Here is a 72,089-nt window from a genome sequence, read left to right on the forward strand (position 1 = left end):
AATAACTAAATAAAAGAAGAGAATTGGAGATGAAAAAAGAAAAATAAATGAAAAGAGAAAAAATTGCTCTGGTTCAAGATCTGATTTTTACAATGAGTCTTGAATCGGATATCTCTTATTCGGTATTTCTTAGGTCCCCCTAGATATAGGCAAGTTAGCCTTTAAAATTAGTCTTGAGCACAATGGTATGTATTTCATGCCCATATCTACCCTCGGTCTTTCAACTGCTCGCAGACCGGATGAGTCCAAACTATGGCATTGGCGCATGGGTCACCCCTTGTATAAGATTTTGGCTTATGTTAATTCAAAATTCGTTATTGATTATAGTACTTGTGACACTTGTCGTTTTTCCTAAACTCATAAGTTGCCTTTTCATATTAGTACTCATGTTTCTTCTATTGCTTTTGAACTCATTCACTCTAGTGTACGGGGCCCGGCCCCAATTGACTCTTGTGATGGTTTTCGTTGGTTTATTACATTTATTGATGATAAATCTCGTTGCATGTGGCTTTATCTATTGCGCTCAAAGTTTGAAGTATGCAATAATTTTCAGGAATTCTATCAAATGATTAAAATCCAGTATAGGGTTAGTATTGAAATTTTGCGTAGTGATAACGGTACGAAATATGTTAATAACCCTGTGCAAGTCTTTCTTAAATCTATGGAAATTATTCATCAATTATCATGTGTGGATACCCCTCAGCAGAATGGCATTACCAAGAGAAAGAATTAGCGTCTACTGGAGGTCAATCGTTCCTTACTCTTTAATGGTAACCTTCCCTATAATTTTTGGTCTTATGAAGTACTCACAAGTTGTTATCTTACAATGCACACCCAACAAACAGCTCCATTATAAATCGCCTTTAGCATTTCTTTATGGCTGTGATATCGATCTATCTAACTTACGAGAATTTAGATTTGTTTTCTTTGTTCATTTGCAGAATACCAACAAGTTAGAGCCCTATGGCACTAAGTGTATTTTTTTGGGATACTCAATCGTGAAAAAGGTTACAAGTGTTAGATGTTGGTACCCAAAAAATGTAAATCTCTCGATATGTTTACTTTGATGAGGCTTCTATGTACTTTTCCTCCAGGGATAAAAATATGGGGAAAATTTGAAGTAGCCTTTTGTAGGCCATTAATATAAAACAAGGAAAAATTAAAAAAATTGTGCGGAATAAGCAACCTTTGCCCACCCTCAATCATGTTCAACCCACGAATCATACATAGACATGTTAGGGGTTTAAAGTTGATATCTTTATTCGGATAACTATTCCTGATTAGATGCGTTCTTAATCAATTCTTCAGACTTGAAGAACTCAAGTCCTCTGAAGAAAATCCACACCACCTTGTTGTCTTGTAAAAAAAAAATGCTTCTTCGAATGCCTAATATCTTTCAATGGATGTTGCTAGACTCAAGAGAAGAATAGAGAGTGGGTGGTGCCTTTGGTTATTCCAAGAGAGGGAAAGATAGCTGTCACACTGATGTGTATGTTGGCTAGGGTTTCAATGGAGAAAATTAGAGAATAAGAGTTACAAAACTAAGGAAGAAAATAATATGTGGCGCCTCATTAACTTAAGACTAGGTCAAATCAGCCCCTTCATCAAATCCCAATCTTATTGGATAATTTCTTTAATTTTATCCAATCAATCCAATTATTTGGTTTCCCCAATTTCAGTCAATTAATTTAATTAATTGGTTTCCTTAATTTTATCCAATCAATCCAATTGATTGGTTTCCCCAATTTAAGTCAATTAATTTAATTAATTGATTTTCTTAATTTTGGCCAATCAATCTAATTGATTGATTTCTTTTATTTTCTCCATCTTCATTAAATCTAATTTTATGACTATACTTAAATTCAAATTTCAAATTCGAAATTCGAAATTCAAAATTAGAATTTAAATTAATTTTATTTAAATTCAAATTTCAAATTTCAAATTTCAAAATTATAATTCAAATTATTTTTATTTAAATTCAAATTTCAAATTCGTAATTCAAAATTAGAATTCAAATTAATTTAATATTTAAAATAATTAGGTTACATCATGGATCAAGTCCAACTTGGCCCATGATGCCACCTATCATCTCTTGGCCCAATATGTGGACTTTTTCAACTTAGGCCCATTATCCCTTATTGTGCCCAAACCACATGTTAGAATTCAAGACAACTTAAGGTGCTTGTGTGCAACCCATCAGGCCCAACATAGCTACTGAAATAAATGGGCTTGGGCCCATTAGGCCTAATCCATCTAATGACAACATATAGTACTAGCAATGCTTTGTTGTCCCATAGCTAGTTGAGTTCATCGAATGATCAACTTGTTATACCTATTTGGTTACCGAGTGAATTGTCCTTTCGTCTCGGTTATCCGTCCCAATGACCTAGGTCAAGGAAAACGTATCAACCCCTGTGGTCTAGGGTTAGCTTTTACCGAAATAGGAAATCTTCATTTACGGACTCTAAAGAGAGGGTCATCTCATGACTCCTTTACTTTGCATAGATTCCCGAGTCCCGTAAATGTCATCCCGATTTCACCTGTCTACGGATAACCTAATCTCTCACAGAGATTGACGAATTCCTTCAGCTTCTTACACTAGCCCCGAGTCCTTAGGACATGTCCAAGAGTATACCTACGAGTCTCCTTGTTTCAGTCAGAAAAGGTATACAATCAAAGCAAGCCTTCCAGAGCCCAGGTCTATACGATAACGACGTCAGGTCTAAGGAAAGACACACCCAAATAATAAGAGACATTACCTATTGATACTATCGGTGAGATTTTCTTGTAGTGTCTCTTTGTCGGCCAATTCGGTGCGAGCTATTCACCCACGAGTCAACTAAGACATCTTCGTGTCTGTAGCTTACAATGACTCTACCTTGCATCTCCATGCAAGTAGCTAAGTCGTGCTAGTCTTATCCGAGATCACCAATGCCCATTATCGGTATCTCTAGACTTGGAACATATTTCTGGCAATGGACGTGTGGAGTCATTGAGCCTTTATGATCGTGATCCATATCACAGATCCTCAATATGACACTCGTTTCATTCTATGGGCTTTATCTAGTTACTCATATTCAATATTTGAGACATGCAATATGAAACAAGATACATAATCCTTTTATTCATAAAATTTATTCATAAGAATAAAGATGTATATGAATAAATTGTGAATGTATCTCTAGACTAGGAACATATGCATGAGATCGACGAGCTTCAAGAGCCAACTGTTGTTCTTGTTAGGGTTCCTCAGCGTTGTCAATGGCAAATCGAGCAACGTCGCTTAGGTTCTTCGAAACAGTCATTTTTGAAACTTGTTGAACCCTCCTCCACCTTCGTGACGCTCTTCTACACTCACTGTCCATGAAAGAAAAAGGTAGAGAGAGAAAATTGTGAATTAATTTTAAACTCAAGAAAGTGTATAAAATTTTATTTTAATCGTAGAGAGAGAAAGATGAAAAAATAAAATATAATAAGCCTATGGGAAATGGAACGTATTTGGAGAAACTAAAATAAGAAAGAAAAATGTATAAAAAAAAGAAAAAAGTGTTTGTCATTTTAAATGACAGAAAATTGTGTCATTTTAAAATAGATACAGACACAGAAAATTTGAATTTTAAATTAAAAAAAACCACCCACTTTCTCTCTCCCATTATTTCCGTTTTTCTGTGTCTATCTCTCTCCTAAAATGACATAACTTATGTCATTTAAAATGACAAACACAAAAAAAAAAACAAAAAAACAATGAATGTATCCCAAAAAAGAAAATAAGAAAAAAAAATCAAGAGATTAGATAGAGAAAGACGCGTTATTTTACTACATTTATTTTATCGTGTAGCATATTTGGAATTCTCTTTAATATTGGCTCTTTAAATGTGGTTAACTCGATGTGGCTGAATGCGGTATTTTTTGTAGTGTTAAGCCAGAATAATAACTTAGGAATTAATAATAAGACCTCTGTATTAATTACTTAAGCATTAAATAATAGCTTGCCAAGCACGATCAATAATAAGACGACATGAAACCAACAATAAATTAAATTGCACACCTTCTTTTTGTGTGGGCACATTTTGTACGCTAAGATTAAATAATTCCAAACAGTTAAGAAAATATATTCTGGAATGTTAGTCTTAAATATTAGAATAAGAATTAAAAAAAATCACGTTAATAATACTAAATATGCTGTTAAAAAAATCTTTTATATTTGTAGAATTATTTGTATATTTAGGGGGGTGTAGGATTAGGATTTTGAAAGAACTTTTTTGAGATAAAAAATCTTATAGATTTTAAAAGACTATTTAGAATTTGACGGACTTTAAAGACATTTTTTTACATTCAAGATTTCATAAGATTGGATTTTAAATTTTTTTAATAGAATTTATAAGATTTGAAAAGACAATATGGATTTATAAGATTTTGAAAAACTATATGAATTTTTAACAAATATTCAAAATTACAAGAATCAATAAAAAAATAATAAAGAAATGCAATGATATTAATAAAAAAATAAATGAAATATAATTTTTAACAAACACTCAAAATTTCTTTGCAACAACTCCTTACATATCTAAAATTATATTAGTACTTCATGCATTAACATTTTCTCGTTCATGCTCTTGGATTTGACCAATGAGTTAAAAATTATCTTCTTCATTTAGTATCAAGTTATGCATATGATTGTAAGACCCAATTTTTATTTATTTATTATAATAATTCTAAATTTATATATAGAACCTAAGGTTCATGATAAAATTTTGTTTGAATTTTTTTGCAATTAATCTTGAAAAACTTGGGGTTTTTGTTTTATGTGATGAGAGTTTTCTAACCATATATCATAAACATGTTTTCATTGAGTATTTTAAGAAAATTTATAAGATTTTATAGAAAATTTCTCAAATTATTTTCAATCAATACATTAAAACCTTAAATTGTTTTAGGGCTTTTGAAAAACAAGTTTCTAGTTATCTATTAATACAAAAATTGTTTGAAATCGTTTCCTATAGCGAAAGAGTTTCGTTCATGAATATATTGTTACGAAATATAGGATTTATATTATGAAAGTCTTAATCTTTCTTTAAATTGATCTTGTTTTATTGATGTAAAACGAAAATTGATTTAAGGGTTTTATGTTATTTTTAATACAAAAATCATACTTTTTTGTGCCAAGAAAAATCGCGACCCATAGCTTGAAAAAACATTTTTTAAACTTCCAAAAGCTCATAAAAATCTGCTGCTTTTGAGATGGATTATATTAGAATCTTGTTGGTTTGTTTTTCGGTGTTGTTTTGAGATGAAAATCACTCAAAAATCTGTTGTTTTTGAGCTTTGACGAAGCTCCCATGGCAGAATCCGATTTTGAGCTGGTCAACCCACCAGAGGAAGAAGAAAGTACTGTAATAGAAAAATCTCAAGAAATCTTAGGGGTTAGGGTGAGATTGTGAGAGAGACATCATTTTTATATTTCTCACTAAAAAGTCTCACGAAATGCACACCAATAGAAAATCCATTAAAATCGTCAGATTTTTGAATACCACAACATTATTTTTCCTTTGTTTAAAATCCTGATTGAATACCAACGGATTTGGAGGGACTCTAAAATAATCTTTTAAAATACTAATCAAATACCACGTGATTTTTTTCAGTCCTTTAAAATCTTTATTGAATACCAATGGATTTTTTTGTCCAAAAATAATCCATTAAAATCCTTTGAAACCCCAATCCAATACACCCCCTTACTTCCAATAACGTTGCTAATTTTATATATAAGTTGATCATTTTATAAATTGAGTTTTTTTTTCTCTTTCTAAAATTTTAATTTTTTTATACATTATCTTTATATATATATATATATATATATATATATATATATATATATATAAAAGATTGAACATTTTTTTCTCTTTTTAAAAATTTAAATTTTTATATTGCATTATCAGTCTAAAATATCATATTTATTCAATGATAATAATTTAGTAGTCAGATTTTTAATGACAAATATAGTTTTTCTCCAGTAAAACAAAGATGTAAATACAAATGAATAGTAGAATATAATTCACCTAAAAATAGTAGAATATTACGATCGCCAAAAGAATATATTCATATGAAAACAAGATTTCTTTTTTTGGGTAGTAGGTTGTCCTAGTGACACTTCATATGTGGCTCACAACCTCGAATAAATCTTTGGTGCTACGATTGCACTAAGATTCAATGCATCCCACCAATGAAAGCATTACACATCATAAGAGAGAGAATATTTGGCAAAGAAAAGAAAACTTTAACTGACATGTAATATTTCTATTAATGGGATGTACTGAATCTTTGGTGCAACAGTAGCACCAAAGATTTATTCCACAACCTCATCCCCCCTCATTTTATAGTGAATCTTTACACTACTTTATTATTTTCATAAAATTTAGGGATGTCACTATTGTTATTTGAAATTTTATTTATATATAAATTTATGTCATCTTCACATTCACATATATCCAGTGGCGTAACCACGTTACAGCTAGGTGGGGCCTAGGCCATAGCTAATTTTGAATTTTTTTTATTTATTATATATAATTATATGATTAATTTTGATTTGGCCCAGATTAAAATTGAAATTAGGCCCTATCTAAGTGCTCTAAATGAAATCATTTTCTTATCTCAGACAAGATGAACTACATACATTCTCACGATACCCTTTGTGAACACCAATTTTATGCAACGAGTTTTGTTTGTATTCAATAAAAAAAAGAAAATATAATAAAAGGGAACATACATAGAGCATAAAGCAGTGCAGAGGGAAGATTAAAGTGAAACAAAGATAGGTCTTTTTACAGGGATCAAGTAATAACCAAAATGGATAATCAAAATGGTACAGGGAGAAAAGAGCTTCATAGGCATACACCAAAATGGATAATCAAAATAACATCTCTACACTCTGGGAGGCACCCTAAACTCTTCTATCATCAACATCCTTCTCTCAAATTTAGGGATGTCACTATTGTTATTTGAAATTTTATTTATATATAAATTTATGTCATCTTCACATTCATATATATGATATATCATAGAGGCATTAGTGATAAAAAAAGCTGGCGGATATTTTTGCTTCTAAAGAAAAATAAGTTTTTCCAATTTTTAATTCACAAACATCTCAGAGGATAATAAATGAGCAATAGAATTTTTTGTCATATTTTTCCTGTAACACATTCGATTATGTGAAGAATTTGTTAGTAAAAAATGGGAGTTTTTTGAAAATTAACTTGAAGAAATAAAATCAACCTATTTAATTTTATTTTTTTGCGATGTGTTTTGTTTTGGTTAAATTTAATTTAATATAAAACTCTTTAGATTTGATTAGTTTTATTAATGATTGAGAAATTGAATATAATGAATAAACAAAACTCAAAACTGTATCATAATTTGAGTATTAGATTAAACTGATTTATGAACAGCAAATGTGAAGAGTCGGTCTCCGTATCATGTTATTGTTTTTTTTTTTTATATTTTTTACTCTACGAGAATAATAAATTCTCTCATATACTTCATAAATCCTCTCGTGTTTATTTATTAATTATCATAAAATATTACATGAGGCAATTTACCATCACGATTATCTTTTTATTATTCTCTATTCTAATACTTTTTATTTTTTATTGTCGTTGATTTTTAATAAACAATTAAAATTACTTCAAATTACTAGATTATGTTAAATAACAGTTTTGTGGGTCAATCACGTTGTGAGTTAGTTGATTGGTCGGCAAATAACAGTGTGTTGAATTCTAAATTTTAGATTTTTAACTTTTTATTCAATAATTTTATTCTTTAACCAATATTTTACAAGCGTTCGTTAACAATTATTCGAGATTAAATTGTGTATAAAAGGCTACTTGTTATGAAAAGATAAACTCCATCATCATAATGATATATTTGAACCAATTCTTTCTTTTTTATATTTCTTAAATCATTTTAATTTTAAATAAAAAATAATTAAAACAAACCGGAAAATAATTTTTTTTATAAGGATCGGATTTAAACTTGCAAATAGTAAATAAGAAATTATGATCACAACTTTACCAATGGATCTAGTAGAAGCATGTTGTCATCATGTGACAGCAAAAATAGAAAGCGAAATGTGCTTATTACCAATTTAGAGGGGAGTAAAATTTAACCAAGAGAAAAATAATTATGATATATATATGGTTCATCAGACAGAAACACATGAAAAATAACCAAGAGAAGATTCTTAGGCGCATCCACTTCCATCAGATACATGGATAGTACCATTACACAGCAGAAGAAACACAAATGTGTTGTCTGTGGCATCACTTTAATTAAAAGTAATTCAGCTAGCTAGGGCATCGACCTTCCTATTGTCTGTGGCCATGCGACACTCAGTTCTGTTTGCTTCCAAAGCCTGTAAGAAAAATCACAACACGTACATATATAGCCATATATAAACCAAATCAAAATTTCGAATACATCAAGGAAAAAGGTGTACGGCGGTAGAGAACATACATCTGAGGCAAGGGTGAAGAGAGAAGACAAGAGTGTCTCAATACTGTTGGTGATATATTCTCCATTGCAGAGCGTGATGGATGGGTCTAGATCGAGAGATGGAATGATAAGTGTGAGTAGAGAGATAGATATGGAAGAAAATAAGAGAGGAAATGACTTTGATACTTACTTTGTAGAGCTATAAGGGGTATATTAATTTAAAGGGGGAGAGGGCGTATAAAAGGAAAGAGGGAGATTGAACATGGTAGTGTGTGTGTACAAAGACCGCCAATCGCGCCCAGCTTGAGTATAATAGGTAGCCCTCCATTGGATTTGGAGTACATCTTTGGTACAGCAAACCAAAAAAAGGTCAAATTTTGGATTTGTTGAAAAATAAGAGAAAATATTTGGATTTAAATGGGAGTAAAATTATCCAATTTAAGTAAGTGCTGTACCGATATGTCGCACACAATAAATTTTCCCTGCATTGTACTTCTCATTTTTCTTTTATCCAGTGGGCCAGAAATTTGCGGGGATTTAAATCTAACCGGATCAATAAATTTTCCCTCCATTGCACTTCTCATTCTGTTTCATTTATTTAGTGGACCAGAAATTTGGGGGATTAAATTCTAGATTTTTTTAGCTTTTTATTCCTCGTTAATTAATTAATAATCATTTTGTCTTAACTGCAATATTTAATCGGTTAAATGGTCAAAACATTTAAAAATGGTTAACCTGAAGTTTAATCGATTAAATCTCCCTCCTAATCGCTTAAATCATGCCAGAAACCTTATATTTACATTTCTCGGCCTCATTTCAACTATACTCGTTTTTTAAACCAAAATCTCTTTTACTTGTCATTTGTAATCCAAACTATCAAGAGTCTATTTTCATCCCACAATCTCTCAAGCCTTAATATTGTTAAACCATTGTCATTACACTTATAAAAAATGCTATTTTTTCAACGAAAAAATCCCGTTAAAAATGGTTAAAATTCCATCGAAAACTTCATTTTCGACGAAAATAAAGTTGTCAAGCATCTCTTCGTTGGTAATGAATTTTTCGACGGAATTAACAATTCCGTCGAAAATTTTCGACAGAAAATATTTCCATCGAAAGTTTCGACCGAAAAATAATTCCGTTGAAAATTTGTTTAAGAAATAACTAGTATGCTAGAGTAAAAATGCAAATCCAGAGTATATCAGTCACCCCACACCTTGTCATAATTAACCTAATTAGAAAAGCCTTTAGCAAGGATCTCTCCTGGGAATGAGCACAATCAGGAATGGATATTGGGGGCCAAAGAAATGACCTGAAAAATCATATATATTCAAAGCTATATGAGAATGTACCTGATCACCCCCTATAATTAGTTAATGTCAACGATAAGCATTTCCTCTTTGCTGCTAGACTGCAAGTGTCCTTTTAATGGTTTCCTTTCCTAGTGGCTACAGTCAATCTCACGGCGCAAGTCCACTTCGTTATGGCCATATGACAAGCACATCCCCTCTTTATTTTCAACATTACAGTCACTCTCCCTTACTATTTATTATTACATAACAATTACCTGAGATCTCCCTTTGCCAATTAACACTGTTAACATAGAGACAACTAAAAATCAAGTGCAGTCATTTCACTCATTTGTACTTAAAGGGGGTGTTTGGTTCAAGTTTTTGGAGAGAATTACCGGTAATCCTTCTTTGGTAAATGTAATTACCACGTTTGGTAGAAGGAATAAATTACGATTCCCGGATATCCAAGGATTACCGGTAATTTGATTTATAAAGAAAAGTCACTATTCAGATTACCAAAAATAATATGGTAATTCGGAATACCAATCAGAATACCAAGTAAAGGGAAAGCACAACAATAAATTTTGAGACAAAAATACCCCAATACACATAAAAATCTAGACCCAATCTATCAATTACAAAAGTAAAAATAGTTTGGGGTTATTTTTGTAAAATAACCTCATATTCCAAGTCATATTTCGTTCTAAACCAAATATGGAATCAGTAATTTTTACCCAATATTCCCGGTAATATTTTGGCGAACCAAACACATCTTTCGTAAGATTCCAAGTAAACTCAATTTCTACTGAATTCCCATTAATCATGATTCCCGGTCACCAAAAAATTTCTCTTGTACCAAACACACCCTAAAGGTAGTTAATTTTCTTTGTAAAATTTTCCATCTATGATAACATTGGTACCTTAGGATAAAAGGGTTGACAATTGACAGTTTAAGAGACTTGAATGTAAGTTCAACGGAAAACTTTTAAGTGAAACTAGTAGTATCAAGGTATTATTTACCAAGCTCCAATTCATAAATGTTTGGTAATCCCCTTAAGGTGTGAAAAGGCTCCTGTGACTTTTTTAAAAGCACAAGAAGTGACCTGGAACAAATTTTCCCAAACATATATATCTTTGGGCTTTTTCTATCGAAAGCCAGTGCATTCCTAGTTTATTAACTAGAATATAACTTGCATCCTAATATCTCGAATATGAATTTGAGCTATCAATAAAAAAAAGGAGAGAAAATAGAGTGTTAAATGTATTCTTTCAATAAATTTTAAATTAATAAAAGAAATCTACCTGAATAGGAGGGGAAACATCATTTATCTCAAACGTGAGACCATCGAGAGGATGATACGGAGCGTTTGGTAAACGACAAATAATTTTTTATCTGGAAAATAATTGTTACTGGAATGTAATCGGAAATATATTTTACCTGAAATATTATTAAAAAGCTGTTTGGTAGACCTATATTTTCCTGAAAAAATTAAGAATATTTTACTGAGTTTGTATTTGGTTGGTTATGAAATATTAGTGAGAATGTGAGGTTATTTTACCAGCTTTACCCTTTTGATTCAAAATTTCTAACGTTCCTTCTTAAAGACAAACTGAAAGATATCTGAGTTTGAAGTGAGTCAGATCTATTGACGCCAGGGGGAGCTATGCAAAATAACCCAGCTTTGCTTTGGTGGGAGCTCTGCAAAATAATATCCCACTTTTTGGCGAAAAGAAAAGAAAAAAACCCATACAGTTACATACGGGTTCCACCATGAGAGTAGCATGTTCAAAGCATGCATTCGAGATTTCAACAATCTACAAGTATACCTTCCGATGGAAGTAGCATGTGGTTTTATCCTCATATTGTACAAGCACAAGGTTAGTTTTGTCAATAACTTTGCGTCTCACTCTTTGGTTCCCCGGGAATCAAAAAAACTCCACAAATTTTTTTGGATTTCATATTTGTCAATCCTTACCAAAATTATCAAACACTCACATTTTCCCGTAAACAATTTTCGCCAGGAAAATTATAGATTTGGGGCTACCAAACGCAGGCAACAGTTTTCTCCTACCTGCCTTTCCCGGATATTCAGAAATAAGCCGGCTACCAAACGCGCCCACAATACCTGAGAAATATCCCCGTGAATATCTGCAATGAAGTTAACCAAAGGAAAATTCACGTAATAAGGAATCCCTGTTCTTCGTCAAGCACAATCTCCGCAACCAAACTCAATAGGTTTGCTTCTTTTTCTCGAGCTTCTCCCCAAATGATCATATGTGGATAGCCCACCCTAGCCTCCCCTGGCTCCGCCCCTGCTGGTTCAAGCACCGCGCCACCTGGCTCGAGCCAGATGCACCTCGCACCGAGCCCAACACGCCAGAAGCGCGCTAATCGAAACAGATCGAGCCCTCTCCATCTCGCCCAGGGACCCCTCCGCCCATATCCTCCGAGCACGAGCCCTCCACCTTAAGAGCCACCGTGTCGCCGCTTTAAGGTCACTTGAAACTGCCCTCTCCTCGCCAGCCGCGAAGTCCGTCTCCGTGGCGGAGCGCTCTGCTACGCTTGTCAACAGGGAAGAACTGAAGGGGGCCGTGAACATGCGCGGAGAGTCGACTCTGCGGTGGAAGACCTGGTGAAGGCGGTGGGACTGAGTGGAGGGAAGAATAGTAACTCGGAGGCGCTGTGTTTGTTGGGAAAGTGTTACGAATGGAAAGGGATGAAGACAAAGGCTAAGGATGCGTTCCGGAAAGTGTTACGAATGTAACGGGTTGAATCGATTAGGCCCATGAATCGATTAGGCCCATTTATTTACTATTCATAGTTAGTTATAAATAAAGAAAAAAAATCCTACATATAAAAGATAATTAAAGATAATAGATAGAAATTGAAACAAGAACTTATCATACAAAATAAGGAAATATATGTGATTATAAGAAAAAGAAAATATGTAAGTGACAAGCTGAATTTCTTGTACAACAATAATCATTGTTTCATTAAAAAAATAATTCTAGATATTTAAATAATTTTATTATTATTTTTCACAACAGAGGATAATTATATCATTTTTTTTATAACAAATTATATCATTTTTAAATGGCATGTCGACTGTCGTTATTGAAAACTTCATTATTAAAATAGATATATTTATACAGATAAAATCCTCGTTCAAACTTTACATACTTATTTTTTTATTTAGTATTTTTTATAAAAAAATAAAGAAACAAAGGAGGGATCACTCAAAAAAAAGTAAACAATTTAAGCCTTTTTTGTGTGTGGTGTGACTAGCATTACCCTTTGGTTATAAATGTCTTAAAATTATTCAAATCAGAATTATTAAAATTAATATTATATAAAAGAGTATAAAATTAAGAAACTACCAATTTATATGTATTTCTAAAAGTTTATTTTTTAAGAATATTATAATATGATCATTTTATCCCATCTCATGCTATAATTCTATTGCATATAATCTTTGTACCAGTGTTTTAAAAATCGGCTTAGACCGGACGGGTCGACCCGGGTCTCGGTGATCCGATGGGTTTTTCGGTCTGAGTGGTCATTTAGAGTAGTTATTTAATATTTAAATTAAAAAGGTTAGTATAATTACTATAAGGATTGATTTCGAAAGGATAGAGTTAATTTTGAAAAGTTCAAAATTTTAATTAATCAAACACCGAGTCAACGAATCATTCAACTAAATAATATTCAATCAAATGAAATTGGAGTTAGAAAATAGAGATAATTAATTGGGAACCATTAATTTTATGTGTTGTAATAGTTCCTTTTTGTCTCTCCTTTTAACGTAAATATATTATTTGATTGATCATATGATTTATTATGAGTTCTTATATGTATCAAATATAAATTATATTATACATATTGAAAATATTATTTAATATAAAATATGTCCTAACGTGTTGAAATTTAACATTTTTTTGAATTTACGTATCGGCGTGTCATGTTGTGTCATATCCCATGTCTGTGTCGGTGCAACGTAGGTGTTGACCAGGTGCTTATTGTATACCAAGAGACTCTACAAAAAATACGGCGTATAGTCACACATTTTAACAATGATCTTAGAAATCTGGGGAATATTAAAATAATAATAATAATAATAATCTAACTTTTTTATGCAAACTATTGAAGAATGATATCTACATGTGCTTGCCTCTGTCAAATTGTGATTTTGTGTTTCTAAGAGATGCATATTTATAGAGATAAAATCATATCTTTTAATTTTTCATAATATCTTCAATGGAATCTTCACTAGAATATCTAATCATATCTTTGATCCAATCCTTCAAATCTTCCCCTTTTTATTTAATGGAAAACTTTCCTTACAAATATTCAAACGTAGATTTGATAAGATCTTGAATGATTCCGAAATTCAAAGCAACTCTACTTGATCTCTCCAATTTATCTTTTTATTGAGCTGAAATTTACTGCAAAATATAAGAAACCTTATTAGAATATTATTGAAAATAAAATAATAATTTAATTATAATTATCATAAATTTTAATTACTTTTAATCAATTTCATGCTCATATTGACACTTAATACATAGTAATTTGGAGACTCATCAGCTTTATCCCGGGAACAAAAAAATAAACTGATTTGTTCAAACGATTTTCTATCCATTTTTGTTCTTGGGAAAAAAAAAAAACTCATTTCGAGAAGGTTGTCATGCACACCCTAAGCGCCTCCAAATAATGTGTAACTGTCTCTAACGGATAATTCCAGATTCAAAAGTTAATTGATAATTCATAATTTAAATAATAATTTAATAAACTTGCATGCCACAATTTTAAATTATTACATCTAACATATTCAAAAAAATATCTACCAAAATATAAAAAAACATATTCAAGAATTGACTTTGGAATTCGTAATTAAATAATAAAGATTCAAATTAAGATTCAAGTATAGGTTTATGTTACTGTGTGTTCTTATATAGAAGGAAATGGAGAAGGAGGAGCAAAGGTCATTCAATGTCGGACTTCAAAGTGAAGGTGATATAATTTTTTTAATGTGCAATAGCCGTCTTCCAAAAATTTTATATAACACTAGAGGATTTAACTTAAAAATCTGAACGGTCACATTGAAGTATTACAAGAGAAGAACATGCTGATCAAATTTGAGAACAATCCAATGGCTGAACAAAGAAATCATGTTCTTTGAATATCATTGCTCGAAAATGTGTGAGCAAGCCTCTGTCCGCTTCAAATATTAAATGGAGGCGGTTATTTTAATTGTCTCTAATATACATAGGGAGGTAGTTACATTATAACCGCCTCTAATTACTACATTTAGAGGCAGTTATACTGCAACCGTCTCTAAACATTCAACCAGGACGATTAATTTAACCGTTTCTAATATATATTTAGATGTGGTTATACTCATTACCACTTCGAATCAGTATAACCGCATGTAAAATAGTTTGTAACTATAAATTGAAGGCGGTTTAAGCGAAACTGGCTCAGATAAATTGTAGGCTAATATCAGCTTTTTTGTTGTGAATGTGGTAATTGAGCTAAAGACACTAGTGTGAGGACCAGAGCTCTATTAACGTCGATCTATGATGATATTATGATTTAGACGTGTAAACGATGAGTTTGAATGTGCAGGGAGAGGTAGAGAAGCGCAGTGCATGAATCATCTAAAAAGTCCAATGCAATGGTATTGATCGTGCACCATATCGGTGGTTTGACCGAGTAGCTGTGTAGGCGCATCTGTGTAAGAGGATCCAATTTTTCAATAGTGGAAGGTGATTATCTCTGTGAGAGTAGAGGGATGTTTTGTGATAGGATATTTTGTCTTACAATGAAAATAGATGCATAAAGATTTAATACTTCAATCTAGTATTGATATTTTATTTAAGGGTTCTATTAATCTCATATTGCAGGAGAAAAGTTATCTTCAGCTGAAACATATTTGTCAGGATACGATTCCACACCTGAAAAGCATGTGACTACAGCAAATAACTTTTCTTTCCTGTGATTGAAGAGGTTGAGGGATCTTCCCTGATCCTAGTGGGATATGAGAGAAAATAGCTATATATAAAGACAAGAATAATATAATTATATTAGTTTTTTCATATTTTAGAGGATAGGCTGCTGTTTTTTATTGTTGTTTTATTTCCTTGTTTTCTCCGCACACAAAAAAATAAAATAAAAAAATCCAGATTCAGTCCTTCTACTCTCATGGACTATGGTCCTCCTTTTTAGCTTTCAACTTTTTGAATTTTTTGTGAGTTTTCAGCTTTAGCTCTCTATAGTTTATGCTCCTAAAAATTGCTTTGTTCTATCATAATTGATCCGTGTTTTAGACTTTAGAGGATACATAACTATCAAACATGATCTCTCTGTTATGTTTCCACTTTCCATCTAGCTGGTAACTCGGTTAGTCAAATTGAATTTTCAATGAAAAGTAGTATAATGAGGTCCGTGGAGATCGAGAAGATGGGATGAAGTATGGGTTTGTTCTCTCAATCGAATAACTAACTGAAAACCTAAAGATTAGTCGAAAGTTGAGTTTGATGAAAAGTTGAATTTCTAAAATATATCTTCCACCAAATGCCTTTACGTAGATCTTTAAAGAACTCCAGAGGAGATTTACAAAGAGAAAAAAGTACTCAGAAAAAACAAATAAAAAGAAACTAAAGTTGTCAAAACCAGTGGCTGTTAAAGAAGAAACCACGATCGAGGTAAGCCTCCTAGATGGGGAAAAGTTTGTCACGTAAATGTTATATAAGTGATATATAGCCTACTGCTTGTGTTGGAGCTAATTATTTTGTCCACACAAGTTAAAAAACAAAGTTGGCTTTAAATTGTTTCTCCCCTTCCGTTGGTTGTTGATCGTCATATATTTATATTGAATTTATAAGATTTCTTTTTGTCGCATCGAGGACCACTTATCGTACGTTAAACCTTCAGGGGTCAGAGACCAATAATAAACCTAAAATATTGGGCAGCATAGATCTGTGGTCCATAAATAAATATTTAGTGCATCATATGCACTCAATTTAGTGATCATTTAAATTATTTTGTGATGGGAGTGGATTATTTCATGTTGAAAAAGATATCATATGATCAAGTGTATAATCATAATCATTAGTGGTGGAGCCGAGCTCTAATTTGAGTCCGGACCAAAAAATTATATATGTATTTATTTTTCTGAATTTTAGTTGGTTCATATCATCTATGTAGCACCGATATCGACACGAGACACGTGACACGATACGATACGACACGACACTTCGACACGTTAATTCTAAAAAATGTTAGATTTTGACACGTTAGGACATGTTTTGATATTAAATAATATTTGTAATTTATGGAGTGTATATTACATTTAATATTCAATAATTTAAAAAAAAAATGAAACTAAACTTATAATATTTATCAATTTTGCAAAGAAACATAAGATATCCCAAATATTTATATTAAACTCAATAAAATGCTAATCGTAATCCAACGAATATAATAGTTGAAACTAAAAACTTAACGCAATGCAACCTTTGAACTTTTTTTGAATTTCTATAACGAGTGTTGAAGTGTCGGTGAATGTCGGAGTATCGGAGAGTGTCGGGAAAGTGTCGGACACGACACATCAGGGTCTTTGAAGTGTCGGTGCTTCATAGCATATCATAATATATTTAAATTACATTAAATGCAGAACACCTGGGCAAGCAGCACTAAGAACAATTATAATTTTATTAAATATTTTTTAATTTTACTAAAAATAATTTTTTTTATACAAGTGAAAATTAGACACATAACCTAATACAATTTATCAAAATCTTTCACCAAAAATATTTTCAGTTTTACATAGGACCAAATTATAAATTGTAGCTCGGGCCAAATTACAATTTTAATGCGGACCAAATTATAATTAATTATATAATTATATAATTATATATAATAAGTACAATTTATTAAAATTTAGCCCGGGTCGAAGCCAAACCCACATTATACATGGCTCCGCCACTGATAATCATGAAAAAGTGAATCAATGATGATAAAAAAGGAAAGAAAAAAATATCAAAATAGATAGTTACTAAATAATAACTGTTGATTTACTTTTGTATGATTATAATTGTCTTACATAATCATAATATATATTTTTTAAACATGAAATCATCCATTTCCGTTTGTGACACATGAATAAAAAACAATAAATTATTTTAAAAAAGTAAATAATATGAAATTTTTTGTGCATGTAAATAATTGTATAGAAGTACTGAACCTTCTGTGCGTAAAATGCACTAAAAATTTATTCCTGATCCATAGTCGAAAGTTGCATAATTTAGAGGATATTTGTCAGAAAGAGTTGGGGAGGATTTTGGATGAAGAAGATAAGTTGTGGTTTCAAAAATCTAGATATCAATGGATTCGAAATGGGGATCGCAATACAAAATTCTACCACCTTGCTATTATTATCCGTAGGAATGGTAATCGGATTTCCAGGCTAAAAGATGACTCTAACAGGTGGATTTCTAATCCTTTGGAGCTTATGAAGTTGGCTAGTAGCTTTTACCAGAAGCTGTTTAAGGAGGATACTATTCATAGGCGTTGGCTTGACTCTGAGAATTTATGGCCCCAATTATCTGAGATGGATAGGCTTGATCTTGCTAGAAACCCTTCTAAGCAAGAAATCAGACATGCCATGTTTGACATGGGCCCTCTTAAAGCCCCTGGTATAGATGGGTTCCCTGCTCTCTTTTTTCAAAAAAATTGGAAGTTTGTCCAGGATCAAATTTTTAGTTTTATTGAGAATGTCTGGAGTTATCCTGAGCTGATTTTGACTGTTAATGCTACTTTGTTGGTGCTTATTCCAAAGCAGAATAGTCCTTCTCATATCTCTCAATTTCGGCTTATATCTTTATGTCCTATTATCTATAAATTGATTAGCAAGACAATTGTCATGAGAGTGAAGCCGATTATGATGAAAATGATTTCTCCGGTTCAAGCAAGTTTTGTTCCTCAGAGACACATTCAAGACAATATTATTGTGGTGCAGGAGCTCATTCATACAATGCATCGTATGAGGGGTAAGAAGTATTTTATGGCAATCAAAGTGGATTTAGAAAAAGCTTACGACAGAATTAATTGGAATTTTTTACAGCTAGTCATGCAAGAAATGAAGCTGCCTCCTATTCTGATTGATATCATAACAAAGTCAATATCTTCTTCTAAGATTAATATTTTGTGGAATTGCAATACCACTGAAGAGTTTCAACCTTCTAGAGGTATCCGGCAAGGGGACCCATTATCCCCATATCTGTTTGTTATGGCAATGGAGAAACTGTCTCATATAATAAACACAGCAATGAATGGTAATTTATAGAAACCTATTACGGTTGGTAAATAGGGGCCCAAGATTTCTCATCTTATGTTTGCAGATGATTTAATGCTTTTTGCATAAGCTAGCATGGAACAGTTACAAACTGTTTTAAAATGCCTCGAGCTATTTGGGGAGATTTCGGGTCAAAAAGTTAGTGAGACAAAGACAACAATTTTCTTCTCAAAAAATACTCCGGAGGAGATAGCGTTAAATATTTCTGAAGCTGCTGGTTTTAAGAGAGTGAGGAATGTAGGGCGTTATCTTGGAGCCTGGATGCAACATGGTAGAGTCACAAACGATTCTTATGCTGCTATTGTGGATAAAATGAAGGATAAGCTTACAGGTTGGCAATCTAAATGCTTATCTCAAGCTGGCAGGGTCACTTTATCTCAATCTGTGTTGGCTACCATCCCCTACTTCTAAATGCAATGTGGAAGGCTTCCTAAAAATGTTTGTATGGAGATTGAGAGGATTCAAAGAAGATTTATTTGGGGGGATACAGAAAGTCAAAGACATATGCATCTTATTAATTGGGAGACCATCACTAAGCCTAAGCTGAAGGGAGGTATGGGTTTAAAAAAAATGGAGTTCATGAATGATGCTTTTATGGAGAAGTTAGCCTGGGCTGTCTACTCTCAACCCCAAGCTTTATGGGTGCAAGTGTTAAGAGCTAAATATGCTCACAATAGAGAGGGAACTGATATCTTTGGTTACAATTCAGGTGATTCAAGATGCTGGATTTATATATGCTTAGCATGGAAAAAACTAGAAAAAAATTTAGTGAAGGAAATCAGAAATGGTAATACTGTTTCGTTTTGGAAGGATAATTGGATATACAACACAGGTAGGCTTTTGGATCAGTCTTCTAGTCCGATTCTTTGGGATGACGTGAACAAAAAAGTTTGTCAGTATGTGGATGATTCTGGTCACTGGAATTTAGAGAGGACTGCTAATTGGTTATCTAATGAAGTTCTCAATTGTATAAAGAGCTATCTGCCCCCTGCTCCTAGTGATGGAGTGGATCAGCTTGTTTGGCATTTTCCTGGCCATCCTCGTCTGTCTGTTAAAGGTATTTATGAAGCTTTCACTGATTCGGATAATAGACATAGTAGCCATTCAAAACTTTGGCAGTTGATTTGGATTTGGAAGGGTCCCCAAAGAATAAAAATTTTCTTATGGAAAGTTGGTCATGGGCGGTTGCCTACCAAAAAGTTAACCTCTAAGTTTCGATTGGGAGATGCTCTTTGTCCTGTTTGTGAAAATGAGGAGGAAGATTTGCTCCATGTTTTAAGAGATTGCAAATTCATCAAGGAGGTTTGGCTTAAACTTATTCCTTCTGTCATGTCTGAGTGGTTTTTTTCTATTAGCTTGCATGATTGGTTAGTGAATAATTTGAGTCAAAATTTGAAAGGCCCTTCTAGTATTCCTTGGTCAATTTGGTTTGCTGTAACAGTTTGGTTGTCTTGGTTTTGGAGGAATGGGAAAGTGCATGGTTCTAGCGGGGTTGGGAATAACTATAGGATTGAGGGGGTTAAAGACAAAGCTGTTGAAATTTTCAATGCTATATACATGTCAGATACCTCTGTTGTTACTAATATTTATTCGGAAGCTTTGATTTCTTGGACTCCTCCTGAGATTGGGTGGGTTAAGTTGAATACTGATGGTGCTTCGAAAGGGAACCCAGGTAGAGCAGCTTGTGGAGGAATTATTCGTGGGTCAGATGGCCAATGGATAGATGCTTTTTCTTACAGAGTGGGTTTCTGTAATGCGATAACAGCGGAGTTATGGAGAATTCTTAAAGGTTTGCAGTTGGCGTGGGATGGCGGTTGGAGAAAGGTAATTCTTGAAAGTGATTCGTTATCAGCTATCACTTTGCTCACCAAGGTTGGTGATGCATCCTGTGAGTCTCACCTTGTGGCTCGAATACGGGAGTGGATTGCTAGAAGATGGTCGGTTCAGCTTGTTCATACTTACCGGGAAGGAAACAGGTGTGCGGACTGGTTGGCAAAATTTCTGCTGGATCATACGGATCAAGAGCAGTTTATGAACTTCCATTCTCCCCCTCTAGGAATTAGATGGCTTTTGTTTGCTGATTTCAGTTCTGTTTGTAGATCTAGGAATATTCCTATTTCTGTTTTGAGTTAGTTTGCTTTTGTTTTGTGGGCTTTTTGCCCTCTTATTTATCAAAAAAAAAAAAGACCTAAATGTCGTTGCCGTTTATTTGTGCTTTTACTAAAAAAGGGTGTTTTTATAATGAAAGATATTTTGATAATAATAAAATATCAAGAAAAAATTAAAATTTAATAAAAAAAGTTTAATTGCTTTTGTCAAAAATTAAAAATTCTAAAAAAATATCTTATATGGGTTTTATTAAAAAATTATTCGAATATACCCAAATATTGTTATAATTAGGGGTGTAAATGGGCCAGGCTGGCCCAGCCCAGCTTACGGCCCGGCCTACATTGAGCCCAGCCCAGGCCCGGCCTTTCAGAAAAGTAGAGTAGGCTTAGGCTTTTAAAAAAGTTTTTTTAACAAATAGGCCATAGGACAATTTTGTCAAGCCCGGCCTACAGCCTTGTAGGCTGGCCTATTTAATTTATTAAAATAAAATAATATTTATTTTATGTGGCAAAGACGCAAAATACTAAATACCGATATCTTTTACTTTTTGTGCTATTTTATTTTATGAAAGGAAAACTTGTCTAATGTCTCCAAATTTTACATGCTGTTGTAGCTTAATACCATGGAGTAATGGGTACCTTGCTGGATTATGATGTTACTGATGAAGATCTTTCAATAATACTCTTATTTCCCTTGTCTTGATGGTGGTTTAAAGATTTTCAGATAAATGACATTCTCTTGTAGACTTTATTTCAGCATCCGGTAATTGTATTTTCCTTATTTTCTCCATTTCTTTGACTCTATTCCTCTATGATATACATTCTAGAGCTGGGGTATTATGTTGACTCTTTCTTGTTTGTCATTTTTTTCTTATGATAAATACTAGTGCATGCATGAATGGAACTTTCTTTGCTCTATACAATTATTTTTTTTGCTTAGTATCTTCAGTGGGAGGCCTACAAGGCCTGTAGGCCATGTCAGGCTTTCTTATTTTTAAAAATGGGCCGGGCTTGGCCTACAAATAAAGCCTTTAATAGGCCAGTAGGCCAGATATGTTGAATTTTTTTTTTGACGTAGGCTTGGGCCAAAAAGGCCAAAGTCCAGCCCAACCCAGCCCATTTACACCCCTAGTTATAATATAACCATCTCCGTCTTCTTCAATCTTGATACAGACTAACCCTAATAAAGTAATAATATTTTGAGTATTTTAATAAAATGTAATTTACTCGAACGAAGTTAAATTTTTCTATAATTGAGGTTATTTAATTTTCTTTCTTAATCTTTGGTTAATTACGTAAAAAATAGTATAATTTATTTAAAAATATATTTCGTTAAGAATAATAAACTTTTTTTTTTGATAAATTAACAAAGAATAATAATTTTATTCCATCTTATTTATTGTTTTATAAAATCATAAAGACATTAATTTGTTTTGTTTATTATTGTCTCTTGTTTTCTCCATTAAATAAAATTAATTTAAAACTCCTAAATTTAATTCTTTAAGATTTACAAATAATTTAACTTAACATATTGCTAATTAACAGTTATAACATAAATATTTAATCATTATGATCAATTTAAATTAATATAGATTAAATTAAACTATTTCAATTAACAAACATAAAATATATTACGTTAATTAACAACCCTTGATTAAATTATTAAATTAAGTAACGTAACAGTTCACAAATTTTTAACATAACACAAACTAAATTAAATTATTTTAGTTAATACCCCTAAAAATAACTAATTAATTATTCTAAAATAATTAAAATTAATATACACTGAATTAACATTAATTTAATTGAGTCTAATTCTTTACCTAAATTATTTGTAAATGTTAAAGAATTAAATTTAAGAGTGTTAAATTAATGTTGTTTAATTTCTTTTAAATGACACGTGTCACACATGCACGTAACCAGGCTCAGCGAGTTTACCTCATGTGTTGAGTGTTTAAACAGCCGCCACGTAAACAACCACGCAGTCCAGCGATTTTGGCAACGTATCCCAGCGCTTTAGGCAACGTGGCAGACGGTGGCAGGGTTGTCTGCCACGTAATCTAGCTGCACTGCGCAACTAGTTACGTAGCCAACCAGGTGCTCCCATGCGGCCAGTACTTACTCGCCACGTGGCGTGGAGAGATTGATGACATGGAATTTTGGTAAAAAATTTATGGGGCGTGATATTCTGATAATATTTTAGGTAAATAATGACAATTTAGTCGATTTCCCGTGTAGGCGCATGTGTACAGGAGGATCCAAATTTTTAATAGTGGAAGCTGGAAGGTGATTATCTATGTGAGAGTAGGGGAATGTTTTGTGATAGGACATTTTGTCTTACAATGAAAATAGATGCATAAATATTTAATACTTCAATCTAGAATTGATATTTTATTTAAATTTAGAAACTGTTATGGATATGAATATCATACCCCAACTACTCACCTAAGAATCTACTAAGAGATAGATTCTTGTGTATCTCAACAACTCTAAACAGTCAAAGTACACAAGATAAGAGTCACATCCCAACAACAAGGGAGCTGAACCCTAATGCAATCTGGGGAGCTCAAGAGGCCCAAGCCTAGGAAGGTAAACCTTATAAATAAGAGCCTAAGAATCCCAGGTACATACTTTCAACCTATTTACTATTACTGCCAATACTGTGCACACATTCACGTCTTGGCTATAAACATATTGCTTGTGCGCAGTGATTGGGATATCGGCTATAAGCCTAGTATACATCTGATTATACAGTATCTCTGAGCGCATACCATACGGTATAGCAATACGGTCTTTCCAGGACATAACAGAAACTTATGTGATATGGAATTATGGATGATATTTACTTAATTATTAGTAGGGAAAACTTCATTTTTGTAACATCCCTGTCTCGAGCCGGTTCAATTAACATACATATGATAAAACAGAAAACAGCGGAAGACTTAACTTCTGAAAATACGAGCTAACTTTTTCTTTTTCTTTTTAAATTCTCATTCGTCGTAAACGAAATTCGGGCAGAGTTTCCTCTATAAATCGGACAACTGGGGATTTTCCAATCCCACACAGAAGCATTTCCTGATAAACAGTTTATACAAATATAATCAAATGCCCATCCATTGGCGCATGCATAACTTGGCCCAGTGCCACTATATCTAACAGCATGCAATCCAACCCGTAAACATATCTGAATACTACCTCATCATATAACGTGCCTGAATACCCAAATGTACATGCATCAAAGCGACAGACATGTACAAAACATATACAAAATAAAGGATCAATATCATGATCCATCAAATGCGAAAATACTAAAAGACATCAAACACTCCAAAAAGGTAGTAGCCTACAGCCACTCAAAATCCGATCTGTCAACTGCCTCAGCCACATGTCGTGTCCCTGCCTAGTGAGGACTCAACGAGAATCTGGGCACCTAAAAATATGTCCCCAACGAGGGGTGAGATTACAAATCTCCATAAGCTCCAGGTTTATAGAGAATTCTCCATACCCCTGGCTCACTCCTGCACGAAAGTCAGATACAGAGTATACAAATACAACATATAGCAGATATCATAACAGAACAGAGCATATATCCATATCATATCAGAGGCGTGTGCCGTCATTCCCAAGGGAGGACCCCAAGCGGAAATCAACGCACGTGTTTCCGAGGGAGGACCCCAAAGCGGAACTAGACATAACAGAGGCGTACACCATCAGTCCCGAGGGAGGACCCCAAAGCGGACGTCCGGGTACTATACAATCAATGGCCAGAGATTGTTACAGAAATCATATTACAGAAGTCATATCAAAGCAAAACATATCATGTTATCAAATAACTCTATATGAATGCATCTATACAAAGCATCTAAATCACAGTCATACAATCCAACCATAGTTCACTAACCATGGTGGAGCACTCAAGCAGGAAAAGACTCCTTAAACATAGAGCTTACCTCTTGAAGCTTTACCAATGCTTACTTGTTGCACAAGTTACTTATATGTCTTCAAGAGATTCTGATCCTTTTTAGTCCCTAGGTACACCTAGATCAAGAATCCACAAATCCAAAATCAATAAAATGTCATCATGCCTAGCTTTCACAGAAGGCATACATTTTATCGCTTATATTCATTTCTTTATATTTTTGCCAATCCTATGCCAATACACAAGTCTAGACCACCTTATACTCGTTAGCATTCTTTAATTTAATCAAGTGTTCACTTGAGAATTCTCCAATATAATTCTTGCCACTTTCCTTAAAAGGCCATAGACCTACCTAGAGGAGAACAAAATATCTTTCCACGATTTTTAATTCATTTCACTTTCTTTAACTCATTCATTTTCTACATTGCATTACAACACATTTTATTAAAATAAGATGTGCCGAAATGTCCCCTATACTACCCTCTAGGTCGAACACTATAAGGAAAATGCAAGGGCTCTTTTCTTATTAATTACATGTAACTTACACATACAAATGTATGTTTCCATATTGTTCTAACTTAATGTTTGAACATCAAGTCCCTCACCACTCTCCATAGCCGAAACATAGGGAATCAAGACACAAAGGATTTTTCCCACTTTGACCTTTACACTAATTTACCAAATTCATACACACTCCAACACAGTAGACACTCTAAATATATCAAATAAAATTTTGCACAATGCACCCTATGTGACCCATCATGGCCGAAGCATGGAGGAGGGCATAGGAATTTTTTCTAATTTTTTTACATACATATTAACACTTATTTTCATTTCCTAAATCCAAAACATCAAGGATTCATCATCAATCAAAGTTTAACACACAATGCTTTACCACCAAAGCATATTCATAATTTTTTATAACTTAAATAATCAAGACACTACCATGAAAATAGAGGTTTGTTACCTCTAATCAACTACCAAAGCCTAGAAGACACATCTCTAAGCAAGGCTCCTTCAAAAATGCACCTTTTCTTCCTTGATGAATAGTGTCACGAAAATGAGATGACCAGTATCTCTCTCCACACACGAAATCAGCTCAAACGGAGGGGTGGAATAGCTTCCTTGGACGATTTCCTATGAGATTGGTATATTGGGTGGAAGATTTGGTGGCTTAACCATGGAGAAATCAAAGAAGGAAGAAGACAACCCCAAAACCTTCCCCCATGGCTGCAGCTCGGTTTTTAGAGTGAGGAGAGGAGAGAGAAACTGATTTGGAAATGAGTCTTAAGTGACTTAAGAAGGTGAGCACATGTGGCCTTTTACCCGGGTATTTTTCTTTCGCGTATTTTCATTTATACTAACCCGGAACTAACTCAAAGCTACAAATATATTTTTATTTTTCTAAAATCATTTATATTACTTTTTAATTCTTACAAAACAATATTCATAATTCACAGTATGATTTTTGCACCGTTTTTGACGAAATGCACTGTGAATCACTAATTGTACTTCATTTACTTATGAAACTTAAACTTATAAACTTATCATTTTCTTGGGCCTATATTGACTTGCTTGGCATATATTGGACTTTCTTATTCTTATTTCATCAATTATTTGTTTCTGGGCTCTACCGGTTGCTTAAACAGCAGTACAAAATACCCGGTAGAAATACTATTCACGATATTTTCACGGAAAGTGTCAGACTATATAATTTTTCGTTCTGAACTCATATTTGTCGTCAGAATTATCAAATTATGTTCCTAAAATTATTTTGCTCATTTAAGCTCTACCGGTTAATTCACAAAACTGTAAATTCTCAGGCAGAACGCACTGTTCATAACATAGTCATGATTACAGTCAAAATACTCGAAATCGCTCACTGAATCTAATTATGGCATTTAAATCCTTAAATTAAATCTCTAACTAAGATTTACCAGTTAGGGTCATTATAATTTTCAGCCACTGTGGTTTTGTGATTTATCATTTGACCCCCTGTGGTTTTAAACTTATCTGTTAGACCCACTGTGCTGAGATATTTTATCATTTAACACCTATGGTTTCAAATTTTCACTTAGACCTCTTGTGATTACAAAAAATTTCACTTAGACACTTTGTGGTTTAAAAATAAATATTTAAAATAAATTCTCTCTCTTTTTTATTTTATATCCTCATGTAATGAATGCACTTATGGTTTAAAAAATATTTAATTTATTTATTCTGAAATTAATTTATAAGTTATCTTATTTTTTTAAATATATTTGAAATTAAAAAATATTTTTTAAGATAAATTAAATATGAATTATCAAAATAAGATATTTACTTTCTTTAGATAATTTTATAACGATATTGGGTAAAAAATAGATAAAATAAAGTAATATTTGATTTGAATTTATTTTCTTGATAAAAATAAGTGATTTTTTTTAAAAAATTATTTTTTAAACCCTAAATGCATTAGGTAAGGATATAAAATAAAAAAAAAGAACATTTATTTTAAATATTTATTTTTAAATATTTTATTTTTGTAACCACAAAAGGTTTAAGTGAATTTTTTTTTTATATACCACAAGGTGTCTAAGTGAAAGTTTGAAACCACGAGGGGTTAAATGATAAATTATTTAAACACAATGGGTCTAAGTGATAAATTTAAAATCACAAGGGGTCAAATAATAAATCACAATAGCACAATGGGTGAAAATTAGTAATATACACTTGTACGTGTATCTAAATATTTCTTTTATATATCATGTAAACCTCAATAAACTATTTAAATTCAAAACTACACTTGATTAGTTATTGAACTCTTCCATTGAAGGTAATTTCTTTTCCTATAAACCTTGTCTGATGCGAAGCCGCCAAGGATCGAACCGTACATGTGAGCCATGGCACAAATTTTGGAGCATATTTTACCTTATAAAAAGAGAGAAAAAAAAAGTATAAGAGAGGAAATAACTATAAAGACAAGTTTGATAAAGGATGCACTAAGTGCTTGATGCTTTCCTAATACTACTAAAAATATTTTCCAAATTCCGACCTTCTACTCCCATGGACTATGGTCCTCCTTTTTACCTTTCAACTTCTAGAATTTTTGTGAGTTTTCAGCTTTAGCTGTCAATAGTTTATGCTCCTCAAAATTGCTTTGTTCTATCATAATTGATCGTGTTTTTTGGACATTAGAGGATAGATAACTATCAAACATGATCTGTTATGTTTCCACTTTCCATCTAGCTGGTAGCTCGGTTATAGTCAATTGAATTTTCAATGAAAAGTAGTATAATGAGGTCCATGGAGAGAAGATGGGATGAAGTATGAGTTTGTTCTCTCAATCGAATAACTAACTGAAAACCTAAAGATTAGTCGAAAGTTGAGTTTGATGAAAAGTTGAATTTCTAAAATATATCTTCCACCAAATGCCTTCACGTAGAGCTTTAAAGAACTATAGAGGAGATTTACAAAGAGAAAAAAGTCAGAAAAAACAAATAAAAAGAAACTAAATTAAAGTTGCCAAAACCAGTGGCTGTTAAAGAAGAAACCACGATCGAGGTAACGAGGAATCGCCTCCTAGATGGGGAAAAGTTTTTCACATAAATGTTATATAAGTGATATATAGCCTAGTGCTTGTGTTGGAGCTAATTATTTTGTCCACACCAGTTAAAAAACAAAGTTGGCTTTAAATTGTTTCTCCCTTTCTGTTGGTAGTTGATCGTCATATATTGATATTGAATTTATAAGATTTCTTTTGTCGCATCGAGGACCACTTGTCGTACGTTAAACCTTCAGGGGTCAGAGACCAATAATAAACCTAAAATATTGGGCAGCATAGATCTCTGGTCCATATATAGTCCAAAGTTGCAAGCAATTAAAGGCCTAAATGCCGTTGCCATTTATGTGTGCTTTTACTAAAAAAGGGTGCTTTTATAATTAAAGATTTTTTGATAATAATAAAATTTCAAGGAAAAAAATTAAAATTTAATAAAATAGTTTAAGTGCTTTTGTAAAAAATTCTAAAAAATATATGTTAAAAGGTTTTTTATTCGAAAAATTATTCGAATATACCCTAAATATTGTTATAATATAACCATCACCGTCTTCTTAAATCTTGATATAGACTAACCCTCTTAATAACGAACCAATGTGACAAAACCTTAACTTTTAAGAGTAAAGTGAGATTTCATTCATTATTATTCTATATTAAAAAAATTTAGTAAGAGAAGACTTTCTCTAACCTTCAATATTAATAAAAAAAAATACGAAATACGTTCTATACAAATTTTTTTTTTGGTAAAACGTTACATACAATATTTTAATAGATAAGAGTTTTTTTTTTTAATACAAAAAAAGTTTAAGTGGGGTGAGACACCGGTATCCCACTAGGGTTAGGGAAGATCCCCAACCTCTTTGAGAATTTCTGAGAAGAATTACATATCATCCACCAACAAAGTCCTCACATCGGCCAGCGAGATTTTACTCTTTCCAATTCTTTCTTCTAGTGAATCCTCTACAAAATTTTGTCATGACTCATATAATCTCATCGGTTGATCTTCCTTTTAAAAAGTAAATAATAAAATGCCTACTATATGTATATGTATTATGTATATACATGCATGATTATAATTTATAAAGTCAAAGATTAAAGGAAATAATCAAACTTAAATTCATGACAATTTAAAAATGTTTATTTAAAAAGATATTTTAATTTTTTAATATTTAAACGTGCTTGTGTGTGTGAGAATTACTGTTCTTATATGATAGCTGATGTAGATACCGGCATGAAATGAAGAAATTTTCTCGGCCCTCGCATGCCTCCCGAACGGGGCACTTGAAAGGATAGTTGGGCTATAAATATATTAATTAATTAATTAAGGATAATATTTTTATAAGTTTGTCCAATCATCATTGAAAGAGAAAATTGGATTTCTTTCTATTTTCTGTTGCAACTTCAAAACCTTGGGTGGGGAAGGTCCAAACCAAAAACCATGTTCTTTCCTTTCTACTTGCTTTTCCTCATATGCACCTTTTTATTTCCACTTTGCTTGTTAACAACAACATCGCCACCAAAGACCGCACAATTAACAGAGATTGCAGATTTCTCTGCCTCTCTTGTTGTTATTCTGATTTAAGGTTTTCTATATATGCGCGTGTCTTTGTCTGTTAAGCAAGTCAGTAATATTCTTTTGTCTCTGTTAGAGAGAAGTGAGTTAATGGCGAGGAAATGCTCATATTGTGGAAACTTAGGTCACAATTCAAGGACTTGCAATAACAGTCTCAGTCAAAGAGAGGACTTTAATGGTGGACTAAAGCTTTTTGGAGTGCAACTTGACGCTTATTCTTCTTCATCATCCTCCACTTCTTCTTCACCTTGTTATTTTTCCATGAACACAAGTTTCAGCAACGATTTCATGCTATCTTCACGGACATCATTATCTGTACCCTCCTCGCTTTTCCAGCTTGGTGCAAATGAAAATTCAGATAGTTACTTATCAACAATCCAAGACAGGAAAAAAGGTTATCTTCCAACTATCTCTGACATGTTATATATATATGGCTTCCAATAATTTTTACGTTTCCGATCCTTAAAGAGTTGACTTTAATTAAACTTGCTACAATTAATTGTTGATCCCTGAACTCCCAATATTTTTTACTATTTAGTGGTAGTTTATATAGCTAGGAAAAAGAAATTAAAGATTTTAATTATTTTCTGAAACATCATGAGGGCTACAAAAATTTATAGTATATGTTGCTTTTTAGCTTCTCACTTCTTTGGTTTTTAATTAATCATTGTTATTAATTTATGGTCAGGTGCGCCGTGGACGGAGGAAGAGCACCGTGTATTTCTTATAGGGCTTGAGAAGCTGGGGAAGGGTAACTGGAGAGGCATATCTAAAAGTTTTGTGACAACAAGAACACCAACCCAAGTGGCAAGTCATGCACAAAAATATTTTCTCCGTCAATCTCAGAATAGCTTCAATGGAAGAAAACGCCGTCCTAGCCTGCTTGATGTGAGTAAATTAAACTGCTCCTCCGTTTTTTTTTATTTTCAATTTCTTATCAAATTCTCATTTGTTTTAAATAGAAAAATTGCATAACATATATGTTTTTAATTAGAGGACACATACTCACATATTTCACCTTATATACACTTATCTAAATCGGTGTCAGCTTGTTGTCTATACACCTAAAATTAACACACATGTCATGCATATATATATATATGTGCGCGCGCGCGCGCGAAGTGATGATTTAATTGCTTGATTACTTGAAACTAGAATTTTCCGTAGTTAATTGTTTTGAACATTTTATGTAACATGTTTTCGCAGGTGGGAGATGAAAGTAAAACCACATTTAAACCATTTAATAGTTGTTTTTCTAAACCAAGTGAAACTTTTGGTTCATTTGGGTTCCCATCAGGGTTTACTAATTTGACATCAAATGGTATAGACTGCATCAGCCAATTGAGTAGAAATAGAATTTTTCTTTCTCAGTGGCATTCACATCCTCCTCATTCAGTGCTGAATTGGCCAAACTCTTCAACAAATTGCACTCTTCAAAGCGCAGCCCCTGATTTAGAACTCAAACTTGCAACTCCCACACCATTGGAGCTAAAAGAGGAATGCTCTGCAGGCCATTTGAGTTGACCAGCAGAATGTATGGTATTTGAGTTATTGTCTACAATAATGTACTATTTATGACTTCGAGAATTGTGCTTATTTTTCTATCTTTAACTCACCGAATTCAGATAAAAAGTTGATGAATAAAATAAATAAGAAAGAAGAAAAAAAAGTGATGAGAGTCATCTGAAAAACTTTTATGGACAAACAATGCATTGTAGCACTGTATATCACCAATACATTATGACTTGATAATTTCACGTGCCGATTTTCATTAAATGGCGACCAAACTTACTTTGCTATTTAAGATCTGCTCTGAAAAATATCTTTAAGATATGCTCCTGCTGCTCTCGGTTCAACCCCTGCTCTTTCGGTTTTATTTATTTATTTATTTGTAAGTATTATTATGAATATCTTAAAGGTATTTATTAAGATTTTAAAAAAAATATTTAATAAAGAAAATAAATTCATTACATTAAAAATTCATTTTTTAATTTTAATTTCTTAACAAATATTTTATAGACACATACGTTATATTTTGCATAGCTTATATATGACTTTTATTCAAATAAGTGATTATTGCTATGAAGAAGAATAAAGACATCTGGGCATATGGTGAGTTTTTAGATATTGGATCAACTTATAACAGGATTGAATTAGTATAATTTTTTTTTTGTGGTAATTATTATTATTATTGTAGACATATACATTTTCCTATTTTTTGGTAATTATTATTATTATTATTATTATTATTATTATTGTAGACATAAACATTTTCCTAATGTTTATGTCTACAATATTTTGCAAGCTTATATATGACTGTTATTCAAAAAAGTAATTATTCCTATAAAGAAGAATAAAGACACTTGGGCACATGGTGAGTTTTTAGATATTCGATCAACTTATAACAGTATTGAATTAGTATAAATTATTATTAATATTATTATTATTTTTGGTAAGCAATTGTTATTATTATTATTATTGTAGACATATATAAACATTTTCCTAATTATCATATTCTCACTCTCATCACTTCTATAAGTAATAAAAATTAGATAATTTTTAGGTGATATGGGAGAAAGTTTTTTTATTTTCTATAATATAACATATATATATATATATATGTGTGTGTACTGTTTTAATTATGTTAATAACTATTATTTCTCACTTTAATTATATTTTCAATAGTATAATTAACATATTGTATATTTAATGGTAAAGAAAAATATTTTACTTTAAGGAGATACTTAATAATTTTTCTAAAAGTGATATTCTTCAGAAAGAGTAGTTATGGGCCAAGGAATTCATAATTGGTTCAAATAATAGCCGGAAAATTTTGTGAGTAAAGTGAGTAATATCATTACCCAAAAAAATAAGTAAGAGTAATATATTTTGACACCATCAATTTATATTAGTGTGAAAATAAAAAATGTTATCAATTTTTAATCGTTGATTCACTTATACTTTAATAATTTATATGATTAATAAATTAGTGTCATCAAATATAAGTGAAATTAACAGCCAAAATTTATCATACAACTTTTGTTGTAAAATAATCCTGCTTCATATAATGTTTTCTATTTATTTTGAAATAATAGCCTTGTATTATTGTACGATGGTCAGCAGTTTTTTATTTTTATTTTAATTCGGGAAACAAAATCCAAATAACAATACAGCTGAAGTTAATTGAAAAATGCAAAAAAGATAAAAAAAAAAAATAAGTATGTAATTAGTGGCATTGAGTATAATTTAAACGTTAACCTAACGATGCTAGTTACCCGAATAAGAAATGGGCATAAAATTATAAATCTAAAATAGAAAAAAAGTGGATTCCGGCGTACTTAAGAATTTTGTTGGTGGATAATCTATAATATCTCATTAAAAATTTCTCAGAGAAGAATATTTTCAAAATTATCGTCGTATTGAACATTACAGTAGTTTAAAATAAAATTATAAATTAAGTAATTCAAAAAATATATAGTTATAATATTAATTTGTTTTTCTTTTTAAAAAATATGTCAACTGATGTATTATATTCTCATTGATGAAATGTATATATCACTTAGATTTTTTCCTCAAATTAAGAAATTGGGGATGTGCCCTGAGCCTGGAAATAGAAAAGAGTCCCAATAACGAAGCGATTGAAACTGGACGAGGGCATCGGTGTCGGTGGCATTGAATGCAAAATCATATTTTCTAGCTACTACAGCACACAACATTAATTAATGATTTAAATTAAAACTTAAACACGTGTCCCAATTCTGACAAGAAGTCAATCGCCTCCGATTTTAGGGTTTTATCTATATAAATTTCATGTTGACTTTTGCCTCATTGACCTACATCTTCAGATGCATTATCACGTCACGGCTATTAGCCGGCCTAACATGATTCGCCTGGATTATGTATCAACCCAAGTTCAAAATATCTCCAAAAACTACTTTCTAAAATTGTAGGAAAAAAAATTGTAGAAAAAAGTAAATAGGTCCAGAAATAAATAAATTTTGTGCTAGATTTATGTTGTATAGCTATACCACGCAAGACGCAACGAATAAAACACCTGCTATATTATCCTTTCGCATTCTGCAATTCCAACTAATTAAATTGAGCGTGCAAAATTTGTTTGATAACGAAAAGGTTGTTAACTCAGTGGTTACAAGTAGTGCAGAAGTGGACGGAGGGAGGGCGGTCGCTTCTTATTGGTTTATTTTTTTGGTTTATTTTTTTTGTGGTAAATATAAATAAATTATATACATTAAATTTAAAACGATATTGTTTTGAGCGAAAATTAATGTATTTTTAAAATTATAATTTATTTTAAAATTATAATAATCTTTTTCATTATATTTTTTTAATTTTTCAATGCAAAATAATGTTATTTTAAGAGTGAATGTAAATAATTACATTCACTGTCGAAACATTAAATCTTTATTTTATTGTTATCATATAAAATGTTATACTTATAATTTTGTCCTCCAATCTTATATAAATCTTTATTTGGGAGTTAACACTTTAGCTTTTTTTTAGATAGATATGTCTAACTTAGACGAAAGAATGCACATTACAATTTTAACCATTTTAAATTTTTTGGAAGTTAATATAATAAACTACCACCAAGTATGTGAATCAACTGATAATAAATTATTTCAGCTTAACCAATAATCTCCAAGGAAGCATGGATACTTGTAAAAAACAGGGAGAGTCGTGTCCGATAGGGTGACACGCTCCGACACGGTATCGGTCACGCGGTCAATTTTTTTCGACACGTTGACCATTCCGACACGCGAGTTTGACCGAGTCCGACACGGTCAAATGACATTTTCGTAATTTTTTTTAATTTTTTTTTTTAAAAAATTCTTAAAAAAATTAAAATATATTAATAAAACTTCTATCTGATCATATCAATTTTATTTTTTTGTCTTTTTTCCCCTTAAGTAGATAAGAGATCATCTCAACATCATTGTTGTCAATTCCTATCACGCTCTTGTTGTATCTCCTTGTCTCTGATCTCTCTAATATGATTTGATCTCTCTATCTGATATTATATCTCTCTCATCCCAGTTCTTATTTTTTTTATTAAAGCTTCCATCTTTATAAAGTGTTGATGGGTATTATTAATTTAGTTTCATTTTTTTGTTAAATTATTAAATATTAAATGAAATATACACTATATAAATTAAAAATATTATTTAATTTTAAAACGTGTACCAACGTGTCGAAATTCATAATTTTTTAGGCTTGACGTGTCGGAGTGTCGTGTCGTGTCGTGTCACGTGTCGCGTGTCGTATCGATGCTACATAGATAATCTCAAATTTGAGTCTCTAAAAATATAATTGTGTTAAAACTTGATAGGGAGAACAACAAAGTAGGACTAATAAAATAATCGATAAACTAATGGATAATATAAAAAATATATAATAAATCATTTGATCTTATATTGTTTCATAATTTTTGTTAGCCGCGCGTGTAAACACTGATATAAAGAATTTTTGTGCATACCAAAAAATAAAAATAAAATTTGTTAGACAATTAAGATTTTTTTTAAAAAAAAAATACTTTCCTTTGCAGTTCAGACCCAAAAGTCATTTTGATTTATTTAAATTATGAGATTGACATTGATAAATTAACTAATTAATAATAAGTATGAAATACTTCCAAAATTAATTGACATACTTTTGCTGTAGCCCGTAAGTCAGGCGAGGGTTGCTTATTAATATTTATAATATTTTTTTTATAATTATATGTTAGTTTATGAAGTTAATATTTATGCGATATATTTCATTTTTTATTTTATTTTCACATAAAAAGCAAATATAGCTTACCAAGTCCGTGAGACTATGAGAAAGTGATAATCATAGAAACACATAGATAATCTCAAATTTGAGTCTCTAAAAATATAATTGTGTTAAAACTTGATAGGGAGAACAACAAAGTAGGACTAATAAAATAATCGATAAACTAATGGATAATATAAAAAATATATAATAAATCATTTGATCTTATATTGTTTCATAATTTTTGTTAGCCGCGCGTGTAAACACTGATATAAAGAGTTTTTGTGCATACCAAAAAATAAAAATAAAATTTGTTAGACAATTAAGATTTTTTTTTAAAAAAAATACTTTCCTTTGCAGTTCAGACCCAAAAGTCATTTTGATTTATTTAAATTATGAGATTGACATTGATAAATTAACTAATTAATAATAAGTATGAAATACTTCCACAATTAATTGACATACTTTTGCTGTAGCCCGTAAGTCAGGCGAGGGTTGCTTATTAATATTTATAATATTTTTTTTATAATTATATGTTAGTTTATGAAGTTAATATTTATGCGATATATTTCATTTTTTATTTTATTTTCACATAAAAAGCAAATATAGCTTACCAAGTCCGTGAGACTATGAGAAAGTGATAATCATAGAAACACAGGATTTTGTACCCAGAAAAAATTACTCACCAAAAATATTATACTAAAACATTAGCACCACCAAATTTTTTTAAAAGATTACAATAGTGGAGTGTACTCCAAGGCTGATTTATTAATATGAGCAGTACTTACATAGTTATATATGTGTCATGTCTTCAAGAAGTTAGTATTGATTTAATGGTGGAGGATTTAAATAATTTATATAAGTTATGTATTCAATTCTTATCAATATATTAAAAAATATAGTTGGTATATATGCCTTGTATATGCCACATATACAAGCCATTAGTTCACATAGCATATTACATATATAAAGCACAATAGCTTGTGCACGGAGAGTTGTAAGATTTTACGGACTAACTTCACCTATTAAAAAAAATTTTAAAAACTTCTCATGTTAAATGAGAATAATATCTTCTTCTATACACACAACAAACATAAGAGTTAAAAAAAAAATAGAACGAATGCACCTAGTAAGGCATTAGTATACATGACGCCATGGCAAGCATCTAACATCAAGCAATGGGAGTTCGTTAGCGATTCATGCACATCATTTATATTCGTGGGTGCTCATGAACTAGTCCATGTGGAATTTTTCAACACATACACAAACTTAGCAACACATGTTTAATATGGAGCTTGTTACGAGGCTAGATTTCTACAGTGTAAAATAAGTTGTTGTTTGTATCATCTTGCTTGAATGGCTAACAAGCTCACAATGCATGTTGTTGCATGCTTGTTATTAAGGATGATAAATGCGACACAAAAAATTGTGTTCGGATCGATTTGTTTTTAAATTTGTATCACATTTGTATTGACAAAAATTAGGGTTTTATTATTTACAAAAAAAAAATTAGGGTTTTATTAATCTCATATTAAAGGAGATAAGTTATCTCATGTCATAGAGACAAATTTCTGGATTTCATCACCTGAAAAAAAAAAAGGTGGCACAGTTATCGAAGAGTGTGTAGGAGAGAAACTTATCTCATATAGCATGAGAATAGTTTTTCCCCAAAAATTAATATGAAAACATTATGTCTTGTTACATGTTAACTCACAAATTTTTTATTTTTTATTTTTGTAAATAAAGAGGGGCTAAGCCCTGTTAACCCACAAATTAACCTATGTTAATTTTCTTATAAGTTGTTTGTGTCATATTATGTTAACATTATATTGGTGAAAATAACATTCAATATACAAGTTATCTATTTCTTACCATGTTATATCAACACGCATAATAAGTGATATATTTTGAGATTATAAATTATTTATCTTGTATTATGTCAACTCGCCAAATAAGTTGGTTATGTTCGTTTCAAAAGTTTTAATCCATTTTTAAATTTATGTCATAATCATATTAAATATATTTATATTTGTGTCAAATTTGTATCCGGTTGTATCATATCGTGTGAATCCAAATTATCACCCTTCCTTATTAGGTGAAAACACCTGATAAATGCCCTATAATTCACGTGTAACCTCCTCGTTTGGTTATATATATATATATATATATATATATATATATATATATATATATATATATGAGGTAGGATTCTTTGACACCTCATCTGAGAGGCATTAGATCAAAAAAGATCAATAGTGTCACATACTTACAAATCAGAGCCATTGATCTTTTTTTATCTAATGGCTCTCAGATAAGGTGTCAAATTTCTAATTTGACACTGGTGTCAAAGGATCCTACCTCTATATATAGGGTCAAGATCATTTTACACTGGTGTAAGTTACACTTTTAATCTTGTTCGTTGATTCCATTTATATCTAAAGGCTCAAATTTTTTAGTAATGTAAGTCATTGGATACAAGTGGACCAATGGTTAAAATTGAGTGTAAGACTTCTAACTCTTACACCGGTGTAAGAATATGCCCTATATATATATATATATATTTATATATATATATATATAAATATCTATATATACATATATATATATATATATATATATATATATATATAAAGTAAGATCCTTTAACACCAGAGTCAAATTTGAAATTTGACACTTCATCTGAGAGCTGTTAAATAAAAAAAGATCAATGTTGGATTAAGGGTGCAATTAAATTTTAGAAGGATTGCATTGACTTTTGGCCTCTCCATTTTTTCAGAATCGATAACCTTGACTTGAAAAAAAAAAAATCATTTTGGTTTTTTATTTTTTTAAGTTGCATCAAAATAATGAAAAACATTTTTATTTTGATAAAAAAAAATCTTCCAATGAAGATCTAAATTTTCTTCTCACATCTCACTGTGGATCAGGGGCGGAGTCAGAGGAGATTAGGATGGACGGCCGGTCCCTCCAAATTTTATTTTATTTTTTGAAATTTGGGGAGAAGCTCAAGAAAAAGAAACAAACCCATTGAATTTAGCGGTGTGTGACGTAGGAGCAGATGAAGATCAAACACATAATAGGGTTCTGATAGTGGTTGAAGACGAAGCTATTTGAAGGGTTTTTCTTGCAGAATTGGCCGCCACAGCCATCTCTGATTCTCAATCCGCAATGGTGGGAAGGAATCACCAAACAAGAGGTTGCCTTGTGGGTTGGGTCTAATCAAAATATCATACGGATCTCTCTGTCCATAGCCCAATAGGGCCTTTTACTGACTTCTAATTTGGGATTTCATAACCCAAAATATACTGTAATATCAATGGGTCAGGATCATTTTACACTAGTGTAAGTTACACTCTCAATCTTGTCCGTTGATCCCACTTATATCTAAGGGCTCTAATTTTTTAGTAATGTGATCCATTTGATACAAGTGGATCAATGGTCAAGATTGAGGGTAAGACTTCTAACTCTTACACCGGTGTAAGAATATCTTGCCCCAAGATCAATTATAATTAAATAATGTAAATCATGAAAGCATGATATAATATAAGGTTTTATAAGAGTTATGTTATAGGAAAAGTGATTGTGTAATATTATAGAGATTCGTTTTGCGTGCCGTATTTTTTTTTTTTGCTTCAAAAAGTGTGGGCCCCACAAAATATTGTGTGTGTATGAAACTTTCTTGTGTCATGTTAAATGATAAATGCAAATCCCTATAATATATTCGTAAGTATATATAACACATACAAAATTAATTAGTGTTCCTTGACATTAGAAAATAACAATTAAGGGTGCTAAATTGATATATCAATTTCATCCTTTTAGATTCTTTCAAATATAATTGTTTAATATTATTTGGTGGTAATAAATTTCTGAATGTTTATTTTATGTTGTTATAAAAAAAATTATTTTCACCCCACCTAATTAAGAATCCTGCCTTCGCCAGTGCCATGAACCCCAAAAAAAATTTCGTTGATTAAGTATATCATATATGCATCTAATTATAAAAAAAAGAAAATGATAGCACACAACAGCTTTTTAGTTGATCACATATTCATCATTTACTAAATAAAGAATTCTCTCATTACTTGAATATTCATCATTTACTCGAATATTTTCCATGTTTGTGGAAAAGGCACTGCAAGAATTTAAAAGAGAATGTTTTGTACACGAATCATATAAAACAATCTCTAAAGTCCAAAAGCAGGAAATTACAACACTCGACACAAGTCGCCAACGCCGTTATTAATTCAGCTATATATATGCTGTTTATTTCTTTTTTTCGTGGAATTATTTTTATTTTTATTTTTTTTGGGTGTTGTTCTGGTTGAATGAAACCTGTGATTATATCATCATTATGTTATGATGATGAAGAAGCAAGGTGTTGCGCTGCAGCGACTGTATAATAAATGGAAGGAAGAGATTATGTACAATTATAAATGAAAATACTTGTCAAGTGGAAGACTACGCTGTGGCAGCAGCTTGTTCTTCAACAACGTGTGATGCTGGGAGAAGGGTGCAAACGAGGTTGCGGTCACCGTACACATTATCGACACGTCCTGATGATATACAGCCAACCACATTTTACATTTATTAGTCTATTTAATTGTCAGACAAAATTATGCAGGCCACAAATCCACTATGTGCGAATTAGAAAGAGTACTGATATGCCACATAGTTGAAGACATTTTTAAGAATTAAGTTTTATGTGAATAATTTCACCCCAACTTTAAGTGAGTACCAAAATATCATCGTATACACACATATATATATATATATTGAGAATTTGCAAAACAAAAAAGAGAGTAGTTTCCCACATATGTCGTTTACACGAGACAATTTTGTGCAGGAGTATCACTACTCTATAATGAATTAGTGAATACTGTACTCTCCCCAAAAAGTTCAGAAAGCCTAAATAGAAACACTGTTTAATAGTTAATTGTGTTTAATAGAAGCGAAAATGGGGGTGAGGATAATGAAATGAGGTACAAAGTGAAAATGACATGTCCTTCTATTTGTGTGAAATATATTTTATCCATTCTATTTGTTTTCCCCACTAAATATCATAATATTACAATAGAGGATAATGAGGTAGGTTAATTATGACAAGGATATCAAAAGAGAGATATATATATATAAATAATTCATTAGAACAAGGATGTCATACCTGTGGAAGGCCAGAACTTAGAAACACGGAGCCAGGAAGCTGGGAAGGCTGCATATTCCCGGGAGTATGGTTTTGTCCATGCATCTCCCATGAGCAGCGATGGTGGGTGAGGGGCTCCCTGTGGAATATTTTAGATAATCACTCAAAAGTGCATCAACTAGATTGAAATTGTAAATAAAAATATGAATCAAATGGTGTATAAAATGCTGCTCGGTAATCAAACTAAAAAAAGTAGTAATATTTTTCTTATTATATCATATTAAAGGAGAACAATACCAGATAGCCAAAAGAACCAACCCTTTTACCTTAAGTACATTGTTGTTAATGTCAGCCTTTCCTTTCTCAATCTCAGCAATTTCTTCTCGAATGGAAATAAGAGCATCACAAAACCTGTCTAACTCAGCCTGCAATGACGTTTAGTTGAATTAGAGAAAAAGTTTACATAATAGAAAGTACAAAGAGAAGATCACATTAGTTTCCCGGAAGGTCATACCTTGCTTTCACTTTCAGTGGGTTCAATCATGAGTGTGCCAGGTACAGGCCATGACATTGTCGGTCCATGAAACCCATAGTCCATAAGGCGCTTTGCAACATCTTCAGGCTCTATCCCAGCAGTATTCTAGAATTGAAATAGCTTACAATTATGCAGAGCCCGAATGATCTTGATTAATTGAATAAAAAAAAACTGCAATGATCAAATGGACCTACCTTAAAGCCCCTTAAGTCAATAATAAATTCATGAGCAACTGTTCCGTTGACCCCACGGAAAAGAACAGGGTAATGATTCTGTAAAATTGAGAAGTATAAGTAAAGTTGCTAGGGAAATAAACAAATGCAATCTATGGCATTGCACAAACCTCCAATCGTTTTGCCATATAATTTGCGTTCAAAATGGCTATCTTTGATGCTTCGGTGAGTCCTTTAGAACCCATCATGGCTATGTAAGTGTATGAGATTGGCAATATCAGTGCTGAGCCCCATGGTGCAGCAGAAATGGTACCAAGTGGTTGGGACTTGTCAGGGGCAGGAATGCCACCAGTGGGAATCTTCAAATATGGTAATAGATAATTAAATACAAAGGAAACAGAGATATTATTAAACAGCAACAAACAATTCTTGTCTTTATACGGATCTAATCAGTTTGAGCATATAAGATATGGAGGGACAATGTCATCTAGTTTGGAGGAAGTTAAAGATGAATTTTTCTGTGAAAACAATGTGCTTTCTAATGAATGTATAACTAAAAACATGTATGCATGTTTTACATAACATGGCACATAACAAAAAATATTACCACTGGATGTGAAGGTAAAAATGGTGCCAAGTGTTTCTTCACGCCGATAGGACCCATTCCAGGGCCACCTCCTCCATGAGGAATGCAAAATGTCTTATGGAGATTCAGATGGCAAACATCTGCTCCAATCCAACCAGGGCTTGTAAGTCCCACCTATAAACATGAACCAAGTGACCAAATATAACTTGATAACAAACACTACTTGAAAATGAGGCACAAAATGTTAAATTCCAAACCAACATGATACGCAAAAGGGTAGGAACAAAAGCATCAGTTGTATATTGCCTAATTTCGGATGGCAATGTGATTGAAGATTTTGGATCGACTCACAAAAGGATCTCTAATAACGTAATTACTCCAACAAAAAGATTAGTTCCTTAAAAGTTAACAGCATCCTGACCTACTAACTTCCCCTAAGAACTATCCCTGCCAGAATCTTGGCCCAACATAAAGTACAAGAATGTAAAGACGTCAAACCTGTGCATTCATATTAGCACCATCCATATATACTTGGCCTCCGTTATCATGAATAATCTTGCATATCTCATCAATGCCCTCTTCATAAACACCATGAGTTGAAGGATATGTTACCTATAATTTAAATCAAAACCACTACAAATGAGTATTAAAAAAAAAATGCCCAGGTTCAAAATACCCCTTTCCTCCCAATGCACTGATAAATTATCCAAATAATGCAAGCAAAATTCCAATATAGGAAGCAAGTTGTACCATAAGGCAAGATAAGTTGTCTTTGTGTGTTTCAGCAGCCTTCCTCAGCTCTTCAATATTAATGTTTCCCTTGGCATCAGTTCCAACAGATACAATTTTCATTCCACACATAGCAGCACTAGCAGGATTTGTACCATGCGCTGAGACAGGTATAATGCAAACATCGCGGTGGTGGTCTCCTCTTGCCTATAATGTCCAATTGTCCAAAGAAGTAAGCATCACAGAAATTTTAGAATACTTATCGAAGGAAGTAATGTAGGGGAAGGCACTGCATCTCTTCTAGATACGTAGCAAGAGGGAAAAACACACACACACACACTATTGAGGTTATCTGTTATTGGTTGGACTGCAAAATGCAATTGTTAAAATTAAATAACAACTGAAAAAGTTCTATATCCTAAAAGTAAATCAGAAGAAACTATGAATGCCTAATAATTAATATTGTCCATAAAATTTAAGCAGAGATGTTCATAATGACTTAAGTCACCATACCAAATGATATGCACGAATAACCATCAGTCCAGCATATTCTCCAGCAGCACCAGCATTAGGTTGCAAAGAGAAGGAGTCAAACCCAGTGATGGTACATAACAGGTTACCCAAATTGTCGAACATTTCCTGATACCAGATTTGCTAGTTTAGAAATGGATAAAGAAAAAAAAATCCCATATTTTCCGGAATAAAATGCATTTATAAGAATCTGCTTTTATCATTATTGTTGTTATTTTATTTAACCTTGAAGTACCTGATAACCTTGAGCCTGTTCAATTGGTGCAAAAGGGTGCATGTCAGCAAAGCTAGGCCATGTCACAGGCATCATTTCAGTTGTTGCATTCAGCTTCATTGTACAAGATCCCAGCGGGATCATACTGTGGCACAGCGAGAGATCTTTAGATTGTAGCCTATGAATGTACCTGAGCAACTCATGCTCAGTGTGATACCTATTAAGAGCGAATAAAATTCAGGTAAGCATCCATAATATAATCACATGAATTCAAATTATGTGGGAAGGGGACATACGTGTTAAAGATAGGGTGTGTCAGATATGGACTCTTCCTAATTAGTCCAGCAGGAAGTGCAGCATGAACTTCTGGTGCAAGAGATGCAGCTGTGAAGGAGACCTGCAAACAAATTAACGTTTTAGATGGCCTTATAGTGATGAGTAATGCCTTAATTGATAATTATAAAAATGATATATATAATAATTCTTACAGGCTTGCCGCCAGCAAAAACTTTGAAAAGCTTATCAACATCCTCCAAGGTGGTAGTTTCATCAAAGGCAACAGTGATCTGAAAAGCAACCAAGCTCCATAACCGAAAAAGACATGAAAACAAAATTAGCTGATTTGGTGCAACAAAAAGCAACACTCACAGTGTTCCCGTCAATAACTCGCAAATTTATTTCACTTTTGTGAGCAGCATCAGCAATTTCATGGGCATTGGCAGTCTTAACCTTCACAGTATCAAAGAAGGGAAGATCCTGAACTTCCACAGTTCCAAGTTTCTTTAATCCCAGGGCAAACACCCCAGCAAGACCATGAACACGTTCGGCAATGGTCTTAAGGCCTTCAGGTCCATGATAAACAGCATACATAGCAGCCATGTTTGCAAGCAGTGCCTGGGCAGAATCAATAAGGATTAAATAAAATCAACCAACTCATACAAAACCAGAACATAGCTCCAGGAATATACTAATACAAGGATTTGTCCAAATAAAAATGAATTGAAACATGACATGAATAGATAGTAAAAATTTAGAATTGAAAAATCTTTAACGGCTTTGGTACACCAATTAAACTAAAGTTGATTAGATCAAGTCAGGATCAGGAATCAGGTTGTTACCTGAGCAGTGCAAATGTTGCTGGTGGCCTTGTCCCTACGAATATGCTGCTCCCTAGTTTGCATGGCCATTCTTAAGGCTGGCTTTCCAGAAGAATCAACACTGACACCAATGATTCTTCCAGGCATCATTCTCTTGTACTCTTGGGATGTGGCTAGGAACGCAGCATGAGGACCTCCATAACCCATTGGAACCCCAAACCTCTGAGCCGAGCCAACAACAATATCTGCCCCCATTTCACCAGGAGGCCTCAACACAGTCAAAGCCAATAGATCAGTTGCCATAACAACCTTAACTCCATGACCATGAGCCTTGTTAATAAACTCTCCATAATCCAAAACCTCACCCTCAGTGCCCGGGTACTGAACAAGAACACCACAAACATCACCCGAATTGTAATCAATATCCTTAAGATCCACAGTGACAACCTTAAGATCGAAACCAGCCGCTCTGGTCCTACAAACATCAATGGTTTGTGGGTGACAGTTACTGGCAATAACAAAAGTCTTTTTCTTTCCTTTCTGAATATTATTACACATAGACATAGCCTCAGCTGCAGCAGTTCCTTCATCGAGCAATGAAGCATTTGACATGGGTAAACCAGTGAGATCTGTGATCAACGTCTGATAATTCATCAAGGACTCAAGACGCCCTTGAGATATCTCAGCTTGGTAAGGAGTGTACTGTGTGTACCAAGCTGGGTTTTCCATGATGTTCCTCAAGATCACAGGCGGAACATGCGTGTTGTAATACCCCATCCCAATGTATGACTTGAAAGCCTTGTTCTTTAACGCCAAATACTTCATGTGCTCCATCATTTCACCCTCCGTCAACCCTTCGTCGAACTTGCTGAACTTCATCTCGCTCAGACGAATCGACTTAGGCACTGTGGCATCGATGAGCGAATCCAGATTATCAAAACCACATGCCTGAGCCATCTTGCTTTGTTCTTCGGGTGTGGCGGAGTTGTGTCGTCGAGGGAAAGTGTCACTGGGTTTAAGTGCCTCCACCGAAATGGATCGAGTTTGGGACCAAACAACATTGCGTGACAAGTTCTCTGATTTGGATCCTCTGTCTCTGAAACCACAGTGAGAAACAGATGACACAAACCTCGAATGGGTCAACAGCGAACCCTTCTGACCCGAGTGCTTCGCCTCACAAACCAAACGCTTAAGAATGGCGCGGTTCGCCAGCCTGCGAGCACGTTCCATGAATGCCAATGGAAACGAAACACAATGAGAGTATCAAATTGGAAAACAAATTCAGAAGTGGGGTAGTTGTGATTTTTTCCTTTACGATTCCACTTTTGGTTGTGTGTTGGCGATAGTATAACGGGTGTGTATAAATATTAAATAAGATTCACCATTCAGTTTTATTTTTCATTTTGGGAAGAAGTCTTTTGCGATCTTAAATGATATAATATATATTATTTTATTTTTAGAAACAAGTGAGATACACATTTTTATTTATTTTTTTGTTCACATTCTCTCTGTTTATCTATTTTTTTCTCTCACTAAAGGTTAATGTTGACACTTTTTTTTTTTTTCATTTTTTTTGGTGAGTTTAGTAGTGAGGGAGAAAAAAGGAAATTACTACAGGTTTTGAGATCTGGTGGAGATGTTAGGTGGTTGGTGAGTGTGCGCCCACCTATGAAGGAAAAGGGCGTGATGTCACTGTCTGACTGTCTTTTTTTTTAAGAAAAAAAAAAAAACACAAACTGTGGAAGGGATGAAATTGAATGAAAGGCTTTGGTTGAACGTGACTAGATTGAGTTTCAATGGATCAAAATAGGTTTCCTTTGCATTCAAAAATAGATTTTGGAATTTAGTGAGTCTTTGGTGGTTGATCCTCTGTGATGATAATAGCCTTATCTCTTACATGTCTCTCTCCCACTGGCAGAAACAAACAATGAGTATCTCTGGGTTGGGATTTGATTCACTCAATTGAGTAAATGATGTGTGCGACCACACGCTTGCAGAATATGGGAACCATCACAATCGGATTGTGAGATCCTGATTAAGGCAGGCTCTACCTTTGGGAAATTTCTTTATTGCTACAGTGTTATTTAATTTTTTATATATTTTTCACTCACGATATGATAAGTGTCTTAATTTTTATTAAATTACTCTCTCACTTATATAATATCAAAATAATTTATTTATTAATAATTTGACAAAAATAAAACACAAATCATATTATAAATAAGAAATACACTAAAAATTTAATGGTATGGTAGCACCAAAGATTTGTTTCTGCCTTTGGTTCGTTGAGCTCCATTAGTAACACGAAGGTTTTGGGGAGGTGGTTTTCTATAGCAATTTTGTTGATCTGTGCGCAGACTTGACTCGAGGGTTTATTCTCTGTGATGAGGCTGCACGGTTGCATCCATGTCATGTGTGTCGTTTCAGAGGAAAAATATATTTAACAACACATTGATTTTACACACTACACATATCCATAATTATTGAGGAATAAATTTGTGTTATTTAATATTGCAATGTCATCTGAGAGGATCTAGATAAACAAATCAATAGTACTGAGAAATAACATAGAAGAAATATTAGAATAGGTGATTTTCAAAAAAAAGAATAGGTGATTTACCTATAAATATATCGGGTATTAATATTTTTCTCCTCTTGAAAATAGAGTAGTCCTCGTTATATTGCAAAGAAAAAAGAAAAAAAATAAGGTGGGATCTACACCTTTTCTCTATCACCGACACGAGACAAAAAAAATTCAATAAGTAAATTAGGTATCCCCTTATCATTTTATCTAATTTGACCAGATTAATTGATTAATCAATAGATGAACCGGTGAAAAACCTAAAAAAATAAACTGTAAAAAATAATAAAGAATATATCATATCTTTGCAGTATACAAATACAACCGAGTGTCTCAGTTCTTTCATCGTTATTAGGCTCCTTTCATTTAATTGCAAATTTTCTATTAATGTGAATCATTATCAGTATATAAATAGTAAAAGATTCCCACTGCTTTATTTTTTACATATTATATTTGCATGATATATTGTTATTATTTAAATTTTAACACTAGCAATTTAAAATTAATCATAAGTTATGAATGATTAGTTGAAAAATAAATTAAAACTTTAGAAAAGATAAATTTAATATAAATTATTATAATTTATGAGTGTTATGTTTAGAAAAAAATACGTTTTATAAGGTACAAGCTTACCATTTTTTCTCATTTATAAAATTTGATAGTTCACGGTTCTATAAAATAAGATATAGAATATTTACCAAAAAAAGAGAAAGATATAGAATGAATAGAATAAAATCATCACTTCTTGCTCTCTCTTTTTTAATTTTTATTAACTAGTATGGAAAATTTTATTTCCTAATAAAATACGAAATAAAATCACTCTCCTTGTACTAAAAGTATTCTATTTGTTAGTTTACCAAAAAAAAAAAAGTATTCTATTTGTTAGTTTACCAAAAAAAAAAAGTATTCTATTTGTTAAACAAAAAATCTATAGCACATTTAAGAATTTGGTCAAGAAAGATCTAAAGCAAATTATATGTAAATTCAATTCAACATATTTTTAAATTAAATTTATTCGAATTCGTTTCATTTGATTTGATTCAAATATCAAATCTACTGATATTTGATTGGCAAAAGCTTTCACAACTTGTGTGTGTTTACTTTTTTTTCTAAGTATGTGTGTGTAATTAATCTTCATAATTATATGAACAAATAATTTATCATAAAAATAAGTCGCTGGTAGTTCTTAACCACTTAGCGCGTAGAGACAGTCACAGTATTGAGCATTTATCTCTCTCTCTCTCTCTCTCTTTTGGTGAGGAGCATTATTTATCTCTTTACCTACCCATTCCATCTCCTAAACGAAGTAAAAATAATAATAATTGTGACGAGATAGTCTTGCATCACGTCAGGTCAATAGAAAAACAAAAAGAATCTCACCTACTTTGTCTCAAATAAGTACATGAAAAAGTGATTATTTTTTTAAATAATAAAATTTAATCATTTTTTTCATAAAGAAATGGGATCTATATTTTTATTTTTTTTGTCAATTCTTTCTTCTTTTATCTATTTTTTTTCTCTATTAAAATAATATAATTTTTTTTTTGGTACAAAATAATATAATTTTACCTCCTCTAAAATGACACACACATTTATGAGAACCCTCTCTCACCTGTAAAGTGTTAATGGCAGATCTTATTAAGACAATAATATTTTTTTTTATTTTTAGAGAGAGGGGTACATCATACATGTACTGAAAAAATAGATACGGAATGTTATCAAAAAAAAAAAAATAGATACGGTCGTAAATAAGTAATTAAGAACATTCGTAATTATTTGTTTTAAAAGAACGGTTGATTATTCTGAGCTATGAAAATGTTCACAGGGTTCAGGGGAGAAAGAGGAGAAAAAGTAATAAATGAGAACAGAATACAACACTACAAGTTTTCAAATTATATAATTTTTATATATTTTACACCTTTTATCAATCAAGGTATTTTGAGAGAATAATTTTTTGTATTTTGTATAAAAAGAAATTATACTTTCGTGAATAAAGTAGTTACAGATTTTGTGTCAATTTTCAATTATTATTTTTCACTCCAACCAAAAGAAGGGAAAGGTGTGGGGGGGGTGGGTTGGGTGGAGGAGACGTGGATAAAACCAATGACCGAACCTACCAAGTTTATGCATGTATGGATACCCTCTCTGTGTCTAACAGCGCTACTGAGTAAATGATGGTACATAGTATACGACTTTCTTTTAAAATTTGTCACTTGGATTTATTTTTGAGGTAAGATCTTTTGATACCAGTGTCAAATTTAAAATTTGACACCTCATCTGAGAGCCGTTAGATAAAAAAAAATCAATGGTGTCACATGCTTACAAATCAGAGTCGTTGATCTTTTTTAATCTAATGACTTTCAGATGAGGTGTCTGTCAAGACTTTAAATTCTGAAATACTTTTCTATTGATTCATTTCATTCATTTACAGAGGATGAGTATTTATACACTTTATCTTCAAAACTAATTCCTAAAAATATTCTAACAACTTCTTAAACAAGAATTTGTTGTAAACAGAAACATAAACAGAAAGATAATCTAAATCTTTACAACAGTAATTCAATTTCAAATATCTCTTAATCTAACACTCCCCCTCAAGTTGGTGCATGGATGTCACACATGCCTGACTTGCCACTTGTATTATCCAGAGCTTTTCCTGAGACTGCTTTAGTCAAGATATCTGCTAGTTGACTTTCTGATCTAACAAACGGTGTAGTGATGATTTTCTGATCAAGCTTCTCCTTTATAAAATGCCTATCTACTTCAACATGTTTTGTTCTATCATGTTGGACTGGGTTATGAGCAATCTCAATAGAAGCCTTGTTATCACAGTAAAGGCTCATGGGAAGTTCATAATTAACTCCCAAATCACTTAAAACATTTTTTATCCATAGAAGCTCACAGATACAATAAGCCATACCTCTGAATTCTGCCTCGGCACTTGATCTTGCAACAACCTTCTGTTTTTTACTTCTCCATGTGACTAGGTTGCCTTCTACAAATGTGAAATAACCGGAGGTAGATTGTCTAGTAGTTTTATCCCCAGCACAATCTGAATCAGTGTATCCTTCAATGTTCTTTTTGCTGTTTTTCGAGAAGAGGATACCTTTTCCAGGTGTTCCTTTGAGATATCTCAAAATACGATATACAGCTTTCATGTGATCTTCACTGGGAGAGTGCATGAATCTGCTTACCACACCAACTGCATAGGCAATGTCTGGCCGAGTATGTGACAAATATATTAGCCTCCCTACTAGCCTTTGATATCTTCCAATGTCTGCTTCTACTTGATTCGGATATATACCAAGTCAGTGGTTCATTTCAATGGGATTCTCAGCTGGTTTGCAAGCCAACATTCCTGTTTCTAATAAGTGATCTAGAGTATATTTTCTTTGAGTTAGAAAGATGCCTTTCTTTGATCTTGCAATTTCTATCCCAAGAAAATAATTTAGAGGTCCTAGATCCTTCATTTCAAATTCTGCTGCTAAATTTTGTTCCAGAGACTTCATTTCATCAAGATCATCTCCTGTTAATACCATATCATCTACATACACTATTAAAATGGTTACCTTTTGTGCTCTGTGTTTATAGAACAGAGTATGGTCAGAATTACTCTGTTTGTATCCGAATCTCTTCATTGCCACAGATAAACGCCCAAACCATGCTCTTGGTGATTGCTTGAGTCCATATAATGCCTTTCTTAGTTTGCAGACCAGATTTTCATTGGACTGGGTTAGTTGTACCCCTGGTGGTATGTCCATATAAGCTTCTTCCTCCAAATCGCCATTTAGGAATGCATTTTTAACATCAAACTGTTTCAAAGGCCAACCCCTGTTGGCTGCCAAGGAGATTAGAATCCTTATAGTGTTGAGTTTAGCCACCGGAGCAAATGTTTGCTGATAGTCGATCCCATACTTCTGTGTATATCCCTTGGCCACCAGTCTTGCTTTGTATCGGTCTATGCTTCCATCTGCCTTTAATTTGACTGTGAACACCCATTTGCACCCAATTGGTTTTTTTCCATTTGGCAAAGATGTTAATTCCCATGTTGAATTGCTTTGGAGTGCTTCCATTTCCACATTCATTACTTTCTTCCAATTTGGATCATCCAGTGCTTCCTGTACACTATTTGGAATTGACACACTAGATAATTGATTAATAGATAGTACATATGATTCGGACAATTGTTGAGTGGATACATAATTGCTGAGAGGATATTTAGCTTTGACTTGTGGGTCAGGTTCATACAATTGTTTCGGAATACCTTTGTTTATTCGAGAGGATTTTCTGATGTGTGTGTCAGGAGGTGAAACAGAAGGAGGAATAAGATTTACCTCGGTATTATGTTGAATTTCTGGGGCAGTCAGAGAAGATCCTTCGGTTATATGTGTTAGATGAGGCATCTCACTTTGTGGACCGTCATTTACTGCAGTGGAAACTGCTTCTGGTTGGTCATGTGGGGCTGCTTCAGGCTGAAAATTCTGGACAGCCACGGACTGATTATGTTCTGGTGTAGCTGGTTGTTCATTTGCGGCAGGAAGCAAGTTGTTAAGTGGTACGATGTAAGTAGAAAGCCAAGCTTCTTCTTCTCTATTAATTACTGGTAATGGATGCTCCCCCTGAGAAGGAGAAGTGGAGGCTCCCCCTAAGTAGTATGGTTCATCTTCTCTGAAAGTGACTTCCAATGTGACATAGAATTTATGAGAGGAGGGATCAAGGCATCTGTAACCTTGTTGAACATCTGAGTAACCAACAAAAATACATTTTCTGGCACATGGATCTAACTTGGATCTCTGGTTTTTGGGAATATGGACATATGTGGTGCATCCAAATATCCTAGGTTCAAGATTAGAGGGGTGAGGGATAGAGAAGTGAGAGAGAAGTGTTTGGTAGGGGTTTTTGAAGTTGAGGACACTAGAGGGGGTCCTATTGATGATGTAGGCAGCAGAGGTAACCGCCTCTCCCCAATACGAAGAAGGTACATTCATGCCAAACAGGGATGCTCGAACCACTTCCAATAGAGTACGATTCATTCTTTCAGCCAAACCGTTCTGTTGAGGAGTGTAGGAGCACGAAGTCTGATGTTTGATTCCATGAGAAGATAAAAAATCATTAAAACCTCCATCCATATATTCCATTCCATTGTCAGTCTGAAGAACCTGAATTGTGCTGTAGAACTGCGTTTGAACCATATAAAAAAAAAATTTAAACGCAGAAAACACATCTCCTTTGTGTTTTAAAAGACTCAACCAGCACATACGAGAGCATTCATCAATAAACGTTACATAGTAATAGGACTTAGAAAGAGAAGGGACCTTTGCAGGACCCCATACATCTGAGTGGATAACTTGAAATGGAATAGTGCTTTTATTAAAACTTGGAAAAAAAGGAATTCTGTGGCTTTTAGCTAATGCACAGACTGAACAATGGAAATCACTAACATTTATCCTAGAAAAGAAATTGGGAAACAACTTATGAAGATATCGAAATGAAAGATGCCCCAGTCTGCGATGCCATAACCAGATTTTTTCTTTTGCTTTGTCCACAGCAGAGGTAGTAGATGCACGAGGAGAGAGTTCGTTGCTACAGGAAGAGACATCCAAGAAGTAGAGCTTGCCTTTTCTAACACCATAACCAAGGATCTTCTGCGTTTGGTTGTCCTGGAAAATACAAGAGGTAGGGAAAAAATGCACAGAGCAATTAAGATGAAACGTAATCTGACTAACAGAGAGGAGATTAAATTCGAGTGAGGGAACAGCCAACACAGATTTAAGATGTAACAAAGGAGAAAGGGATATAGAACCTTGACCAATTATGGCGGATGAACCACCATTAGCAGTTGAAATCTCAGTCTTAGGGGAAGGGGAAAAATCAGTCAGCAATGTATGATTTTTAATCATGTGATCAGATGCACCACTATCTATTATCTAGGAATCAAAATCAGATAATGTAAGGAGCGCATTGGACTTACCAGGAACTCCTTCATAAACAGCATTGGCAGAAGGGAGAGGAGAGTTACCCAGGACTCCTTCGTACACAGCATGGGCAGAAGAGGAATTAGAAGTCATATCCGGTGAGGGAGTGGGAGCTCTGTGCAGAATTTTCCGGCGAGGCCTTTTAGTAAAATCCCACCAATCGGGATACCCAATGATCTCATAGCATCGAGCTTTAGGGTGACCAACATCTCCACAGTGAGAGCAGAGTGGTTTCGGAGGAAAAGAATCTTTGCGAAGCTTTGGAGGACCAGATGATGGACGGCCGCCTTTGGCCACCATGGCTGAGGACTCAGAGGAAGGAGCTGGACGATTCATAGTGACGCGTTGCTGGTATTCCCTACGGACGTAAGCATAAGACCCCTCAAGATCCAATTTTGGGTCTTTGCGGAGGATTTCACCGCGAACCTGATCAAACTCAGCATCAAGACCGCTGAGAAAGATGTGAACACGTAATCGAACGATAGAGGACTGTATGTGGACAACCCCAGCAACGGTGTCAGCCTGAGAGGAGGTACGATGATCTATATCTTGAAATATGAAAAGGAGTTCATTGTAATAGACAGAGATTGGGCGGCCATGCTGTTTCGTTGTGAAGGAACGTTGATTCAACTCAAACAAGCAAGTTTCATCGGAAGCATCAAAGAAGGTTCTTCGTGCGGCATCCCAAATGGCCGCTGCCGTTTCGAGGCGCAGGAAACGCTACATCAAAGAGGGAGTCATGGAGTCTATGAGCCAGCTCTTGACTCTCTTGTTGTCGGTAACCCATGAATCGTACGAAGGGTCACCAACCGGTGGTTTCAGAGACGTTCCGGTGAGAAATCCGGACTTGTTACGCGCTCCAATGCGCATTTCTAGCAACTGGGACCAAAGAGGGTAATTGTTGTCATATAGAACAACGGTGATGGGAAAAGATGAAATATCTTGTTGGATAATGATGTTGGAGGGTGGAGGAGGAACAGGGGAAGACGCGGCAGTGGGGTTGGTTTCAGGGGATGAATTCGTTGTGTCCATGGAAATGGATTAGGGATTTGGAATGGGAAAGGGAAACGGGTTTTGGGTTCGGGTAAAAAAAATGGGTCTGGGTTAGGGGAAAGTAAAAAGACGATGGAATAATTGGGTTTGGGTTTAAAAAAGAAAAAAAAAAAAGGTCTGGGTAAAGGTAAGAAACGATGGAATAATTAATGGAAGAAAAAAATTCTCTTGGATCATAACACAACTGATACCATGTCAAGACTTTAAATTCTGAAATACTTTTCTATTGATTCATTTCATTCATTTACAGAGGATGAGTATTTATACACTTTATCTTCAAAACTAATTCCTAAAAATATTCTAACAACTTCTTAAACAAGAATTTGTTGTAAACAGAAACATAAACAGAAAGATAATCTAAATCTTTACAACAGTAATTCAATTTCAAATATCTCTTAATCTAACAGTGTCAAATTTTAAATTTGACACTGGTGTCAAATGATCCTACCTCTTTATTTTTTTCTTTTTTTCATATCCTACTTTCATCTTCTCTCTCCATTTTTGATTGGTGTTTCTTACAGAGTAAATAATACTACCGTGGTACCTTAAAAATTTCCTCTTAAGTGAAACAGTATTTTGATTACTTATTTTCAACTTCTATATAGTTTCTATGGAACAAAGTGCGTATATATTTCATTGTTCTAGTTTTTCATAATGATAAATAATATGATCATATGAAGAATTGCGGCCTAAAAACAATCAAAGTGTCTCTCTCTCTCTCTCCTCTCTCTAAATAGAGGGAAACAGTTTCTACCTTCAGTTGTTTGTTTCTCGTGTATTTATTTTTTTATGTATTTTTGACTAATTTTTTTGGACAAAAAATAATGCAACCAAGTCATTTTATTAAGTACGTCTATCCAATATTTACTAGTTGTCATTTCTTAAAAAGTATAATTCACTTACTATCATATCCCATATTTATGATAAGGAAATGATTTTATTAAATAATAACATCATCTTACTTCCTACCTACCAAAATTGTTTGTCTTCACACTCTGAAGAGTATGCCGCCTTTGAATTGCACTGTCTATTATTTTAAATTTTAATTTAAATCATACACAACGCTGTCACCAATTACCAACTAGCCATTTTGCTATGCCTTAGATTACTTAAAGTTTTTTATTATTATAAAATAATTTGAACAACCATATGTTATATTATATGTAGTATGTTTGTCATAGTGAATAGTTTGAAATTATATAATAATTACTTAACCTAAATACGACAATTTTCGTCAATGTTTGACAAAAAGTTATATATTAAATAGATAGTGTTCAATTATTATTAATGTAGAAAAAAATGAACATGAAATTTTTATATAATATGGTCATGTAAAATTTTAATATGAGAAGATCTTATCTTTATTTCAAAAGAGGGGAAAACGAGCGAAGTAGGATCCTGATCTTAGGGATCCAGCGGTGGAATGAAGGGATTATTCATGGAAAAAGTGTTTGTCATTTTAAATGACACAACTTATATCATTTCACTCTTATAAAGAGATGAGACTCATATCTTTATTTTTATTTTTTTGTCCACTCTCTCTCCCCTTTTATTTTTTTCTCACTTAAAATGACACAACTTTACATCATTTAAAATGATACATACTAGAGGTGTTAACGGGCTGAGCCGAACCGAGATTCGGTCTTAAAAGGCTAAATCTGTGTTTAAATGTGTCAGCTTGACCAAATCTGTTACCTGTTATAAATATAATTATCGACCTGTGGCCTGACTTATTTATAAAAAATAAAGGCTTGATTTAACCTGTTAGCCTGTTTAAAAGAAATAAGACAATAAAAATTTATCCAAACAGAATATACAATCAACAACACTAGTAATACTATAAATATTCATAAATTCAATGTATATCCAAACAACATAATATAGAACAAAATCATTGAAAAAGTCTATTTAACCAATAAAATGGGGTGAAATGGATTGAGAAAAATAGAGGGCTATTACAAGTAGTATAAAAAATATAAAAAAATAATAATAATATACTAGGCCAGTCAGAGAGGCTCTAAGGTCGAGCTTTTGAATTGGAGCCTGGGGCCTTTTTATTAAACGAGCTTTTATACAAGTTCAAACCTGGTGTCAACAACCAATTTTAGATATGTAAGCTCAGGTCTTCACGAGCCGAGCCAAAGGCCCCTGGTTCGTTTAACACCCCTAATACACATTTTTCTCATTATTTATTTGTATAGAATTTGATGCCATTGGGACTTGGGATGTGATGTAATGTGTGTGTCAAATGGGCCTCAGCTCAGTTTATTAAACCAGCCCAGAAGGCCTTTTGATCCTGGGCTGGACCAACCCGATCCCAGCCATCATAAACTCGGGCTTGATCGGACCGCTCTGGGCCAAGGTTTAGAAGACATTCACGGGCTTCGCACACTTACAGTCGCCTCCCTTTTGTCTGCCGATAATTTCTGCCATGGGCCAAGTATACAAAATTCCACCCAGTTGCCAAATAAATTCGAAGCAAATGTCCCAAAATCATGTTCCGACCCCCCGAAAAGAATAATCTTTTGGGTTGAAGATGTTGGAAAAAAACCTTTTTTCTTTCAAAAAGGTGAGTCTGTCTAGATTTTCTAAACAAGTCTTTGGATTTTATTTTGTTTTATTTTTTTCACTGCAAATGTCTTTAGAAGATTTCAATCAATACATTTTGCAATGAGAAGATATGTATCAAGTTTATGTCACAAAAAACAAAAAACAAATCATCCAATAACCGTTCGTAATAACATTTTTTGGGCGTTTAGATATAAACTTATTATGAAAAGCTTAAATTCATTGGAATAGTTACATCAGCTGTGCGCAGTGGCATTTACTTTCGGTTAAATCTTTCTATCTCTCTAACATGCATATTATATATGAAGCTAGAAACGTGGAACTAAAGTTATATTAAGGCTTAAAAGTAAAGTAGCTCTAATGCAACAGACCATATTTTGGTTTTGCTGCAGATATATGTATCCGTTCGATTTCCCAACTCAAAACTAAACAAATATATAAATACTAAATAAGTTACTATTAAAGAAAGGGGAATTCCTATGGCAGAAGTATCCTAATTAAAAATAAACAAAGCCACAAGATAATTCCATTAAAAGCAGGGCCGCCTCAGCTACTTCATCCCTTGGAAACACTTGCTGAAAAGCCGAGTTATTCCTCAAACTTACAGCAAAATCTTTGAAATCAAGCTTCTTTTCTCCCTCAGATGTTCCTGCTATAGTAGTTGAAGTTGCCTTGCTCTTACTCTTGTACTGTGCAAAATGTTTCGTACGAGATTTCTTTTCCTTGTGATGCACTACTCTGGTTTTTGTAGATGATGCAACCATGGAATTAGTGGCAAAACCGTTTGCAGCTTCTGCCATTGCCCTTCTTGCCTTTCTCTGTCTAATGCCACAGGCATTGCAAAGCGACTGCACCACCAAGATTTTTCATTTTCATTAATTAGAACTGACTACTGATCATTAATTAAGTAGAATTATAAAGTGCATGTCCAAATAAAAAGTAATCAATAAGAATAGCTTCATGGTAAATAAAAGAAGGAAGGGAAAATTACCTTGGGACCCTTAGGACCACTCCTCCATAGTGGGGTACTGCTTGTGTTACAATCCGAACAAACCCTAATGATGCTGTTACCGTTGTGAGTAGAAGCATTTGTTTGGGTGTTTCCGTGCCCTTGATGATTTTGGAATGTTGGAGTAGTAGTAGTAGTATTGAATGCTATGTTATTAGTGGCTACAGTACTGTTAGTCGGGGTAATCATTTTTCTCGTCAACCTTATCTTTGAAGACATCCATTTTGTAGACTCGGAAACGCTTTTGTTTTCTTCTTCCTCTACTTTGTAGAGGGATAAATTATGGCCATGTGCACTGTTTGGATAAACCATAACTGGCTGAGGTGAAACGGAGGATGAATTGCACACTTGGTGAATATTGCTTGAAGATCCACCATGAAATACAAGCCTCCCATCCTAAATTGAAGAGATAAAATATATATATATATATATATATATATATATATATTAGATGCATGATTCAGACTGAAAAGGGTTTTTGGTTTTAACATTTTTTTTATGATATGAAAACGGCCAATCTTCTAGTTGCTTTTGATCTGGTGAGAATTGTCATACAATTAAGCAAAGAATCAAAACGTATTAATTAGGGGGAGCTAGGGGGGATGATATATTATTCTTGCTTTTCGTCATACTAACTAAAGCCACATACTCAATATGTAGAGCAGTGCAAATAATGATAATGAACACCAAACGTTGTTCTCTCGAAACAAGGATTACTACTGTATGTATAGTTAACAAATCCAATTAAAAATAAAAAGGAAAAAGCGTCAAGAGTATATATATATATTTTCTAAGCCTCAATAAACAGAATATGAAAGGAAATAAGATCTTGCCTCTTGATGATCATGTCTAAAATCTCTGATATCTCTGGTTTGCCTTTGATCAAGTATGTCAAAATAGGTACGGTATGAGAGAGAAGTTGGTTCGTCATTATTAGGAGAAACGAACAGTTGACTTTGATCTTGTATCGAAGGACCTGGTGGGTTCGGAAAAACTGGAGTCATGGATGGACGTAGAGAGAGAGAGAGGGTACAGTGTTGTTTTGGCGAAAATGGACAGTAGACAGTGCTGTGGGATAGGGTACGGGGTAAAAGAATAACAAGATTCTAAAATAGAATTAAGTGTCAGGGAAATTCGTTCCCTCAAACTCTAATGTCAAGCGGGTCCAGGGGAAGCCCGTGGCGGGGGGTCACCACCAATGAGCTAAGGCTACACCAACCGTAGCAAGAGGATCCGACACCATGTCTCAACCCAAAACCTTAAGGCATTGGGTTCATGGGTCCTTTCACTTATATACTCTTCACTTAGCTCATTACCAACCAATGTGGGACTCATCACACTTGAATATCTCAACAATCTCCACCTCCCACCATTGGTGTGCTCCCCCTCAACCGAGTACCCGAAGCGCAAAGTACTCGACCCCGCCTCCTAGCCAATCACTAGGCTAGCTCGAGCCCAATCCGGCTTTGATACCACTGTTGGGAAATTCGTTCCCTCAAACTCCAATGTCAAGCGGGTCCAGGGGAAGCCCGTGACGGGGGGCCACTATCAATGAGCTAAGGCTACACCAACCGTAGCAAGTGGATCCGACACCATGTCTCAACCCAAAACCTTAAGGCATTGGGTTCATGGGTCCTTTCACTTATATACTCTTCACTTAGCTCATTACCAGCCAATGTGAGACTCATCACACTTGAATATCTCAACATTAAGGGGCTGACCACACGGTGGTAGGGTTCTTATATAAGGAGGAAAAGGCTAAGAAGAGAAGAAGAGGGGTCTGCGAGGCATTCACGTGATGACTTTTATCAAACAAAACAAATTAAGAAGAGACAAGAAAAAGGGAGGTGTAGAATGCTACTACTCGACCTTCAGTATGACATAACCCTATCTCCAGTTTTTCAGTCCTCCCATATAGTTCAATCTCACACATAATATACTCATTCAATTTCTTAGTGCATATACCATTTTGTGTGACTAATTTCTACATAGATAAATTTGGTTAATAATGACTCAACTATTAGTAAAAATGTATAAATAATTAATAAATTAAATAATGACTAAGATTTTATTTTTTATTTTTTTATTTTTTTTGGTGAGAACTAGATATTATTATCATAAGGTATATATATAGATTGATTAATAAACTAATGATATATTTCAGGAGGGAGTTATTCTTACAACAATTTTTTCCTTACAATCTCTTATAACCATTTTCATTATCATTCTATCAAAATGAGAACTATTCCTTTGATTTTGATAGAACAGTAATAAAAATGGTTTAAAGATATTGCAAGAGAAAAGTGATTGTAGTATAACATCCTAATAATAACCAAGTAAACCTATCATCTTGTCTCTCAATAGTATGATTCAAACTCTCACACCTACAAATAATCCTATCTATAAATAGCAGCTTAAGTTTCTTAGGTATACACTTTTTGAACTCTATTTTTTTAGTTGTCATTGTGCACATCATTTGCCCCTGAGCCTCTTAGTACACGGTGATCTGCCACTCCTTGCAGCATCCTTTTTTAAGATTGTCGCGCGCAGATCTCATATTATCTATGACCATACGATCTACATTCACGATCTTCTCGATTGATGAATAACATATATAAGTCGCTATTATTTTTATCGTGCACCAAGTGCATGCATTTTTATTCCACCCAAAAACTATATATATAGTAAACTTTCTCCTGAGCCGTGCCTTCGTTTCATGTAATTCATGCAATCGAATTCCCAGTTTTAATTTCTTGGCTTCGGTTATGTGTGATTAAAATGGGGGAAGTAGATAATTTTGTAAAAGGGTAAAATGCAAGTGTATGACCAAAAAAATTAGATGGTGCTCATAACTAATTAAAGCTTCGATGAATTTTTGGGAGGGGATGATACTATCTATATTGGAAAAAAAGAGATAGCGGCTACAATTAAAAGCTTATATGAACTTGGAGGCTATTGTCCATTCTAACCTCTTTGGCTCCACCAGTAATTTGCTCGCGCCCTAACCTCCTTCGATTACTAATTGGTAGCCAAGATTGCTTCAAATTGAATCACTATGATCTCCGATTAATAATGTCATGCATGCTTCATTGATTTATTACATAGTTATAAGTATATTAATTATTAGAGCACTCTGCAATTGTATGATATCCTGATGTGAACTTCCCATAGCTCAATCTTGGTTTACATATATCCCAAATATCTTACTTAATTAATTTATTATTAATATTTTTATTAAAGCGGGACTTTGAACGTACTGTAAGTATTTTCAGAAAAATTTGTTAGAATGCCAAATGGAGATTTTTTTTCTTCGACACTCCCATGCAGCCAAACTCGCTGTTAGGTGTAGCGACTTTGGTTATCAAATCAGCCGAGCATGACACGTGGTATGTTTAGGCAAACTTATTGGGTCTTGTAGTGAGTTTAGTTTGACACGCGGCACAAAATTTTGATAATTTTACTATAAAATTTTAGAAGAACATAACTTTTGACTCGAACGTCCAAATTAATTTTTTTTTATTTCACTTAACTTTTGGAGATCTACGCACTTGAAAGATTATCTTTTAATGCTGGAAAGTGAAAATAAGATAAAAAAATTAAATAACATTGTCATAGAAATAAAATATATCAAACGGCACACAATAAAATATTTTTTGAAAAAATATTTTGATCAAGTTCCCTCTGGATATTTGTCAGCGTGTAAATATTAAAAAGTTACAAAGAATAAAAAAAGCACTTAATTCAAATAAACAAATAAAAAATTATGACTTTTTAAAATTTTACAATACACTTATCAAAATTTTATATCATGTGTGAAACTAAACTTGCTGAAAGCCCTAGTGAGTTTGGCTAAACATCTATTTCAGTGTTGCAAATCTCCTAATTTGACCTTCAAAGTTGCTGACTCCAGTGAATTTGATGACTTCAAAAAACGAATCAAGTGCCCAAACTAAACTTACCGACAGATGTAGTGAATTTGTCCATTAGTTAGTTTTTTTTTTAAAAAAAAAAATCCTACATATGGCATTCCGGTAAATTTTATTGGAAAAGAGGGCAGTAGGGTCACTACAATCCCTATTAAATCATCATCATCGTGGCTTGAGTAATCAGCTTTGTAGAATTTATGGACATTGTTTAATCTTATGAATGATGATGGCTGGGTGAGATTTTTCAGATCTGAAGAGATGGGTACAGAACTACAGATCTGCATGAAACCTTGACTCGTTAATGTTGCCAAAAATAAATAAATAAAAGGCTGTCACAGCAGGCAGTACGTCTCGTGACAGAAACAGCCTCCCAGTCGCCACACTATTTTGCCATCAACCGTACCCCTTATTTTGATCCATGATTGTTTTCCCTCTGTCAAAATTAAGAACAATAAGCCAGGAATTTTTTTACCCGAATCGTAGATGTTACTGCATCTTGAGGAGAAATTTTTTGAATACTAAAAAAATATAATTACTAAAAAAATGATAGAAAATGAGTTTGGTAGAAAAATATAAAAAAAGTTGTTTGGTTGACCGAAATATTAACAGAGAAGTTTATTTAAATTTACAAAAAATCTATGTTTGAGAGAAACTTCGCACCTCTTTTTTCACTTTCCTAGTTATCTCAAAATACCACATCTCAAGTGCTATTCTGTAACAGTGAATTTCATCCAAAAATCAACACAAAAGTCATTTCTCCATCTATCCAATTTGCCTAGTATTTTTCTCAAAAACTTGAACCAAACGTCGTATTTTCCAATATCCACTTACACTTTTCCATCAATCCCAAAATAAATCTTCTACCTAACACTACCTAACAACTTAATATTTGTTAGGAAAATATAAAATTATTAATATAATATATATTCTTAAGATTTTGGATTAAATTTATTTTAAATATAATATCAAAGTTAAAGTGATTAAATTATTATGAATTCAATTCTCACCGTCTTATTTGTGATAAAATTAAATAAGTATAAGATAAATCAAAAACAAGTCTATATAGCATAAGATAGACCAAAAAATAGACTTACGCAAAATTCATGTATCGAGTTCAAAAGACTCTTGTATAATGGAATCTTGTATAATGAAATGTATTAGAGAGATATAAAATTATTAATATAAAACATTAAGGTTTTATAATTGAATTGGTTTTCAAATTTTATTTTATATAACATATTAAGTCATATATAGCAAACCCTCTCCCCAGGGAAATTTATTCCCTAGTCTCTTTCTCTCTCTTCCTCCTTGCTCTCATTCTCCTCTCTTCTCTCTTCTCTCTCCTCCCCTGCTCTCTCAAGGGTGCATTGGTCCCGATCACATTATATTCACTCCTCCCCAGGGGAAAAAATAAAAATAAAAAACAAGCGACAGGCAGTGCTCAATAAGCTGTGTTGAGATGTGCATGGAGGCGACTTAATGTATGAGTATGTGAACATTTCATTTCGGTTTTTCGGGACAAGTTTATCAAAGATCCGACCATCACCGATTCAAATATATGACAGACGAACAAGCAACGATTACAAGCTACCTGTTATAACAGAATCAAATGATCCACAGGTAGCAGGGGAAAAATCTATATACGACCGTCCGAGGTATATCTAACAAATAATAACATCATACATCAATTTATATGTGTAGCGGAAAAAGAGAAAATAAAAATAACTTTAAAATTATAATATATATTCGCAAAATATATAATTATAATATTACAATCACACCCAATGATTCGTGCCACTGCCATACTGAAAATGCACTCCAGAGAGCGACCTTTGTATCCTATGATTAAGTAGTCACTGGTTGAAGGTTAATTAATTAAAGAAGCCAACCTATGCAACATGCTTTCAATTTTTAGATAAATATGTAAATATGTCTAAGTCTCTTACCTAATTAAGATAATTGCATGAATTTAAGATTTGATCTTATCCTCAAACAGATAAAGTTTACAGAACCGGACGGGATAAGATGAATTATATACAAGAATAAGATATTATCCTTATTTTATCTATTTCTTTTTTTCTATTTTTTTTCTCTTAAATTTTTGATTTAGCGGTATTGAAAATAAGTAAGTAAAATAGACATAAAAAAAAAGTCTCAATGTCCTATCCCTATTACCATGAGATAGATTGGTAACGAGAATCAAAAAGCTACCCTTACTTTTGACACCATTCACTTGTTGGGTCGTGCACACGGAGCTCGTGACGGAGAGGAATTATCAATCATGGACTAAGTGAACATCAATATTAAGTGAGTTCAGAACATCACGATCAAATCTAAAACCTTAAGACATTAGGTCCATGGATCCTCCACTTATATACACTTACTTCACTTAGTCTATTAACAATTAATGTGGAACTCATCACACTTGAATATTCTAATAATTTTTTCTGTAAATGTGAAATCCAACATTGATATATTCTTCATCAACCAAGTACACAAGCTCAAAATAATCAACCCGCCTCTTAGCCAAACACTTTGCTAGCTTGAGCCCACAACGCCATAACTAATGTATTTATAGGGAAGGAAGAAGGTTTAGGATTTATGATTTTTCAAATCCCTCGATGAATTTTGGACTTAGCATTAAGGAGAAAGTTCAACATCATTTAGGGTCAAAGCTTGTTGATAATGTTTAGTTCACCTGATAACTTACCATAAATGTGGTGAAATCTGGGCCTAATCTCCATACTGTTTTTATGATCAAGAAGGAAGCTACGTATGAGTCATAAGAATCACTCCTGCATCATGATGCCAAAAGAAGATTTGGTATCGGTTACTGATGGTGAGGCCTTTGTCTCAACAGGAAACAAAATGTGTCCTAAATGCAAGTAGTAGTCTTAAATTTTGAGGGGCCATGGACCATTGTATTCGGCTAAATGACACTGTAATCGGTGGCCAAAGGACCCTCCCTCTTCTGTCGGCTATTCAAATATTCGGATTCAAATTTATTAATAATAGTAATATTTTGGGCGGTCCATTCAGGCCCATTATTATGGGCCGACCGTATGAGACTCGGTAAGGATTCAGATAAAGGACACCCTACAGATGAGAAATATCTACAATACTACAGTAGTATCGAAGACTTGGTACATTATTTATTCAGTTTAAAAAATATAATATTTTTTTTTACCATTTTACATTTCTTTGTATGGTTATTTTTTTTTTCCAAATTCATCATACTTTTCTACTTTTAGTAAAGGAGTACATACTAGAGTAGTACCAAAGATATGTTACAACAGATGAGCTTATAGACCTCACTTTAGGAAGTTTTCTTCTTTCTTGCGAGTGAGCAGGGCAATCATCTCCTTTCAAATTTATATAAATCTTTAGGAATGAATATTATATCTAATTTTTTTGTCCTATATCTGATGCTCGCCTCCCTTTATCAAAAAAAGAAAATCACTATGCGTTAAATTCGATTAGCGAGTGTGGAGTAGAGAAAATTCTTGTACACAACTTTACCCTTACATAATTGCAAAGAGGCTATTTTCTGAATTTGAATCTATAACCTTTCAGTCATAAAAGAACAGTTTTACCATTGCCCTCACTTTAGAGAGGAAAAATTTACATTATAATTTCACTCCACTTTAAAGAAAAATTTGGCTCCGTCATTACTCCCCTACACAGCTCAATATCATACAAGCAATATATGGTGACACAGTGCCTCTCTGCAATAGTAAGATATTGGCTAATGGTTCATTTCTCTCTTCCATCATTAGAGAATATCCTCTTAACTATATAAATATCTCTTTTCCCATTAAAAGACATGATACCTCACACTTTTATGGTCTGTTACTTTATTAAATTTTAGAGCCACTATATCCTTACATAAAATCTCCCTTTGCAGTCTTCTCCGCAACTGCACTTCTGTTAACTTCCTCAAAGTTTTAGTCTATATCATTGCCTCCTAAAGCACTCTTAGATTGAGATACTACACCCCTCGAACAATACAAACTTAGCTCATAATAATTAAGTTTTACTAGTTAAAGATATTGCTTAAACGATAAACTTAAAACTGATTATCCACAATTTATATTCTGGTTTTAGTATGTAAAAAAAGTAATTTAAAAACACGGAGAGCTAGCTTGCTGCGCGTTTGTGCTTTGTACACAGAGTTACTTCACTCCAAGTTCTAAATGATTATATACACTACCGAATCACTAATGGGGACATGCCCTGGGTTTAATTAGATATGCTAGTAGGTTGGCTTAAAAAACAAAATTTTCTTGAATTTTTCTTTTGCGCAAAGTTTCAAAAAAAAATTTTAGATCCGTTTCGATGGTTTAAAAAAAAGTTGTGAATTTAATTTTTTAGAAGAACTTTTTTTAAAAGTCAGAGCTATTTTATATTAAAACGAATATCTAAAAAACACTTTTAAGAAAAAAAATATATGGTTTTATTAGAAGTCAAAATTCTTTAACTTAAAAATATCATTTTTTTTTTGTAAATCAAAAGAAAAAAATATCATTTTAGAAGCCACTAGATTTGATCTAGTTGTAAGGAGTTTGGATAGGTAGTATTAAGTTGTGTATTTAATTTCCACTTGTACCAAAATAAACAACAAAAACAACTATCATTTTGGTTTTTTTAATTTATGTAAAATTGTTGAATTGGTCATGTAAAATGTTGAATTTATTTCCAAAAAAAAGAGAGAAGAAACAAAAATCTATCTCTCTCTTCATAAATATTCACAGATGTTGAGCAGATCCGGTATATTTAATGTTTGTAAAGGAAAATTAGATACAAAATATACTAATAACTTTTTTTTTTGGTTTTCCAAGTATCCTTCGGCTAATAGCCGAATATTAATTTTTTCGAGACAGAAGATTATATTAAGTAGGTAAAACTCTTTTAACAAAACATTTTCTTTTCCATACACATAGTCAGGAATCGAACCTCAATTAACATGTTTAAGGAATCCAGCTCTATTAACTATACTGAACTTTATTGATAACTAAATATAAAATTTACATACGAGAAAACTAAGTACAGTCACATAGGTTTCGGCTTATATTTTTCATAGCCCAATCAAAAAAAAAAAATTGGAAGTATTTCGGCATCCAACTCGATCAATTTTTATACCGCTAATGATAAAGCTAACGAGTGTTATTAGTGGTAATGAACCAAAACTCATTGTCAACGCAGATGGGCCGCAAATATTTCTGTTTTTTTTTTTAATTTACAAAAAATGGGCTGATATGGGCTACTTAAATGCTTCTCCAGTCACACATATAGGGCCCATGAAGTTCTCCATTTCCACCTTTCTCTTTAATTTCTTCAAGTTTTTCGAATAATAGAAATGTTACGGAGTCACAATCATTTCTTATTTCCTTTCTAGCAAAGGAACTAAATGGAACCAATAATTGTTTCTATTTGCGTGCAATCTATTGAGAGTTAAATATACATTTAGCATCATCTTTAATGAGCCTTATTTGATGAAACACAAGTATCTACATAATTTTTTTTTGTAAGGAAAAGTTTAAGTGGGGTTAGACACCGATATTCTACTAGGGTCAGAGAAGACCCCCAACTAGGGGTGTTAACGAGCCGAGCCGAGCCGAGCTTTGGTCTTAACGGGCCGAGCCTGTGTTCAAATGTGTCAGACTGGCCTTAGCTTGTTACCTGTTATGAATATAATATTAGCTTGTGGTCTGGCTTATTTACAAAAAATAAAAGTCTTGTTTAGCCTGTTTAAAAAAATAAGACAACAAAAAATTCTCCAAACAAAATATACAATCAACAGCACTAGTAATTCCATAAATATTCATAAATTTAATGTATATCCAAATAGCATAATATAAAAAAAATCATTTAAAAAGTCTGTTTAATTAATAAAATGGGATGAAATGAATTGAGAAGAGAGAGATGACTATCACAAGTAGTATAAAAAATAAAAAAAATAATATATTAGGCAAGCCTGAGAGGCTCTAAGGTCGAGCTTTTGAATCGGAGCCTGAGGCCTTTTTATTAAACGAGCTTTTATACAAGTCCAAGCCTGGGTCCAACAATCAATTTTAAACATGTAAGCTCAAGCCTTCACGAGCCGAGCCAAAAGCCCCTGTAAGACCCCTGACTCGTTTAGCACCCCTACCCCAACCTCTTTGAGAATTTCTGGAAGGGATTACATATCACCCACCAACAAAGTCCTTACATCGGCCAGCGGGGTTTGAACCCATGACCTTGAGAGGTATGGACCAAATCTAAGCTTGGGTCCAACAATCAGTTTTAGACATGTAAGCTCAGGCCTTCACGAGCCGAGCCAAAAGCCCCTGTAAGGCCCCTGACTCGTTTAGCACCCCTACCCCAACCTCTTTGAGGATTTCTGGATGGGATTACATATCACCCACCAACAAAGTCCTTACATCGGCCAGCGGGGTTTGAACCCATGACCTTGAGAGGTATGGACCAAATCCTTAGCCAACTGTGCCCACCTTTGTTGCCTGTATCTACATTTTTATATGTAATATAAAAGTTATTAACTAATGCTATTGCCACGTGGTATTTTTAATTGTATAAGTTTGTTTTTTTTTCTTTTTATTTATTTCATATATTACTTTTTTTAACCTTTAATTTTTTTAAAAAATATCAATTAAAATATATTAATTTTATGAAAAAGTTATAACTTTTATTGGAAAAGTATACATTAGTAAAATACAATGAAATTATTAATTCTGTACATATTTATAGATTTATTTTAATTTCATTGTTATAAATTCTAATTATAGGAATATTTGAGTAAGTTCCAGCCGTGAGACAACAATTTTCTGGTAGAGTTGTAAAACTTGGAATAAGAGTGACCCTGTAATACACTCTGTCCTTTTTGTTTCCTGTGAATTTCTTGTGAGTAACCTAATGCACTGTTTGGGAGATGATTTTTGGAGGGGGAGGGAAGGGAACGGAGAGTTTTAGGAAGCTCTTCCTTTGTTTGTGAGTTAAAAAAAATGAGGAGAAGGAATTACGGTTTTTTACTAAACCCTCAAAAACGTTCCTTCTTCTTAAAATTTAAATTCCCCCAATTTGGGGGGTTTGAGGGGAAAAATATTAAAAATTACTTATCTACCCTTAGCATTAAAATGTAAAAACTACATAATGTGAATCATTTTTAAATGTGACATTATTAGAAAAATCTCAAATACCGACAGAATTTATCGACGAAAAATATTTCGTCAAAAAAAGTGATGAAATTTTTGATGAAAATTATATACGTTAAAAAACTTCCCTCAAAATTAAAGACGAAATTACAGATGGAACAAATTTTGCCATAATTACTCACATAAAATTTTTACGAAAAAAAATTCAACCAAAATTATAAATAGAATCTAAATTCCGTCAAATCTTTCCACGAAAATATTTTCGTCCAAAAATTTGAAGAAACACATTTCCATCGAAAAGTTTCGACGTAAAACAATTACGTCGAAATATTTTACGATAAACATTTATATCAAAATTTGGGACTAAAAACATTTCTGTAAAAAATTTTACTGGAAATTTTTTTTGTCAGAATTCTTTTCAGAATCTAAATTTTGTCAATAGATTTCCCTCAACATTTTTTACAAAAACACAAATTCATCGAAATTTTTCAGAAAAAATCTTTCCATCAAAATTTTCAATGAAACACATTTCCATCGAAAAATTTTGACAGAATTTAAATTTCGTTAAACTTTTTGACAAAAAAATTTCTATCAAAATTTTTAACGAAACACATTTGCATCGAAAATTTTTGACGAAAAATATTTCCGTCAAGTTTTTCTATAAAAAAACATTTCCATCAAAATTTTCAACGGAACACATTTCTGTCAAAAAAGTTTGACAGAAAATATTTCTGTAAAAAATTTTGACAGAAAAATATTCTGTCAAAAATTTTAACGAAACACATTTTCTTTGAAAAATTTTCGTAAAAAGTTTTGACAAAAAATATTTATGTAAGAAATTTTGACGAAAAAAAATTCGTCAAAATTCTTAACAGAATCCAAATTCCGTCAAAAGTTTTCGACGAAAAAATTTTCGTCATACTTTTCGATGAAAAAAAATTCGTCAAAATTTTTGACGAAACATATTTCTATCCAAAATTTCTGAAAAATAATATTTTCGATAAAAAACATTTCTATCGAAATTATCAATGTAAAACATTTTCGTCAAAAAATTTCAACGGAAATTATTTACGTAAAAAAATTCGACGAATAATATTTCTGTAAAAAATTTCGAAAAAAAAAATATTCCGTCAAAATTTTCTACAGAATCTAAGTTCTGTCTAAAGTTTCACAGAAACATTTCTTTCAAAATTTTTGAAAAAATATTTCCGTTGAAATTTTCTTTGAGACACATTTTCATCGAAGATTTTGGACGGAAAATTTTTCGTCAAAATTTCTGAAGTAATTCTTTTTTCCATCAAAACTTTTGACGAAAACTAAATTTCGTGGAAAATTGTGACTGAAACTTTATTTTTGTAAAATATTTTATCTGATAAAAATTCCATCGTCTTCGATGAAAAGTATTCTGACGAAAAAATATTTTTTGGACAGAATTTTTGTTGAAAATATGATCTTTTTTAGTAGTCTGAACAATACATAAATAATTTTGTTTAGCAATTTTAAGTTTTATTTTATTTGTGAAATATAATAATTACATTAATTTTAGAAAAAGTGTAAAATTGTAAAAATTTCTTATTGACCCTCCAATTTCTCACTTACCATTCTTTTAACTACCAAACAAGGGAAGAGAATATCCTCCAATTTTCTTCCCCTTCCTTCCCCTCCCTCTCCCTTTGGATCTCCTTCCTTCCCCTCCCTCTCCCTTTGATCCCCTCTTTTCCCCTCCCCTCCAAACTCTCAAACAAAGCCTAAAGCTTTGTTTGTGAGTTTGGAGATAAAGGAAACGAAAGGAATTCAAGGGAGAGGGAGGGGAAGGAAGGGAAGATTATTTCTTTCCCTTGTTTAGGAGTTAAACCCCCCAAATTGAGGGGACTTTAACTTTAAAAGTAAGAAGGATTTTTGAGGATTTTGTGAAAATTCCTAAATCATTCCCTTACTTTTTTAAACTCACAAACAACTGAAACAAGGGAAGCTGATTAATAAAATCCTTCTCTTCATTTTCTTTTTCTCATAAAACTAACTCTCAAACAAGTCATAAGATTCATATATGTGGTGGGTCCTCTATTGAATTAAAAATAATATTTAAATAATATTGTAATTTTATTTAATATATATATTTTAAGAAAAATATTTATCATTTTAAAATACATAATTTTATGTTATTTTAAGTTAAATGACTATGTTTTTACTTTCTCTCTCATCCACAAGACCAGGAAAAGAGGAAAAAAGAGAATATTATATATATAAAAAAGATAACAACTCATTAAAACATAATAATTTCACTTAAAATGATATAAAGTTGTGTCATTTAAAATGACAAATATTTTTTTTCATATTTTATGGATGATATATTTTTTGTATTATTTATATTTATTATATTAGTATAGCTAGTATGCGTCAATTTTATAATATTCTAGAAGATAACGTGATAAATAAAGATTTTGATTAGTATATTATATCTTAAAGAAAAGTTATTACAATATAATTAAGACGGTGTTGGAAAATTATTTTATTAAAACAATAAAGAGAAATAATGATATTTTTTAATTTAAATTATGTATATAGAGTTAAAAAAATATCTAAACATTATTATTACCAAAAAAGTTGAATCATATGATTATTACATTTTAAATATGAGTCTTTTTATTATATTTTATGTAATTATGCATATATTTAATACATTTAATCAGTATTATCTTTGAAAAATTTGAGTATAAAATTTTTAAAGAGAAAAAATTTATTCAAACATACACAAAATGTTGTTTCATCAAAATATAAACTC

General features: G+C 32.7%; 3 protein-coding genes across 3 annotated transcripts; 1 reads left to right on the plus strand and 2 right to left on the minus strand.

Annotated features, from left to right (window-relative positions):
- Positions 1-30,360: 30,360 nt before the first annotated feature.
- Positions 30,361-31,794, plus strand: LOC133317109 (transcription factor KUA1-like). Its single transcript, XM_061518934.1, has 3 exons — positions 30,361-30,664; positions 30,959-31,174; positions 31,568-31,794. The coding sequence occupies exons 1-3, from the start codon at positions 30,361-30,363 to the stop codon at positions 31,792-31,794; spliced, it is 747 nt and encodes a 248-aa protein (XP_061374918.1).
- Positions 31,795-40,119: 8,325 nt separating this feature from the next.
- LOC133317078 (glycine dehydrogenase (decarboxylating), mitochondrial-like) lies at positions 40,120-46,381 on the minus strand. The gene is made up of 15 exons (XM_061518889.1): positions 45,069-46,381; positions 44,599-44,844; positions 44,439-44,516; positions 44,247-44,347; positions 43,972-44,167; positions 43,719-43,844; positions 43,227-43,412; positions 42,975-43,088; positions 42,498-42,650; positions 42,061-42,249; positions 41,912-41,989; positions 41,697-41,822; positions 41,509-41,607; positions 41,204-41,321; positions 40,120-40,595 (listed from the first exon to the last, which is right to left on the minus strand). Exons 1-15 carry the CDS (start codon positions 46,275-46,277, stop codon positions 40,501-40,503), a joined length of 3,114 nt encoding a protein of 1,037 aa, XP_061374873.1. The 5' UTR covers positions 46,278-46,381; the 3' UTR covers positions 40,120-40,500.
- An 11,301-nt stretch (positions 46,382-57,682) lies between these two features.
- Positions 57,683-58,545, minus strand: LOC133317110 (GATA transcription factor 21-like). The gene is made up of 2 exons (XM_061518935.1): positions 58,216-58,545; positions 57,683-58,072 (listed from the first exon to the last, which is right to left on the minus strand). Exons 1-2 carry the CDS (start codon positions 58,543-58,545, stop codon positions 57,722-57,724), a joined length of 681 nt encoding a protein of 226 aa, XP_061374919.1. The 3' UTR covers positions 57,683-57,721.
- Between the last annotated feature and the right edge of the window lie 13,544 nt (positions 58,546-72,089).

The sequence above is a fragment of the Gastrolobium bilobum genome, unplaced genomic scaffold (genome assembly GCF_033153095.1).
Source record: "Gastrolobium bilobum isolate Gb01-03AN ecotype WA unplaced genomic scaffold, APGP_CSIRO_Gbil_v1 utg5255, whole genome shotgun sequence".
In the NCBI taxonomy this organism is placed as follows: Eukaryota; Viridiplantae; Streptophyta; class Magnoliopsida; order Fabales; family Fabaceae; genus Gastrolobium; species Gastrolobium bilobum.

Coding starts and splice junctions, on each gene's coding strand:
- LOC133317078 (XM_061518889.1), bottom strand. CDS start 46,277: ATGGAACGTGCTCGCAGGCTGGCGAACCGCGCCATTCTTAAGCGTTTG. Junction 42,651..42,974: donor GTGCTAATATGAATGCACAG/GTTTGACGTCTT, acceptor TCATGTTTATAG/GTGGGACTTACAAGCCCTGG. Junction 42,250..42,497: donor TTTTACCTTCACATCCAGTG/GTAATATTTTTT, acceptor CCATATTTGAAG/ATTCCCACTGGTGGCATTCC.
- LOC133317110 (XM_061518935.1), bottom strand. CDS start 58,545: ATGGTTTATCCAAACAGTGCACATGGCCATAATTTATCCCTCTACAAA. Junction 58,073..58,215: donor GTGGTCCTAAGGGTCCCAAG/GTAATTTTCCCT, acceptor TTGGTGGTGCAG/TCGCTTTGCAATGCCTGTGG.
- LOC133317109 (XM_061518934.1), top strand. CDS start 30,361: ATGGCGAGGAAATGCTCATATTGTGGAAACTTAGGTCACAATTCAAGG. Junction 30,665..30,958: donor AATCCAAGACAGGAAAAAAG/GTTATCTTCCAA, acceptor ATTTATGGTCAG/GTGCGCCGTGGACGGAGGAA. Junction 31,175..31,567: donor TGATGTGAGTAAATTAAACT/GCTCCTCCGTTT, acceptor GGTTCCCATCAG/GGTTTACTAATTTGACATCA.